At 43.0% G+C, this 72,089-nt stretch overlaps 1 long non-coding RNA gene across 2 annotated transcripts; it reads right to left on the reverse strand.

Moving 5' to 3' along the window:
* Positions 1 to 15,830: 15,830 nt before the first annotated feature.
* On the reverse strand, positions 15,831 to 51,453 carry LOC117068230. Of its 2 annotated transcripts, XR_004431034.1 has the most exons (4): positions 51,344 to 51,453; positions 50,986 to 51,240; positions 44,742 to 44,903; positions 15,831 to 16,421 (listed from the first exon to the last, which is right to left on the reverse strand). It is a non-coding gene; the product is annotated as an uncharacterized LOC117068230 (long non-coding RNA). The 2 variants fall into 2 exon arrangements; XR_004431033.1 differs by lacking the exon at positions 15,831 to 16,421 and having other exon boundaries at positions 44,437 to 44,903.
* Between the last annotated feature and the right edge of the window lie 20,636 nt (positions 51,454 to 72,089).

Here is a 72,089-nt window from a genome sequence, read left to right on the forward strand (position 1 = left end):
TTGTCTCTTTTGATCTTTGTTGGTTTAAAGTCTGTTTTATCAGAGACTAAGATTGCAACTCCTGCTTTTTTATTGGCTTTCCATTTGCTTGGTAGATCTTCCTCCATTCCTTTATTTTGAGCCTATGTGTGTCTCTGCATGTGAGATGGGTCTCCAGAATACAGCACACTGATGAGTCTTGACTTTTTATCCGATTTGCCAGTCTGTTTCTTTTAATTGGGGCATTTAGCCCATTTGCATTTAAGGTTAATATTGTTATATGTGAATTTGATCCTATCATTATGATGTTAGCTGGTTACTTTGCCCATTAGTTGATACAGTTTCTTCCTAGCATCGATGGTCTTTACAATTTAACATGTTTTTGCAGTGGCTGGTACCGGTTGTTCCTTTCCATGTTTAGTGCTTCCTTCAGGAGCTCTTTTAGGGCATGCCTGGTGATGACAAAAATCTCTCAGCATTTGCTTGTCTGTAAAGGATTTTATTTCTCCTTCACTTATGAAACTTAGTTTGGCTGGATATGAAATTCTATGTTGAAAATTCTTTTCTTTAAGAATGTTGAATATTGGCCCCCACTCTCTTCTGGCTTGGAGAGTTTCTGCCAAGAGATCTGCTGTTAGTCTGATGGGCTTCCCTTTGTGGGTAACCCGACCTTTCTCTCTTGCTGCCCTTAACATTTTTTCCTTCATTTCAACCTTGGTAGATCTGACAATTAAGTGTCTTGGGGTTGCTCTTCTCAAGGAACATTTTTGTGGTGTTCTCTGTATTTCTTGAATTTGAATGTTGGCCTGCCTTGCTAGGTTAGGAAAGTTCTCCTGGATAATATCCTGCAGAGTGTTTTCCAACTTGGTTCCATTCTCCCTGTCACTTTCAGACACACCAATCAGACGTAGATTTGATCTTTTCACATAGTCCCATATTTCTTGGAGGATTTGTTTGTTTCTTTTTACTACTTTTTCTCTAAACTTCTCTTCTTGCTTTAGTTCATTAATTTGATCTTCAGTCACTTATATCCTTTCTTCTACTTGATTGAATTGGCTATTGAAGCTTGTGCATGTGTCACTTAGTTCTCGTGACATGTTTTTCAGCTCCATCAGGTGATTTAAGATCTTCTCTACACTGTTTATTCTAGTTAGCCAATCATCTAATCCTTTTTCAAGGTTTTTAACTTCCTTGCAATGGGTTCGAACATCCTTCTTTAGCTCAGAGAAGTTTGTTATTACTGACCTTCTTAAGTCGACTTCTGTCAACTCGATAAAGTCACTTTCCATCCAGCTTTGTTCTGTTGCTGGTGAGGAGCTGCAATCCTTTGGAGGAGAAGAGGCAGTCTGGTTTTTAGAATTTTCAGCTTTTCTGCTCTTTTTTCTCCCCATCTTTGTGGTTTTATCTACCTTTAGTCTTTGATGCTGGTGACCTACAGATGGGTGTTGGTGTGTATGTTCTTTTTGTTGATGTTGATGCTATTCCTTTTGGTTTGGTAATTTACCTTCTAACAGTCAAGTCCCTCAGCTGCAGGTCTGTTGGTGTTTGTTGGAGGTCCACTCCATACCCTGTTTGCCTGGGTAACACCAGTGGAGGCTGCAGAACAGCAAATATTACGGAGCAGCAAATATTGCTGCCTGATCCTTCCTCTGGAAGCTTCGTCCTAGAGGGACACCCAGCTGTATGAGGTCAGTTGGCACCTACTGGGGCCTAACTGTCCCAGTTAGGTGACACAGGGATCAGGGACCCACTTGAGGAGGCAGTCTGTCCGTTCTCAGATCTCAAACACCATGCTGGGAGAACCACTGCTCTCTTCAGAGCTGTCAGACAGGGATGTTTAAGTCTGCAGAGGTTTCTGCTGCCTTTTATACAGCTATGTCCTGCCCCCAGTGGTGGAGTCTACAGATGCAGGCAGGCCTTGTTGAGCTGTGGTGAACTCCACCCAGTTCGAGTTTTCTGGCTGCTTTGTTTACCTACTCAAGCCTCAGCAATGGCGGACACCCCACCCTCAAGGCTGAGTAATGTTTCTTTATATATATATATATACACACGCACGCCCCATATTTTCTTTATCCATTCCTTTGTTCACAGACACTTAAGTTATTTTCCTACTTAGCTACTGTGAATAATGCTACAATGAACATGAGTATAAAATATCTCTTTGAGATTGTGATTTATTTCCTTTAGATATTTACCCAAGTGTAGGATGGCTGGGTTATATGGTAGTTCTATTTTTCACTTTTTGAGAAACCTTCATTCTGTTTTCCTTAGTGTCTGCAGCAATATACACTTCCACCAACAGGGCACAAGGATTCCCTTTTCTCTACATCCTTACCAACACTTGATATCTTTTGACACTTTGATAATACCATCTTAATAAGTATAAGGTGGTATCTCATTGTGGTTTTAATTTGCATTTCCCTGATGATTAGTGATGTTGAGCATCTTTTCATATATATGTTGGACATTTGTATTCTTCTTTGGGAAAAAAAGGTCTATTCAGGTCCTTTGCCCACTTTTAAATTGGGCTTTTTTGTTATTGAGTCATATGAATTCCTAATATATTTTGGATATTAACCCCTGGTCAATATCTGGTTTGCAAATATTTTCTGCCATTACATAGGTTGTCTTTCATTTTGTTGTTTCCTCTACTGTGCAGAAGCTTTTTAGTGTGATGTGATCCCAGTTGTCTAGTTTTGCTTATTCTGTCTGTGCTTTTGGTGTCAAATCTAAAAACTGATTGCTCAAACCAATCTTGAAGATCTTTTCCTTATGTTTTCTTCTATGAGTTTTAGAATCTTAGGCTTTATGTTTAATTCTTCAATATATTTTGAGTTGATTTTTGTGCATAGTATCAGATAAGTGTCTAACGTCATTCTTCTGCACGTGGACACCTTCTTGTCCTAAAATAATTTGTTAAGGAGATCAGCCATTCCCCATTGTGTATTCTTGCCACTCTGTCAAAGATTAGTTGACTATGAATGTGTGGGTTTATTTCTCAGCTCTCTATTCTGTTCTATTAGTTTATGTGTCTCTTTTTATGCCAGTACTATGCCTTTTTGATTACTATTGCTTTGTTATATAATCTGAAATTAGAAAGTGTAATACCTTCAGCTTCATTCTTGCTCAAAGTTGCTTTGGCTATTTGGGGTCTTTTGTGGTTTTATACATATTTGATAATTGTTTCCTATTTCTGTGAAAAATGTCGTTGGCCTTTTGATAAGGATTGCATTGAATCTGTAGATTGCTTTGGGTAAAATAGACATTTTAACAATATTAATTTTTCCAATCCATAAACAAGAATATCTTTCCATTTATGTATATCTTCTTCAACTTCTTTTATCAATGTTCTATAGTTTTCAAGGTAGAGCTAATTCCCCCTTGGTTAAATTTATTCCTAAGACTTTTCAAATGCTATTGTAAATGGGATTGTTTTCTTGATTTCTTCTTTGGAGTTCATTGTTTGTATATAGAAACACTACTGGGTTTTGTATGTTGTCTCCTATCTTGCAACTTACTGAATTCTTTTATTAGTTCTAATGTGATTTTTTTTTTTTTTTTTGGTGGCATCTTTAGACTTTTCTGTATTTAAAATCATGTCACTTGCCAACAGAGAAGGGACAGTTTTACTTTTTTCTTTCTGATTGGGTGCCCATTATTATTATTATTGCCAATTGCTCTGTCTAGGACTTCTAGTACTATGTTGAATAAAGGTGGTGTGAGTGAGCATTCTTGTCTTATTCCTGATTTTAGATGAAAACCTTTAAGCTCTTTGCCATTGAATATGATGTTAGCTGTAGGCCTGTCACATGCGGACTTTACTGTAACATTACTAGTTAGTTAAGGCCATGAAGAAACCCTGTCCTAGTCTCTGTTCTCTTCCTTTACCCCGCCTTTGCAGAAAGAAGGTCACAGAGTGTAATTGATGGTGCTGTTCAGGTCAACTATGTCTTCACTGATTTTCTGCCGTCTGAGTCTGCCTATTGCTGATAGAATTATTGTAAACTCTCCAACTAATGATACTGGATTTGTCTATTTATCCTTGTAGTTCTATCAGCTTTTGCCTTGAATATCTTAGTGTCCTGTTGGAAGCATGCATAGCAGGATTTTTATATACCCATGAAGAATTGATCCCTCTATCATTAGGTAATGACTCTCTTTAGTCCATGAAAATCTTCCTTGCTCTGACGTCTGTTTTGCCTAAAATTACTATAGCTACTCTCACTTTTGTTGGATTAGCATGTTGTATCTTTATAACATGCTATAGTGAGCATGACATATCTTTCTCCATCTCTTCACTTAAAACCTAAGACTTTGTATTTAAAGGTTTCCTCTAGATGCTATTTATCTAAATCACGTTTCTTAGTTCATTCAGAGTCTCTGTCTTTTCATTGGTGTATGTAGAATGCTCATATTTAAAGTGATTATTGATATAACTGAATTAATAACTACTTTCTATTCTTCCATTTGCTCTTGGTTCCTTTTTTAAGTTCTCCCTCAGATTTTTCTCTCTCTGGTTTTAATTAAGGATTTTAAATAATTCTATTTTAGCATGCAAATTACAATTCTCTTAAAATTTTGTAAGTAATTTTTTTGGAGTTTGTAGTATACATTTACAACAATCTAAATCCACTTTGAAATAAGATTGTACCACTTCACAGGTAGTGCAAGCACCTTATAACAGAGTAATCTCAATTTCCTCCTCCAATCCATTATAATGCTGCTGTTATTCATTTCAGTTTTCCATATACCATAACTACCCAACACATTGTTGCTAGTATTACTTTGAACTAATAAGAATAAGATTCAGAGTAAGAAAAATAAATGATTGTGTTTTATCTTGATTTATTCATTCTCTGATACTCCTTTTTTACATAGATGTTAGTTTTTGACTATATCATTTTTTTCCTCTAAAGAAATTATTTTAATGTTTCTTGCAGGGTAAGTCTGCTAGTAATGCAATCTTGGTTTTTTTTTTTTAACTTTTATTTTAGGTTTGGGGGTATGTTTGAAGGTTTGTTATATAGATAAACTTGTGTCCTGGGGATTTGTGGTACAGATTATTTCATTACAATTATTTTTTCTGTTCCTCTCCCTCCCTCCCCCCACCTTCAGTTAGACCCCAGTGTCTGTTGTTCCCTTCTCTGTGTTCATGAGTTCTCATCATTTAGCTCCCACTTATAAGTGAAAACATGCAGTATTTGGATGTCTGTTCCTTCACTAGTTTGCTAAGGGTAATGGTCTCCAGCTCCATCCACATTCCATAAAAAACATGACCTCATTCTTTTTCATGGCTGCATAGTATTCCACGGTTTATATATATGACATATTTTTATCCAATCTGTCATTGATGGGCATTTAGGTTAATTCCACATCTTTGCTGCTGTGAACAGTGCCACCATGAACATTCATGTGCATATGTCTTTATGGTAGAATTCTTTATATTCCTCTGGGTATATACCCAGTAATGGGATTGCTGGGTTGAACAGTAATTCTGTTTTTAACTCTTTGAGGAATCTTCATACTGCTTTTCACAATGGCTGAACTAATTTACCTTCCACCAATGGCGTAATAAGCATTCCCTTTTCTCCACAACCTCACCATCATCTGTTATTTTTTTAATTTTTAATAATAGTCCATTCTGACTGATGTGAGATGGTATCTCATTGTGGTTTTGATTTGCATTTCTCTAATGATCAGTGACATTCTCTGATTTTTCATTTGTCTGAGAAAGTATTTCTCCTTTGTGCTGAAGGATAATTTTGTTGGATATAGAATTCTAGGTTAGTGGATGATTTTTCTTTCAACACTTTTAATATTTCACTGTACTTTCTTCTTGCTTGCACAGTTTCTAAAAAGAATCCAATGTAATTCTGATCCTTATTTTTCTATATGTACGGTATCTTTTTTCTCTGACTTCTTTTAAGACGTTGTTTTTGATTTTCTAAGTAGTTTCCTTAGAGTTTGCAGTATGCATTCACCACAATCTAAATTCACTTGCAAATAACACCATATCATTTCACAGGTAGTGTAGGCACCATATAATAGAGTAACCCTGATGTCCTCCTCTTGTCCATAATAATGTTGCTGTTATTCATTTTGGAAATCTATATACTCTCACTACCCAATACCTTTTCTCTTATCTTTGGGCTTCCCTAAGAACTTGCTCTTAAATAGAGTTTATACCTTGCAGTGTTTCAACTACAAGCTGCTGTTATTGCAATAGAGCTCCTTTGGTGTAGTGGTAAAGTATTGGGGAGGAGGGGAGTTTTATAATCTTATGATTAAATCTCAATCCTTTAGGCCTCTGCCCCTGGATGTGACTTCATATGGGATTCTTAGTGTTTCCCCTCCCCTACTTAGATGAGACATGCTGATGGGGGCTGGAACTGGAAAACTTCCCTCCCCCAAGGCTGGATGTTGCTCTGGTAAAGAATGTCCCTCTGCTGAGCTGGTCTTTGTTAGGGAGAAGCCTCTATCTGTAGGTATATTTTAATGCTTACTTTCCCTACTTCCTGTCAGAAACAAGTGGATTTTTCTTGGCTCTTCACTCAAGTGGTGGGGCCTCTGGGGTTAAAACCTATGAAAGTATAGGGATCCTTGAAGTCTGTGGCCTCCAGGAGTTTCTTACTCTCACACTGGTCACACTCAGCCTCCAGCAATGAATCAAAATGACCACTTAAGTGTCCTCCTAGGTTACTACTCTAGCAGTTTCTGCTTCGGGTAAGCATATCTTGGCTGTCACTTCCTGGGTGTGCCTCTTCAGATTTCAGGTTGGTGGCTTTGCCCTGTGACCTCAATTCTTTAATGGGTCAAAGAAGCACTGTTGATTTTCGGTGTGTTCAGCCTTCTTTTCTTGTTACAAGGATGGGTTCTTGTTACAAGGATGGGAGTGGTGATTTCCAAGCTCTTTAAATGTTGGATTTAAACATCTGAATGTTGGATTTAAACTTCTGAATCCAGAAGTCCTTCACTTGGGTTTGTTTTGTTCCTTGAAGACCACTTGGAAGGGAATTAGTTTCACCTCCCACCATCTAAACCTAAGGCTCAGCCTCTGCAAGCAACAAGAGGTTAACAGCTTTTAGCTATGTTGGTAGGCTCAGGGGCTGGAGAATAAGGCTGAGTTGGCTCAGGCAGAAATGGCACGTTTGTGCTTTTGACAGTGAAGAAGCTCAATGTATCAGGGCCCGAAGGGGAGATGACTTCATGGGCAGGTGAGGACTGGGAAAAGCCACTACCTTGGGAACACTCTAGACTTCCTTGTGGTCAGGATGGGGCCAGAGAGCATGAATCCTGCTGGACTTCGGCAGGAGTAGATGCAGCAGTACCCACTTCCAAGGCTGTGATTATGTCTAAAGGGAAGGAGATGCTGCCAGCAGTTGTCACCACGACAACCATGAACTCATGCCCCTTATAGAGCCCTGAACTGCTGATGCTCATGAACAGCCCCAGAGAGCAAAATGAACACATTGAAGTAAAATTAGCTTTCATTTGATTAAAAAAAAAATGCAGAAATGTGGTATCTCTGCATCCTTAGTGTGTGATTGATTCATGCTTCTACATTCAAGTGGCACTCAGAAAATGTTTTCTGTCCTACATATACTGTTCTGTTTATATCCCCTGTGTCCTGCATTGGTGTCCTTTTCCTACCAGAATTATAAATGCCTGCACATAGTTGCATGGACTCCTGTCAAAAGTGAGTGGAAGGGGAAATTCATGTGAGGAAGAGGGAGGCAATTAAAAACCCTGTGGTGACGATACATAACGGGGGTTAAAACATTTGATGGGGAATGTGTTTGGGACAGTGTGAGGTGAGGACATGGCACAGAGAAGCAGACTGGCCCCCTCCCTGTTAGGAAATCTGAAGAACAAAGAAATTCCCCAGGTAGGTATTCCAGAAGGCATCTAATAAGAAGTGAAGCACAGGGGCATGCCCAAGATGACCCAATAGGAACAGCTCCAGCCTCCAGCTCCCAGCGTGAGAGACACAGAAGATGGGCAATTTCTGCATTTTCAACTGAGGTGCAGACCGACACCTCACACCTCACACCTCACACGGCAGAGTACACCCTTGAGACGAAACTTCCAAAGCAAGAATCAGACAGCAACACTCGCTGTTCAGCAATATTCTGTCTTCTGCAACCTCTGCTGCTGATACCCAGGCAAACAGGGTCTGGAGTGGACCTCAAGCAAACTCTGACAGACCTACAGCTGACGGTCCTGACTGTTAGAAGGAAAACTAACAAACAGAAAATACACCCACACCAAAACCCCATCAGTACGTCACCATCATCAAAGACCAAAGGCAGATAAAACCACAAAGATGGGGAAAAAGCAGTGTGGAAAAGCTGGAAATTCAAAAAATCAGAGGGCATCTCCCCCTCCAAAGAAACACAGTTCATCACCAGCAATGGAACAAAGCTGGACAGAGAACGACTTTGACAAGTTGAGAGAAGGCTTCAGTCTATCAAACTTCTCAGAGCTACAGGAGGAACTAAGTAACCAGCACAAAGAAACTAAAAACCTTGAAAAAAGAATAGATGAATGGATAACAAGAATAATCAACGCAGAGAAGACCTTAAAAGAACTGATAGAGATGAAAACCATAACACAAGTACTATGTGACAAATGCACAAGCTTCAGTAACCAACTCGATCAACTGGAAGAAAGAGTATCAGCGATTGAAGATCAAATGAATGAAATGAAGCAAGAAGAGAAGTGTAGAGAGAAAAGAGTAAAAAGAAATAACAAAGCCTCCAAGAAATATGGGATTATGTGAAAAGACCAAATCTACGTCTGATTGGTGTGCCTGAAACTGACGGGGAAAATGGAACCAAGTTGGAAAACACTCTGCAGGATATTATCCAGGAGAACTTCCCTAACCTAGTAAGGCAGGCCAACATTCAAATTCAGGAAATACAGAAAACTCCACAAAGATACTCCTCGAGAAGAGCAACTCTAAGACACATAATTGTCAGATTCACCAAAGTTGAAATGAAGGAAAAAATATTAAGGGCAGCCAGAGAGAAAGGTCGGGTTACACACAAAGGGAAGCCCATCAGACTAACAGCAGGTCTCTGGGCAGAAACTCTCCAAGCCAGAAGAGAGTGGGGGCCAATATTCAACATTCTTAAAGAAAAGAATTTTCAACCCAGAATTTCATATCCAGCAAACGAAGTTTCATAAGTGAAAGAGAAATAAAATCCTTTACAGACAAGCAAATGCTTATAGATTTTGTCACCACCAGGCCTGCCCTTTGAGAGATCCTGAAGGAAGCACTAAACATAGAAAGGAACAACAGGTACCAGCCATTGCAAAAACATGTCAAAATGTAAAGTCTCTCAATGCTAGGAAGAAACTGCATCAACTAGCCAGCAAAATAACCAGCTAATATCATAATGACAGGATCAAGTTCACACATAACAATATTAACCTTAAATGTAAATGGACTAAATCGTCCAATTAAAAGACACAGACTGGCAAATCGGATAAAGAGTCAAGACTCATCAGTTTGCTGTGTTTAGGGGACCCATCTCACATGCAGAGACACACATAGGCTCAAAATAAAGGGATGAGGGAAGACCTACTAAGCAAATGGAAAACAAAAAGCAGGAGTTGCAATCCTAGTCTCTGATAAAACAGACTTTAAACCAACAAAGATCAAAAGAGACAAAGAAAGTCATTACATAATGGTAAAGGGATTAATTCATCAGGAAGAGCTAACTCTCCTAAATATATATGCGCCCAATACAGGAGTACCCAGATTCATAAAGCAAGTCCTTAGATACTTACAAAGAGACTTAGACTCCCATACAATAATAATGGGAGACTTTAAAACCCCACTGTCAACATTAGACAGATCAATGAGACAGAAAGTTAACAAGGATATCCAGGAATTGAACTCAACTCTGCACCTAGTGGACCTAATAGACATCTACAGAACTCTCCACCTCCAATCAACAGAATATAGGTTTTTCTCAGCACCACATTGCACTTATTCCAAAATTGACCACATAGTTGGAAGTAAAGCACTCCTCAGCAAATGTAAAAGAACAGAAAATATAACAAACTGTCTCTCAGACCACAGTGCAATCAAACTAGAACTCAGGACTAAGAAACTCAATCAAAACCGCTCAACTACATGGAAACTGAACAACCTGCTCCTGAATGACTACTGGGTACATAACAAAATGAAGGCAGAAATAAAGACGTTCTTTGAAACCAATGAGAACAAAGATATAACATACCAGAATCTCTGGGACACATTTAAAGCAGTGTGTAGAGGGAAATTTATTCTTATACAGCAATAACAGACAAACAGAGAGCCAAATCATGAATGAACTCCCATTCACAATAGCTTCAAATAGAATAAAATACCTAGAAATCCAACTTACAAGGGATATAAAAGACCTCTTCAAGGAGAACTACAAACCACTGCTCAGTGAAATAAAAGAGGACTCAAACAAATGGAAGAACATACGATGCTCATGGATAGGAAGAATCAATATTGTGAAAATGGCCATACTGCCCAAGATAATTTATAGATTCAATGCCATCCCCATTAAGCTACCAATGACTTTCTTCACATAATTGGAAAAAACTGCTTTAAAGTTCAGATGGAATCAAAAAAAGACCCCACATTGCTAATAAAATCCTAAGCCAAAAGAACAAAGCTGGAGGTATCATGCTACCTGACTTCAAACTACACTACAAGGCTACAGTAACCAAAACAGCATGGTACTGGTACCAAAACAGAGATATAGACCAATGGAACAGAACAGAGCCCTCAGAAATAATACCACACATCTACAGCCATCTGATTTTTGACAAACTTGACAAAAACAAGAAATGGGGAAAGGATTCCCCATTTAATAAATGGTGCTGGGAAAATTTGCTGGCCATAAGTAGAAAGCTGAAACTGTATCCTTTCCTTACTCCTTATATGAAAATTAATTCAAGATGGATTAGAGACTTAAATGTCAGACCTAAAACCATAAAAACCCTAGAAGAAAACCTAGGTAATACCATTCAGGACATAGGCATGGGCAAGGACTTCATGTCTAAAACACCAAAAGCAACGGCAACAAAAGCCAAAATTGACAAATGGGATCTAATTAAACTAAAGAGCTTCTGCACAGCAAAAGAAACTACCATCAGAGTCAACAGGCAACCTACAGAATGGGAGAAAATTTTTGCAATCTACTCATCTGACAAAGGGCTAATATCCAGAACCTATAAAGAATTCAATCAAATTTGCAAGAAAAAAACAAACAACCCCATCAAAAAGTGGGCAAATGATATGGACAGACACTTCTCAAAAGAAGACATTCATACAGCCAACAGACACATGAAAAAATGCTCATGATCACTCACCATCAGAGAAATGCAAATAAAAACCACAATGAGATACCATCTCACACCAGTTAGAATGGCAATCATTAAAAAATCAGGAAACAACAGGTGCTGGAGAGGATGTGGAGAAATAGGAACACTTTTACATTGTTGGTGGGATTGTAAACTAGTTCAACCATTGTGGAAAACAGTGTGGCGATTCCTCAAGGATCTAGAACTAGAAATACCATTTGACCCAGCCATAACATTACTGGGTATATATCCAAAGGAGTATAAGTCATGCTGCTATAAAGACACATGCACATGTATGTTTATTGCAGCACTATTCACAATAGCAAAGACTTGGAATCAACCCAAATGTCCATCAGTGACAGACTGGATTAAGAAAATGTGGCACATATACACCATGGAACACTATGCAGCCATAAAAGAGGATGAGTTCGTGTCCTTTGTAGGGACATGGATGAAGCTGGAAACCATCATTCTCAGCAAATTATTGCAAGAACAGAAAATCAAACACCACATGTTCTCACTCATAGGTGGGAACTGAACAATGAGATCACTTGGACACAGTAAGGGGAACATCACACACTGGGTCCTATTGTGGGGAGGAGCGGGGAGGAGGGATAGCATTAGGAGATATACCTAATGTAAATGACGAGTTAATGGGTGCAGCACACCAACATGATACATGTATACATATATAACAAACCTGCACGTTGTGCACATGTACCCTAGAACTTAAAGTATAATTAAAAACAAAAAAAAAGAAGTGAGGCACAAACCAGGCCATGGTTGAATGTGAACCGCATCTAAATCTGCTACATTCTGTAGCAGGGCTCTAAAATCCAACATTCCCAGGGCAAAATCAGGACGTTCTCCTTGGAATAATCAACACATCCTACACACCAGCTAAGGCCCTGCCCTGTTCATTGTACCTCTCTAGATAAATGCACACAGTGGCCATGGCATTATTGGTCTACAAAGAGCTCATGCGATTACAGCTGCTGGTCCAGAATCCATGCCCTATGACTGAAGGGAAGATGAGGTGATTGGGAGATTCTGCCGTTATGAATGTGTGCATGTGTGTTTAAAGCACAGAACGCCAGCAAATGAGCTTCTCTTTTACAAGCCTGGATGTCAGGTGTACTTTATTTGATAGGCACCATATAAATGCTAAAGGAAATTAAAATCCTGGAAAGAGCTGGGACTGCAAAATGCTTATCAGTCCTAACCTAATTAGAGTTTAATATGAAAAACCAAATTTATCTGAAATCTCTGAAATTGCACATGATTACACAAGGTTAAGCAAAAATAAACAAATAACCACATAACATCAAGAATCACATAATATATACTATGTAGTCCCCCAAATTCCCCCACATAGACTGCCTTCTAACTGGCAAAGTGTGTCTTTTTGCTTTGAAATCAAATTGTTAGTGAATAGGTGTTAGCGAAATTGAGAATATTTCAAGTTATGCTAGCATAGTGGTTCCACAGAGACACATTCATGTTTGTCGTCTACATCATGGTTTGCCAAGTGCTGTCACATAAATCTCACTAATCCTCCAGCACTATAGCTTACATTTCTTAGAGAGGTGATAGAATCTATCAAATTTCTATCAAAAATTTATCATATTTTGCCACTTGAATCTCAAGATCTTCTTACTCGCAATTATATCATACAGGTCTGCTTCCTTTAAAAACTGCAATGCTGGTGTTACATGCATAACTTGTTTTAAATCTCAAACCAAACTTGAGAGGTTATTTCTCCCACTTACAAGTGAGGAACCTGCCCGGAGACTTCAAGTTCCTTCCCTGAGTAACACGGCTTGTAAGGGGCTGACCAGTACTAGAGTAGAAACTGGCTCTCATTCAAAGGTATTTCTACCCCAACACACTTTCTTTTGTTATTATTATTATACTTTAAGTTCTAGGGCACATGTGCACAACATGCAGGTTTGTTGCATATGTATACTTGTGCCATGTTGGTGTGCTGCACCCATTAACTCCTCATTTACATTAGGTATATCTCCTAATGCTATTCCTCCCCCCACCCCACAACAGACCCCGGTGTGTGATGTTCCCCTTCCCGAGTCCAAGTGATCTCACTGTTCAATTCCCACCTATGAGTGAGAACATGCAGTGTTTGGTTTTCTGTTCTTGTGATAGTTTGCTGAGAATGATGGTTGCCAACTGCACCCATGTCCCAACAAAGGACACGAACTCATCCTTTTTTATGGCTGCGTAGTATTCCACGGTATATATGTGTCACATTTTCTTCATCCAGTCGGTCACTGATGGACATTTGGGTTGGTTCCAAGTCTTTGCTATTGTGAATAGTGCCGCAATAAACATACGTGTGCATGTGTCTTTATGGTAGCATGATTTATAATCCTTTGGGTATATACCCAGTAATGGGATTGCTCTGTCAAATGGTATTTCTATGTGTGTAAGTACGTGTATATAAACACAAGTCCTGTGCAGTATTTTAGGAAGCCTCCCTAAAATATAATAAATGAAATGGCATCAACCAAACCTGGGAATGCTCATTCCCTGATTACAGGACATCAGGATGTGGGCTTTTTTCCATTTGAGTAAGCTTATTTGTGCAGACAGTGCACACAGGTAGGCTCCCACTGATGCTCTGTGGTCTGTTATGTGTTTAATTTACATGTTTATGGCCCCATCTTCAGTCACATTTTGACAGATGTCTGTGATTCTTGTAAAACCAACTCCATCCAGCCACCTTGCTCCCAGTCTTACTATCCAGGACTTTGGCTGTAGCAAAATTCCAGAGCTGTGGCTTATGTTTGTATTACATTTCACTTCTTTAAAATTTTATCTCGTGATCTCATACATCATTTCATTCTTGTCAATAACAGCCTCAGAGGCTAAGGTAGAGACAGAGCCAGGCTGTCTAGCTCCCCTATCTGGGCTCTTTCCAATACCACATACTCTTCCCACCCAGGAGCCCGTGTGTGATGTTTTGCTGAGGGATGCCCACGTTTATGAAACCATTACCCCAGTTGACGTATTAAGAGCACCTCTTTTAAATGATATGATCACTCGAGTTTTCTGACATTCTCAGTTAGGGCCCATTTGGGAGTCCCCATAGAATCCACCCCAATCTCCTGGGTGGTACTTCTGGGCCTGCTTTAATCTTCCAGGCCCATGGTCGTGTGTCAGGAGGAGTCCCTTCTCCCTGCCCATCAGCTGTGCCCTCTTGTGTTGATACTTCTCCTTTCCAGAGCCATCAGGGGTGGAGTGGGGAGAACAGAGAAGGAGGAGAGGAGTGGCAGGAGGGACAGGAGGAAAGTAAGAGGAGAGCCAGAAGCAGAAGGGCCCCCATATGGGACAGAGCAGTTGGGGTGGATGTTCGGGGCAAGGGAAGCCCCTTTTCATCATTTGTGCATCTCACTGCTTCAAAGCCCAGTGGCTGCTATTTGGCAGTGAGCTCCTTGTACATTTGCAAATGTTCAGTGTTTTGTTATTTAAGGGGCTGCAAATAAACCTCCAAAGTCCTTAGCTCCACCCTGAAACATTATGCAGGCGAGTATTCCCTCAACTTCACGTGTGAATGATGGCACTGATGGAAAAAAAATTGAATAGAAGGTAGTATTTTCCATTTCTGAGTAATTCAAAATGAGAAATGGCTCTTTGTCCAAAATCCTTTGCATGGGTCTACTGGTAATTTGGCAGAGAATATGCTGAAGATTACTTAAAAAGACCACTTTCCATCATTTCATGAAGGTTTGGAAATGTAGGTGATCATGTTGCCATAAAAACAAGACATATTATCCTCTGAATAATGTGGGCCCTTTGAAGGCTTTTTTCTACCAGATCCAGGGCATTTTCTATTAAAGACAAAACAAAACACTGACCCTTCCGGGTATGGTTTCTGACTTTTATAAATTGCTTTTTTGATTTTTAAAGGTTATTCCTACAAGCAGACTTGGTACTTTAGTTGAGCCTTCTCAAAAGAAATTAATCTGCCAATTTATAGAGTGGTTTGTGTCTGCAGTTTAGTCTTAGAGTAGAATGAGACCAAGTGTATGCATAGCTTCTCTAAAGTCAACAGAACAGAGCTCCAGAGACAAATTCACAGTTGCAGGACAAATGAGGAGAGGAAACACAGCTCCTTGCTTGCTTTCTGAGGATGAAGGAAGTCTTTGGCTTTAAACAAAATCCTGCTGCTTCTGACTGCAGCCCCCAGGCAAGAACTCAAATCGTAAATCAATGTCAACTTTATCAACACCAAAAACCACTGTGGGAGACCTTAAGATTCCTACCAATAAAGCTCAAATCCTGTCAAGTACAATCCTGAGCTACTTCAATATTGATCTTGATATTTATAAGGGAATGCTTATCATTTGCTAACACTTTGCACTTTGTAGAGTCTGTGGCGTTCAAGGAAAGTGTTTTTATTTCTTAAGGAAGTCAAGTTTTAGGTCCATGTTTGTTTGTTTGTTTTAGAAATTAACAATGTCTTATTAGCATCCAATGTTAAGATAATAAAGCTTTCTATGCTAAAACATCAGAAATGGTGTTAGCTGATCATTAGATGTCAGGACTCAGCATGTGAGAAAAGATGACTTAGTCCTCTGAAAGTTGTACTGTGACTACTGTGGGCATTTCTTCAACATGAAATCAGCTCTGTGCTGCCTTTAAGTGGAGAGGATTTCTTGTTTAGTTGTATTAATAAACACTGGCAAACAATGAGTCTCAGGCTAGTGTAAACATCATTTGCAAAGTATTGACTGGCATCTTTGTTATTTTTGCTTTCAAGTAGATTGCATAAAGACATTATTGGCTTGCTTCTGCTGATTCTATAAAATAGATATCTGCAAAATCTGAGGCTTGAAACAGGCAGATAGCAGCCCAGAGAGTTGATTTTCTTAGTTTTCTTTCTACTGCTGGATTGTCTCACAATTCTAAAAACTGGTAAGAGAGCCCAGTGCGGCCATCTCTTCTGTGGTATTCACTTGGAGTCACAGAATTGTGGGCAATTCCATTGTCATTGTTTTCTTTGTTGTCGGTTTCAGGAGAAACTTTATTAAGTTTATAGGTTTTCTTTGAAGTCTTGGATCCTAGTAAAAATAAAAAGAAAAATGTACTCATTGTAAGGAAAAAGAGCACTCATCTCAGTAAGAAAGAAACTGGTGGTGTAATAGAGCATGTGATTTCAGGATATAAACCATAAAGTCATATTTTTATTATTCAAAATGGCAAACTTTTACATCTTTACTACAGCAAGCCTGATGAGCTCAGCCTGCTTTCTGCTAGCTCTTTCTTCCTTACACCTTGTTTTTCCTCCTTTTTAATACTCACTAAAGCTTTTTGTTTTCTATTATAGCGTTTTTCTTCTAACGTCAATTTATACTTTTATTTATAAGGAGCAAAAACAATTTTTCCTTAGCATTTCTTTATTTTCTGTCTATGTTGTTGAAAACTTGACATTACAGTGGATCAGTGCTTTTAATAGCTGTTGAAAAGCCTTACTAGTAAAGGGTAATGGACGGTATCTATCTGGCTCAGCCAAGCCCAGCTGCCGCTCTTCCAGGAGGCAGACCTAGAAGAGGGGACCGAGATAGTGTTCCCAAACATGCCTGCCCCTGTTGTCAGAGCTATTCTGCAGCAGTCCACTTCATTTTATACATTTCGTATCCCATTTTTTTATTAGAGTAAAATTAAAATACCCCTACTGTATACTCGATGAAGTGGTTTCATGTTCATTATCTTATTTAATTCTTATAAAGTGATTAGGTAAGCCTGATCACTCCTGTTACACACATTTGGTTCCTGGGCTCAGAAATCACAAGGCCGGTCTAAAGTTATACAAGGCAAAGTGGCAGTTACTTGTGCTATAGAGTAAGGTTTAAAATGGATACAATTCAAGCTTTAGAAACGAACACAATTCACACATTGTAAATGTGTTTCCATTAAAATTTGGGTGAGCTTGTTATCCAGATTGTTGACGAAATGAAAGTCGTTACTCAGCAACTCACAACAGCCAGCACTTATCAGGCACCCTAGGACACAGGGGCGCCCACAAGGATGGCCTGGCCCTGCTTAGGTCTTGCTGTCTGGCTGTTTAAAAAGTCATCGGGAGAGAAGAGGGACTCCTGCAGATATTAAAACACACCGGCATCACCATGAAGGAATCACTAAGGATGGAGAGGCGGAGTGTTTCAGAGATGGAAGAGGAAAACAGATGTTTCAGTTATATTGGATTCATACAAAAGTAATAGAGATCTTTGCCATTATTTTACTTTTGCACCAACCTAATATCTTCATAAATATTTATGGTAGTGCATATTTCCTGAATTTAACCCATACACATATACCCTAAAATATTCTATTTGACAAACATTTCTCCAGATAGTGCAACAAGTTTCCATAAAACGCTGTGGTCCACCTCGGAGAACAGTCTGTTAACCAAAGTCTAAAAGATAGACAAGTACCAGTCTTATTCATCAACTCACATCCCTAAGAAAGATGATAGAGCCATTGGCTGAGCGTGGTGGCTCACGCCTGCAATCCCAGCACTTTGGGAGGCTGAGGCAGGTGGATCACGAGGTAAGGAGTTCAAGACCAGCCTAACCAAGATGGTGAAACCCAGTTTCTACTAAAAATACAAAAATTTGCTGGGCGAGGTGGCAGGCACCTGTAATCCCAGCTACCTGGGAGGCTGAGGCAGAGAACTGCTTGAATTCAGGAGGCAGAGGTTGCAGTGAGCCAAGATTGCACCACTGCACTCCAGCCTGGGCGGCAGAGCAAAACTCCGAGAAAACAAAAACAAAAACAGAAACAAAAACAAAAACAAAACAAAACAAAAGGCTGATAGATCTCTTAGGCTCTCATTCCAGGGCCAGCAGAGTCTCCCATCTGGAGAGTCTTTGTTTAAGCCCAGTTCCCATGACTGTCCTGCCTCAGTGAAAGGAAGAGCTGGTCATCATCTGTACAATAAGACTTCCCTGTTGAAAAACGTCATTGGATCACCCTTCAGCTTTTTTTATTCAGAAATAAAGCACTTCATCCTTCCATCTAGGTCAAATTTTCTAAGGATCTAGATTCAACTTACAGAGCAAGGAAATCCTGACAGATTTCTGGCAAAAGACGAGAGACGAAGCCAACCTTCCACTGTCAGTCCTGCCCATGTGAGCTGGGTCAGCAGAATGTCCAAAAAAAAAAAAATGGCCATGTTGATGGGACTCCAGGTCCCTCCAGCCTAACCCCGGGTGAAGCTGTCACTCAGGCAGCCCCTACACATGTGTGGAGCATTCTGGGATTCAGAACCTGGAGCTATAGTGCTGGGTTTCTCATGAATACTTTGTAAACAGCTTTCCCTATCCAGCCCCCAAGTGTGAGCTGCTTAGAGAAGTGCCCTTGCAAAATATTCTGGCTCTTCCAAGTTTGCTCCTTATACTTTCTGAGTTAGACATATCATAATGCCCAGGATCATGGTGCCCAGGACATGAGTAAGCTGGATTTTGGTGATGGAACACTGTATCTTATTGCATTGCGTTATGCCTTAGAAAATAATAACATGGACTCAGCAGCCTACAGGTGCATTTTTAGAGGGGTGAGGTAGGCATGGTGCCCATGCACCTTCCATAAGTGCATGCATTAAGACATTATAGAGTACAGATAAGTGTCACAATGGAGGTTGCATTTTGTCTGTTTTCTCAAAGGAAGGGTGAGTACTTATTTGGAGCCACGGAAGAGAGGTTCACAAAGCATCTCCCATCTATGGATGAGACATGGAAGGGCTTCTGCACAGATGGGGTCAGCTTATAACCTGTAGGCCATGTAAAGATATCAGGACAGCCTCTGTCTTAGATTGGGCTCTCCAGAGGTATATCCTGGTTTGTCTGGGAGCTCCAAGAAGCACCAGCAGGGGAGTGGGGAAGCGAGAGAGAGAAATCAGGAGAGTGTGGGGTCAAGCAAGCTGCCATTGTGAACACCTGGAGCTTAATCTCACTGGCGACCTGGGGTTATGATGTTCATGCTACAGAGTTGTCCCACTCAAGGGGCAGGGGACCTGAGTATTTAATTATGATTCCCAGCCATAACTGATCGAAGACTATTCCCAGGCATTAACTCTGGTCCTTTTAGCCAGTCCATCACACAGGCCCATCAGAGGACTTGCAGCCCGGGAAAGCCAGCAGGTTGAAGGTCTGGCAGCTCTTGTAGCAAGAAGCCATCTGCAGGTGTGGAAACAGTGAAGGCAGTGGGCATGTAGGTGAGAACTATCTATATCTACTGTAATCCTGTCCCAAATGCCTCCATCCCACCCATGTGGCAGAGGCTGAAGGAACCTGAAACAGCCCAGTAAACACCAGACCCGTGCAGCCAGCACTGCCCTCTCCCAGGAGCCTCTCTTGACCTCGTTTTATTGAGGCCCTGTGTGCTGGTAATCTGCTGGGTCACTGAACTGGGCCAAGGGAAAAAAACACTCTCAACTCCAGAAAGTCAAGAATAGGTGACTAGGATATGACACGAAGGAAATGTGCTACTGTCAAAGCATGTTTGAAGAACTATGAAACCCTAGTTAACAAAGACTGAAACAAACGTAGAGGGACACAGGAGTGGTCTCTATCAGTTCCTTAAAGAGAGTTGATTTTCTGGAAGGTTTCATTTTAAATTAATTGGCCAACAGAACAATGTTCTGTGCTCTTGGATCCTGATATGCCCTTGTATCTGATGACTGTATACAGTCAATGTAAGTTTTCTGTGTTTCTGGCATGATATTTTGGAACTAGAGCATGAGGACAAGGGGAGAAACCTGAGAAAATGGAAATGCAAGACCTGGTAGGTTCAACCCAGAATACAGCAACTGTTTCCTCTGCAGCTTATAGGAAAAACATATTGTAAAAAGCTGTCACTTGTTGGAAAATTGCTAGAAAGTTTGTTGTTCATCCATCATTCAACAAGTAATTGCAAGCAGCTACTTTCTTAGTCTGTGGCTCTGGGTTACCCCTGGGTTTGCAAACTGGGTTTGCAAACCAGAGCCTGCAGTCAGAACTTGAATGCATTTGTCACCAAGCAATTATCTAGTAGCCTTGGGTTGAATTCCATGGGATGCATTCCACAGTTCAAAGTAAGATATGGCGCATCCACTTAAGGAGACTTAAGTTTAAATGGAGGGGAAATAAGGAAGCCAGCCAATAACTAAATGTTGCATGAGAATCTGGTGACCACAACTAAACAAATGGTCAGGAAAGACACAGCAAGAGTGGATTTTTAACACCAGTGTCTGTGGTGATGCTGGATGCGCTGTCTAGATCTCCCTTGAAAATGGCTTCTTCACACAGCTGTTGGAAGTGCTGCTGCAGACACCCTCCTCTCCTGTGCTCCTGCTGAAGAGCTGCGCTCAGGGTCAGATGTTTTGCAGGCTCAGCCCCATCCAAGGGCTTACAGACATGGGGTTCAGCCCCTGCATCCTAACTCGGGACACTTTTAAAGGGACATTCCAGGTCTAACGCATACCATGGGGTCACTTGAGGCTTCCCTTTGAGACTGCACTGCAGCTCAGCTCCTCTCTCTGCCTAATGCTGCTGTCTTCCCACGCCTTCCCTTTCACAGGTGTTGATCCCATGATTCCAGTATCCTAAGACCCAAGATCCTAATAAACTTCCCATATGCATTCTCCATCTCAGAGCCTACTTCTGAGGGACCCACAACGCAATATAACATTGTTTCAAAACACACTTCTGGTGCTGAGAAGTCCCTCCTTAAAATCTGGCAGTGCCTTTCTACTGCACTTCCTCTCTATTCGCTAATCCTAAACTCGGCCTCCCTGCGGGATCTGCCTCCCTCTCCATCAGTCCCAGCCTTGTCACAGGCCCTCCAGCGTTTCTCAAGGATGGTGAACATTGATGTGTGTGGAATGAATGTGCAGATGATTGAATGAATGAATTGAAGAAATGTGCTGGGATCGTCCTTCCTCAAGGCTTTCCCCTACCTTTCAAGTGTTTAATTCATACACTTCCTCAAGGTCGTAGCTCAAGCTGCTCTTCCTCCAGGAAACTGGCTCTGACCTTCAGACTAGGCCAAGTTTTGTGACCTCACATTACCTGTTATTTTTTCTTCATCTAAATGACCATTTGTAATTCTATACTTTTACGTACTTAACATCTGATTAGATCAGCCAGACCATAAGCTCCACAAGGGTAGAGCTCCTCTATGTCTCTGCCCGTGTCTTTATGTGTCCAACAAAGTACTAGCCACACTGGGAGCTCAACTAGCATTTTCTGAAGGTAGGTAGATTATAAAAAAGAAAGAACGAAAGGAAGAAAGGAAGAGAGGGAGAGAAGGAAAAATGAAAGGAAGGAAGGAAGGAAGTGGGGAGGGAGGAAGGAAGGGAGAAAGAAGGAGGGAAGGAAGAAAGAAAGGAAAGAATGGAGGGAAGAAGGAAGGGAGTAAGGAGGAAAGAAGAAAGGGGGCAAGGAGAGAGGAAAGGAAGGAGGGAAGAGAGAAGAAAGGAAGGAAGGAAGAAGAAAGGAAGGAGGGAAGGAAGGAAAGGAGGGGGAGGGAGAAAGGGAGGAAGGAAGAGAGGAAGAAGGAGGGAAGAAGGAAGGGAGGAAGAAGGGAAGGAGAGAAGAAAGGAGGAAGGAATGGAGGAAGAAGGAGGGAAGAAGGAAGGGAGAGAGAAGGAAAGAAGGAAAGAGGAAAGGAGAGAAGAAAGGAAGGAGGGAAGGAAGGAAAGGAGGGGGAGGGAGAAAGGGAGGAAGGAAGAGAGGAAGAAGGAGGGAAAGAAAGAGGAAGAAAGAAAGAAAGGAAAGAATGGAGGGAAGAAGGAAGGAAGGAAGGAGGGAAGAGAGAAGAAAGGAGGAAGGAAGGAGAGAAAGAAGGAAGGTAGGAAGGAAGGAAGGAAGAAGAAAGAAAGGAAAGAATGGAGGGAAGAAGGAAGGGAGTAAGGAGGAAAGAAGAAAGGGGGCAAGGAGAGAGGAAAGGAAGGAGGGAAGAGAGAAGAAAGGAAGGAAGGAAGAAGAAAGGAAGGAGGGAAGGAAGGAAAGGAGGGGGAGGGAGAAAGGGAGGAAGGAAGAGAGGAAGAAGGAGGGAAGAAGGAAGGGAGGAAGAAGGGAAGGAGAGAAGAAAGGAGGAAGGAATGGAGGAAGAAGGAGGGAAGAAGGAAGGGAGAGAGAAGGAAAGAAGGAAAGAGGAAAGGAGAGAAGAAAGGAAGGAGGGAAGGAAGGAAAGGAGGGGGAGGGAGAAAGGGAGGAAGGAAGAGAGGAAGAAGGAGGGAAAGAAAGAGGGAAGAAAGAAAGAAAGGAAAGAATGGAGGGAAGAAGGAAGGGAGGAAGAAGGGAAGGAGAGAAGAAAGGAGGGAAGGAAGGAGAGAAAGAAGGAAGGTAGGAAGGAAGGAAGGAAGGAAAGAAGAAAGGAAGGAAGGAAGGAAGACAGGGAGGGAGGGAGGGAAGGAGGGAGGATAGGGAAGGAGAGCCATGATATAAAACAGAGTCACAGCATTGTTGGAGCAAATGTCATGTGGGAGGTACCATTGAAGGATAAGCAGAATCAGGAGGGTGCAAGTGGAATCAAGCTTTCCAAGCAAGGAAGAATCCTGGAGGGAAACTAAGAAAGACAGCAAATGCCGAGATGACTGAGGAAACCCAGTGAAGGGAAGGATAGTGCAATCTGAGATGAGCTGGACAGGCTGGGCCTTGAGGCCAGACCTCAGAATGGCTGCTGTAGGTAAGAGGAAATATTGCTCAGTGGCAGAGAGGGTTTTTTAGCTGTTACAAATGTTATTTGTTAAAGACTTTTTAAAGAACAGGTTTAGGTTTACAGTTAAATTGAGAGGAAGAAACAGAGATTTTCTATGTATCTCCAGCCCCTCTCACTCACAGCCTCTGCTGTTATCCATGCCCTCTGCCAGAGCAGCTCATTTGTTATGACTGATGAGCTTACGTTGACACATCACTACCACCTGGTCCATAGTTTACATTAGGGCTCACTTTCCGTGTTGTGCATTCTGACAAATGTACAGTGACATGTATCTGCCACTCCAGTATCATGCAGAGTTGTTTTACTGCCCTAAAAGTGCTCTGTGCTCCATCATTCATCTTTGTCTCCCTCCTCTAAGTCTCTGGCAACCTCTTGTTATTTCACTGTCTCTGTGGTTTTGCCTTTTCCAGAATGTCATATAGTTGCAATTATATAGTATATAGCCTTTTCAGATTGTCTTCTTTCACTTAATAATATGCATTTAAGTTACCTAAATGTATTTTCATGGCCTGATAGCTCATTTCTTTTTAGTGCTAAATAATACTCTGTTGTCTGGATGTTCCACAGTTTATCTACCCATTCACCTACTGAAGGGCCTCTGGGTTGCTTCCAAGTTTGGGCAACTATGAATAAAGCCAAGTTTTAATAACTATGAATCATAGTTAATATCCACACATTTACACACAGATATTTGCGTGGATATTAACTTTTCAACTCCTTTGGGCAAACACTAAAAAGTACAATTGCTGGATCGTATGGTTAAACTATGTTTAATTTTATAAAAAACTTCCAAGCTGTCTTCCAAGGTGGCTGGACCATTCTGCCCTCCCCCCAGCAATAAACAAGAGTTTCTGTTGCTACACAGGTTTACCAGCATTTGATATGTTGTCAGTGTTCGGAATTTGAGCCATTCCAGTAAGTGTGTAGTAGTATTTCATTGTTTTAATGTTTCATTCTTTGCTGACATAGGATGTTGAAAAACTTTCCATACACCCACTTATGTGTCATCTTTGTGTCTTATTTGGTGAGGTGTTCATTCAGGTCTTTGGCCGACTTTTTATTTGGGTTGTTTGTTTTTGCTGTTGACTTTTTAAGAGTTCTTTGTATATTTTGAATAACAGTTCTTTATGAGATATGTCTTTTGCAAATATTTTCTCCCAGTCTGTGACATGTCTTCAGATTCTCTTAATTGTGTGTTTCACAGAGTAGAAGTTTTTAATTTTAATGAGGTAAAACTTACCAATTTTTTCTTTCTTTGTGTTATATCTAAAAGGTAATTGCCATATCCAAGTTCATTGAGATGTTCTCATATGCCATCTTCTAGGAGTTTCATAGCTTTGCATTTTACATTTATGTCTATGATCCATTTGGAGTTACTTCCTGTAAATGGTGTAAGGTCTGTATCTAGATTCATGGTTTTGCCTGTGGATGTCCAGTTGTTTCAGCACCACTTGTGGAAACGACTGTTTTTTCTTCATTGTGTTGCTTTTGCTTCTTTGTCAAAAGTCAGTTGACAGCATGTATGTGGGTCTATTTTCTAGGCTCTGTATTTGCTTCTATTGATCTATTATTTATCTGTTCTTTCAACAATACCACGCTGTCTTGATTACCGTGGCTTTATAGTAGTCTGGAAGGAAAGTAGTATCAACTCCCCAGTGTTGTTCTTATCCTTCAATATGTATTGGCTATTATGGGTCTCTTGCCTCTCCATATAAACTTTATAATTAGTTTTCCAATATTTATAAAATAATTTGCTGGATTTTGATTAAGTATTGCATTGGATATACAGTTTAAATTGAGAAGAACTGAAATTTTGACAATTTAGTCTATTTATGAACATTTATTTTTTTACTTATTTCACCAGAGTTTTGTCATTTTCCTAATATAGTTCATGTACATATTTTGTTAGATTTATACCTAAGTACTTCATTTTGAGGGCTAACATAAACGATTTTTTAAAATTTCAAATTCCACTTATTCACTGCTGATATGTATGTAAGAATGCAATTTACTAAGAAAGAACACAAATAAATGGAAAAACATTCCATGCTAATGGATAGGAAGAATGAATATTGTGAAAACAGCCATACTGCCCAAAGTAATTTACAGATTCAATACTATCCCCATCAAGCTACCATTGACTTTCTTCACAGAGTTAGAAAACAACTACTTTAAATTTCATATGAAACCAAAAAAGAGCCCATATAGCCAAGACAGTCCTAAGTGGAAAAAAAAAAAAAAAAAACAAAGCTGGAGGCATCTTGCTACCTGACTTCAAATTATATTACAAGGCTACAGTAACCAAAACAACATGGTGCTGGTACCAAAACAGATACATAGGCCAATGGCACAGAGGCCTCAGAAGTAACACCACACATCTACAACCATCTGATCTTTGACAAACCTGACAAAAACAAGAAATGGGGAAAGGATTCCCTATTTAATAAATGGTATTGGGAAAACTGGCTAGCCATATGCAGAAAACTGAAACTGGATCCCTTCCTTACACCTTTAACGTAAATTAACTCCAGATGGATTAAATACTTATGTAAACTTAAAACCATAAAAACCCGAGAAGAAAACCTAGGCATTACCATACAGGACATAGGCAAAGGCAAAGACTTCATGACTAAAACACCAAAAGCAATGGCAACAAAAGCCAAAATTGACAAATGGGATCTAATTAAACTAAAGAGCTACTGTGCAGCAAAAGAAACTTCCATCAGAGTGAACAGGCAACCTACAGAATAGGAGAAAATTTTTGGAATCTATCCATCTGACAAAGGGCTAATATCCACAATTTATATAGAACTTAAACAAATTTACTAGAAAAAAACAAACAACCCCATCAAAAAGTGGGCAAAGGATATGAACAGAGAGTTCTCAAAAGAAGACATTTATGCGGCCAAAAAACATATGAAAAAAAAGCTCATCATCACTGGTCATTAGAGAGATGCAAATCAAAACCACAATGAGATACCATCTCACGCTAGTTAGAATGTTGATCATTAAAAAGTCAGGAAACAACAGATGCCGGAGAGGATGTGGAGAAATGGGAACCCTTTTACACTGTTGGTGGGAGTGTAAATTAGTTCAGCCATTGTGGAAGACGGTGTGGCGATTCCTCAAGGATCTAGAACCAGAAATACCATTTTACCCAGCAATCGCATTACTGGATACATAGCCAAAGGACTGTAAATCATTCTACTATAAGGACATATGCATGCGTATGTTTATTGCAGCACTGTTCCCAATGGCAAAGACTTGGAGCCAACCCAAATGCCCATCGATGATAGACTGGATAAAGAAAATGTGGCACAAATACACTGTGGAATACTATGCAGCTATAAAAAAGGATGAGTTCATGTCCTTCGCAGGGACATGGATGAAGCTGGATGAAGCTGGAAACCATCATTCTGTTAGCAAACTAACAGAGGAACAGAAAACCAAACACCACATGTTCTCACTCATAAGTGGGAGTTGAGCAATGAAAACACATGGACACATTGAAGGGAACATCACGCACCAGGGCCAGCCAGGGGATTGGAGGCTAGGGGAGGGATAGCATTAGGAGAAATACCTAATGTAGATGACGGGTTGATGTGTGCAGCAAACCACCATGACACGTGTATACCTATGTAACTAACCTGCATATTCTGCACATGTATCCCAGTATTAAAGTATTTATTATTAAAGTATAATAAAAAAAGGAAAAAGAAAAAACCAAAACCTAGATATATGAAGCCATCATGGAACTGATGTGCTATGTAAGCCAGAGTCACCCTTTGTTGGAATTCGCCTGATTTTAGTAAACTTTCCTTATTGTTTAAAAAAATGCAGTTTACTTTTACACATCAGCCTTGTATCCTGCAACCTTGATAAACTCATGTATTAGTATCCAGAGTTTTTTTGTTTTATTTTGGGGAGAATTTTCTAAATAGACAATTACGTCATCTGAAAACAAAGACAATTTTATTTCTTCCTTCCTAATCAGTATATTTTTATTGCTTGTTTTATTGCATTAGCTAGGAATTTCAGTGTGATGCTGAAAAGGAGTGGTTAGAGGGAGCATGCTTGCTTTCTTCCTTATTTTAGTGGAAAAGATTCTAGGATCTCACCATTAAATATAATGTCAACAAAGGGCTTTGGTAGATATTCTTTATCAGTTTGAGAAAGTTCCCCTCTATTCCTAATTTTCTGAGAGTTTTTTTTAGATCAAAAATGAGTGTACAAATACTTTTGAAAACTAGACAAGAGAAAAAGTTTTTAAAATCTATTTGTAGAAAAAAAGATGCCATCATCTATGCCAAGTATCTACTTAGAAAAATCTTGTTTTTTTGGTTAAAAAAAAAAAAGTAATGGAGGACCATCACCCTGCATTCCACACAACAAAGCTCCTAGAGCTGAAATACAGACTGTGCATTTCTGTGGCCAATCAGAGTGTTTCTTAGAGAAAGCACCAGAGTAAGTGCACTGCGGATGAAAGATCTACATATGGCCTTGAAGACATTATTTTCTGCTCCCAGAGCAGATACTGTGGTGAACTTAAAGTGTCACCTTTACTTAGCACCAACATTACAGGGATTCTATAAATAATGAACAATCATTTTATAAAAGTGTCTACTACTGGACATAGATGTAAACTCTCTAATGTTGTTAGCCATTACTCCTATAAATGAAGAACAGATGTGTTGAGAGTTAAACAAAGCTTTCTTTGAGGTTTTTGTTGTTGTTGTTGTTCATCACCAGGAGACTACAGACTCTTGTAGAGGGGAGAGAGAGGGAGGAGGGAAAATGGAAATTAGAAGTTGGTGGAAACACTTCAGTTCCTGTTGTCAATGTTACTCCATCTCACAGGACACATGTCTTTTACGAAAACAACCTTGGAGCATGTGCTATCCAATTTTGTCATGGGGAGGGGGCTGTGTGTGCGTGCCAGTGTTGATGTTCTTAGTATGAGCTTCCCATGCCAAGGGGAGAGGGCAGCGTACTGGGCATCAGATTGTTATACCCAACATTTCTTTAAATATTAGTTGGTTAACTGATGCCATGTAACAAACCACTCCAAAGGCGTATAACAACAGTTATCAGTTATTTCTCAAGGGTCTCTGCTAACTGAGAGTCAGCTAATGGCACGTTCTCATGGCCATGGTAAAGGTTCAGGGAAGAGAGTAGAAATACCTCATTCTATTGTCCCAAGCAAGTCATATCACTATACCCAATGGCAAGAAGTATGGGAAGTATGCCCCAATTCAAGCGGGAAGTACATCAAAGTCACATGGCAAAGGCTGGCTACATAGAGGGGTGAAGAACAAGGACAATAATACAAAATACCCAATCCTTGTGGGAGACTAAATGGTAGGCTGACCTACAAATCAAGCTACTGAGAGCAAGAGAGAGGAAGGGCTCAGCCCCTTGAAAAGTCTTCAGGCTCAGAAGGGCTCAGCCCCTTGAAAAGTCTCTACTGAAAACCTAGAAATTTAACTCTGGTAGAATAATCCGGGTATCAAGAGGGCAAAAAGCAGACAGCAGGGGACGGCTCGTTCCCCACCAGGTGGAGGTCAAGGGGATCTCAAAAACCAGCAGATAACAGGTTCACATTTCCTCAGGTAGGTCTCGGGTTAGTGTTGCCCAGGAACAAAGGTCTATGTGCTGCTTCCTCCAGAGCCACTGATCTCTAGCAGGTGCGTAAATGCTTGATACAAGACTTCAGTGTGTTGGGGGCGCTAAATTCTGAGACAGGTTTTCTCCTTGCTTGCTCTGCAGTTTGTGAGGGATTTCATTCTACCTCAGAACAGGAGCTGGGCCATCCCCAGGAGCACTGGACCCTGACTCCAGATCTCCTCCTACCAATTTCCATGTTGAACCAATATTTATAGCACTGTCCACGTGCCAGGTATAGAAGGTAGGAAGGCAGAGTTCCCTATTAGAGAAGAATGCTAGGAGCAGACTGCTCCCACACAGTGCGTGGTCCAATCTCAGAGGTGTGTTCACAGGTCAGAGGAGGGAGCAGCTAACTGCTGGGGATTCAAGAGGGTTTCCCAGACAAGGTGAACTGCATCTTGAGAGATGATAGAAGCATGACAAGGAGATGAGGGAGGGTGCCCTACATGCATTCCACAGCATTCCCTATGCACACAGATGGGGCGTGTCCCCACGTGATGTGTTGCGAAAGGTGAGGGCTCCTCAGTCAGCAGAACGTAGAGTGCACGGGCACCAGCCTTCAGCAGATGACTGAGTTGCGGCCGGTCACACAGGACACTTATGCTGCAGGATAGGGATCTGGACCATCTTCTCCAAGCCATGAAAAGTCACTGAAGGAGGAGATTGGTAGTTATAACTTTTCCAAGCATAAAACCCAGGGGTAGGCCCTGGCATGCAATGGAGCGGGGAAAGCTGGCCCCACATGATCCTAAAACTGGGATTCCAGTGTAGCAGGCGGATCACTGACTTAGAAACAGGTCCTTGGTTTTTAGGGATAGCAAGGCAGTCCCTGTGACATCATCTATTTAAGAATCTATATGCACCTTTTCCAAGAACTAAACTTCTGCTTTTCTCCAGGAATGGGGCTGGCAGGGTGCTCTCAGCCAGCAGCAGTCCCCACTCTGACATGCAGCTGACCCTGAGCCAGGCAATTCTCCAGGCTCTTCCTGTGAGTGAATACATTTAATTCTCACCACAACCCTATGAGGCCAATACGATTATTTACAACCATTTTATAGACAAGTAAACTGAGACACAGGCTGTCAAGTCACAAGTCCCCTGATAAGCAGACCATAATTGCCAGGTTGGGGTATTCGGGTGAAGACTTGTCTGCAAGTTCAATGCAACCTGCAGAGCCATCTTCGCTGAAGCTAGTGATGGCCACTTTCTCCTCCCACAGGGCTTCCTCCTTGGGGGTGCTAAAGGTTCTTCCTGTCTCCAAAAGCCAGCAGAATTATGCTCCTCTCACCAGAAAGATTATTTCCAGCTAATGTTACATTAGAATTAATGCACAATAAAATGCTTATCCATGTTGAAAAGGATAACCTGTACGACAAACCCATTCCTCAGAAGGACCCAGAGGTGTAAAGCATCATCAGCCTTCAGCAAGGGGCTGGTTACTAACTCAGGGAATATGGGACATGTGTGAGAATGTGCTCACTCATCTGGTCTGAGTTGTTAAGAGCCACCTCTAAGTATTCTGTAAGAAAGGGAGACTTGCTCACTGAGCCCGGGAACTCTGGCTCCAGCTGTCCCTGTCTAGTGTGGGAGTGGATGGTAGCTCTGACACCTTCGTGGGAGCCGGGGCCACACCCACCAAGGATCACATGGAGAAACGGGCTCATGTCTTCAGAGAGCTCAATGTGCCTGCAGCCTGCTTTGCATCTCTTTCCTCGGTCAAGCCCTTTTCTGAGGGGAGAGCAGAAAGCCAGGGCGTCCCACCTGGCCTGGATGTAAACTGCCTTGGAGTGGACGAACGAACGTTTTCTTCAATCCAAGCCATAGGGAGCTCATGGGTTTTGTTCTTATCTCAGTCTCCAGAAAGTTAAAGGAGCAAATCTACCTGCTCTGCTTTGGTGGTGAACCTACACCTCCCATCTCATGGGGCCCAGGACAGCCCCTCTCTGAGGGACTGTGGCATTTCAGGAAAGGGTAATTGAACTGAACATGAGGTGGAATGCTCTTTTCCAGGCTGTACTCACTTGTGCCTCCCACTTGCCAGGACAGGCCCAGAAGGAAACCATAAAATGACTCCATCCTGTCAGAAATTTCAACCGTGGGCTGGAGGTCATTCATTCCTCATGATTGAAGAATGGCTTTGAGCCTGCTCCAAAGAATCTTTAAAAATGAAATCCAAGGTCAGGTGCAGTGGCTGATGCCTATAATCTCAGCATATTGGGAGGCTGAGGCAGAAGGATCACTTGAGCCCAGGAGTTTGAGACCAGCCTAGGCAACATGGTAAAACTCCGTCTCTACCAAAAAATACAAAAGTTAGCTGGCATGATGGTACGCACCTACAGTCCCAGCTACTTGAGAGGCTGAGATTGGAGGATCACTTGAGCCTGGAGGTCGAGACTGCAGTGAGCCATGATCGCTTCACTGCACTCCAGCCTGGGTGACAGAGCAAGACCCTGTCTCAAAAGAAAACAAAAATTCAGCCTCAAACCGCTCTACTGTAGCATCCTCCAGTGGAAATACTCACTGGGACCCCTCCGTTTCCCTTGTACATATGACCTGCCACAGTGAGGGCAGACAGCAAGAGGCCCGGGGCCCTGACAAAAACCCTCCCAACATGTCTTTTCTATGAGAGCTGTTCTTTTAGGTTTGAACAGAGAAACTGAGAATTTAAATCAGAGAAATGTCACCCAGAGTCCTAATGACCTGGTCACAGGTCACAGCAGTCCAGGAGAGACAAATAGGAGAGCTGGTTCTTTCTGGGAATCTGGAGGAGGATTTGGTATTTTTGTTCTCCCTGGTGTGCCTTACAGAGGCAGAAACTTGGCAACTGTGCTGGCCTGACCGCCCCCACCTCAGCCTCAGGGCAGAGGACTGGCCTGCTTCCCTACAGATGCCGGAGTGATGGAATGGGAGCAGCCAGGATGTAAATGGTGGCTCTTCCTCATCTCTGAGCCTGCTCTGCCCGCAGATGAGCTCATAGAGAAGGCCCCATAGGTGTCCTGTTATCTCAGATATCTGCCTTTGTCATCAAGCTTCCCTTTGCCTTTGCCACATAGAAAATGTGGGAAGATCATCCTCACTCACAGCCAAGTGCACTGTGGTCTTAGTACGTTCCCCAAGAGTGAAGCCTGAGGCTAGCACTGGGGGCAGGCAATATACTTGAAAGGTGACCTGAGAGCACCCTGAGGGAGTGGAGGAAGGAGATAGAGAAAGAAGAAATGCTAACAAAATAGGGTGGATGAACAGTTGACTGGACAAAGAAAATGTTGTACATATACAATATGCAATGCTATGCAGCCATAACAAAGAATTGAATCATGTCCTGTGCAGCAACATGGATGGAGCTGGAGGCCATCCAGCTTCGTTCACTAAGTGAACTAACTCAGAAGCAGAATATCACATATTCTTACTTATAAATGGGAGCTAAAGAATGGGTACACACGGACATAGAAATGGAGAGATCAAACTGTGAGGACTCCAAAAGCGGAGAGGGTGGGAAGGAAGTGAGGGTTGAAAAATTACCAGTTGGGTACAATGCTCAATATTTGGTTAATGGATACACTAGAAGCCAAACTTCCACCATTACACATGTAATACCCATGCAACAAACAAGGACGTGTACTCCCTGAATCTAAAATTTAAAAAATATAAATAAATAAATAAATAAACTAGGGTGGATGAGCTGCTACTTCCATGGTCATCTGAGGCTACAGAGTGGCTGTGCCGACGCCATGACTTAGCGTTGTCTCACCAAAGGGAGGGGTGAGGAAGTCTGGGTCTTACCCATCCTCATTGTTGGAGCACTGCTGCAGGAGGCGAGGGTAGGTCCCCAGTCACTTGTGGCCCATCCACGTGGAGGCCAGAGAACACCTTTGGCATGCACAGGGATGTCTCAGGTGACCTCTGAGAGTTAGAGGGATGTGGACGGCACTAGACAGCATCTGCTATTTACTTTCTTTCTGACCTGCAAAGATGCTGCTGCAAGGTTGAACACAGAAATCCAGGTTGCAAAGAATTTAGTTTCTTACCACTAAACCCAGGTGTTTTAAAGGAGGAAGAGAAAAAAGAAGCATTATAGTTGGCTCAAAGCATGTAGTTGGCTCCAAGGGATGTCTGTCTGGACTCAAATCAAGGTCACCCATGCCAGTCCCTTCCCGTTGCTATGGGAGCCCCTCAAACTCACCCATTCTTTAAGCTGAAGTCAGGCCCTCTCTTCTGCAAAGCCTTGACAGGCTACACAGTCACAGAGCTCTCTTCTCTCCATCTCAGGACAGAAATGCAAGCAGGCTTCTGCGAGGGTGTCTGCCCCAAGAGACTGGAAGTGGCTGCCCAGAGTCTGAGGCTGCTTTCTGTCTTGGTGGAAGAAAGCTCGGGGATTGATTCAAGAAGCTACCAGGGAGGAGAAGAACAAAGGCAGAGTATTTCCAGAATACGACTTGACTGGCCTCTTCCTATCCTTTATCAGAAAGCAGAAGCCTGGGGGAAAAGGACCTACACATAAATGCATTATGCAGCTGCAGGAGAAGAGATGTATGTGGTGCAGTGGCCTTGAGGCTAGTGGTATTGCTGTGTCCTAGGCCGGCACCACCTGCCCCGGCCCAGCACCGAAGTGTTTCCACACATATTGCTGGAACTGAATTGTGTTTCATGGATTTGAATTGAGGAGGTGGATGAGCCAGGGAGGAAGAGGAAGGGCTCGAGGGGTGAAGGCTGATGAGCTTACATTTTAGGCTCAAGCTGACCTCAAATCTAAGGCCTATGGAAGACGGGCTGGTGATTCAGACGAATATTTTTACCCACTGACTTATTCTCCAGCCCCCTCACAGCAATGCAAACCAGATTTGCACCGACGCTTTGATTGCCGCAGAGGTCACGTTACTTACGATGCACGGCTCTGAGGGTTTCACTGTGATCTTAGCTCCCTGTGGTGCTGGGGTTCTGATGGTTGTCAGCTCTCAGACCTGGGCCACCCTGGGGGCTGTCAAGTCACGCTGTATTGAAGGCCTGATATTTTTCCATGTTGGAAAATACGTTCTTCATTATCATTCAGAATGATTCCCCATTGCTGGGAATGGCAGGTAGGCTCTGGGATCCCACTTTTGCTGGTGACATGGGTCTTCACACCCCAGCAGCCTTAGTGGAGGGGCAAAGGCAAGAAAAAGAAAACACTTCCCTGAGTAGAGAGAGAAAGGGGAGAAAAGGCTGCTGTTGCTTTAACAAACATGAATCACAGAACCGCAGGCCTGCCAAAAAATATGTTTCCTATTCATTTATCAAAACAGAACTAGCATCTTGAGTTTTAAATAAGACACATGCTTAATAGGGCAGCTTCTTTTGGCAAACGGAGTGAGGATTTGCCTGTGATCCACGTTTAAAAACAGCCTGCCCAAACTGAGGGTCATGCTATGAACCTAACCTGGAGTGGTCAAATGTCCGGGCTGTGGAATATAAAGGAAGGTAGAGGTGCTCCAGGTGACGGGAGGCCAGGGAGGGGTCATCAAAGTGCAACATGACCTTTTGCCTCCACCAGGGACTTTATTGGTACAATTAGTGAAATCTGAATAAGGTCTGTAGATTAGATAATAAGTTTGTATTGGCCTTAATTTTCTGATTTTGATAATTTTTTTAGTTAAGTGAGAGAATGTTCTTGTTTTTACACACACTGAAGTCTTTGGGGGTAAAGGGGAAGAGAGAGAGAGACAGAGAGCAGAGATAGCAAAAACGCTCACATTTGGGAGTCTCCAAATGAAAGGTATCTGAGAACTCTCTGTGCTCTTCCTGTAACTGTTCTGTAAGTCTGGGTGACTGGTGGCCTTCCCCTCTTCTTGACTTGAGACCAGCCCTGGATACAGAGACCCACTTTTTCTTCATCCCTTTGATTTTTACCTACCTGGTCCTGGGCCTGCTCTAGTCAGGGTCTCAGAGAGGACCTGGCATAGCCCTGGCCTATGGCCCCCAATTTAATGTGCCCATCGATTAGGACACCTTGATATCTGCCCCTGTTGTCCTGGTCTCCCCTAGCCCACCTACCTGTGTTTCTGCTGGCTCTCCACAGGCCACCTACTTGCATAAAGGAAGTGCTCCCTTCTCCCATTTCCTCACCCCTGCCCCATGTCCTTCTGAGACTGCTGATGGAGCCCCTCCCTTCCACACTGGGTCTGGGATGCCCGGCCACACTGGGTCTGTCCCATGCCCTGCCAGTGCCCATCCTCCTGGGGAGCCTTCAGTGCCGCTGACCAGAACTCCACTTGGACTTCCAGCAGGCTGGTAGCCGCCAGTTGGAATGGCGGGGCTGGGCCACAGAGCAGACATGGACCCATCATGGTGGGCTGCAACTCCAGTGAGCCTAATGAAATCTCATGCTTCGTGAATCAGAAAGCTTTCTCCCATGCCCCGGGCTCCTGGGCTGTCTGTAGCCGGCAGCCTCCTGGCTCCGGTACTGTGGGAGTTTTCGCCTTTAGACCTAACCTTGCTTGCCAGAGGGAAAATTTCCAGCCTCTAGGGATCAGTGAAGTCAAACTCACATTGTCTATAACATGCAATCTAGTCTGCTCTTTCCCTCCAAGCAGATGTGGGTCAGTCCAGGGTGGGAAATACCCCAACAAATATGTCAGGGCTCAGAGTTCTGAGAAGGCCTCTCCCACGCCTGTGGCTGTCCTACTTGCTTCTGGGGGAAGCAGCTGGCAGCTTACATGGTCTCTCTTCCCTCACAGGCACACGGGCCCTTTCCTGGGGTGGAAGAGGCCAGAAGCAGCCGCACGGATGGGGTTGTTCTGCCCAGCAGGCTACGCATTTTAAATTTTCTACATTAGCTCCAAATGAGGCCATGCAGGTCGCTGTAAAAACCTCACATGTGTGCAAAGTAGACATTTAAAATATGCCACCCATTTTATAGCCTCATTTTGTTCATTTTCAAATGCATTTGGAGCCTGTGGAATGGAAACAGCCAGAGCTTTGCTCATCCTCTGAGAGCCTCAGATACATCCACATGCACATGTGTGCACACATGTGTTACACACAGACACAGGCGTAAGGCACAAACAGGCACTCATACTCACACACGCATGCACAGCCCTTCTTGATTAGCTTTGGGGTGTTCTTATTCTCCCATGGAAATGTAAACTGATACCAATTGTTCCTCTTACCACCCCCTTTAGTTAAGAGACTCCTGGGAAGGATGTTTCTGCTATTCCCTGCCTGATCCGAAGCCCACAGACCAACATTTTTTTTTAAGTGTGTGAACGTTCAAATGGCCTTCAGGCAAACATTCTCTTCTTTCAGCACTACAAAAGACGCCATTAAATTGTGTGCGTCACAGCTCGCTGTAACCTAGAAAGCTCAGTACAGCCATGTCAGTCAGTCTCTGCTGTCAAGGCCAGCTCTCCAGCAAGGGGCAAAAGGCTTTCAAAAGAATATGCCTGTAACTGCAACCTCTGGACTTGCTCATCTGTTACTCTGGGAGGAGGTAAGAGACTTCAATGTAGCCCTCCATAGCGTGTGAATGGGGGCCAGCCTTGGGGGCTGTGGGTCATCAGCTCACACATTGTAAGACTCTCCTTGGAGGAAGGACTGGCTACCCAGTCACAGGAGTGGGGTCAGCAGGGGCTTCCACCAATTGCTCCTTCTATTCTGGCTCCACTGCACGGAACCTCCTCACATGAGGCTGGGCATGGTGGCTCACGCCTGTAATCCTAGCATTTTGGGAGGCAGACATGGGTGGATTGCCTGAGTTCAGGAGTTCGAGACCAGCCTAGGCAACATGGTGAAACCCTATCTCTACTAAAAAAAAATACAAAAAATTAGCTGGGCGTGGTGGCATGCACCTGTAGTCCCAGCTACTCAAGAGGCTGAGGCAGGAGAATAGTGTGAACCTGGGAGCTGGAGCTTGCAGTGAGCCAAAATCGCGCCACTGCATTCCAGCCTGGGTGACAGAGCAAGACTCCATCTCTGGGGGAAAAAAAAAAAAGTGAACCTCCTTGCATAATGAAGGCGACCACTGGGGCTACCGGGCCAGCAGATTGGAGGTGAAAAGTTAATGTGAGTGTGACAGTGTTGATAAGCATGGATTGGTAAGTCTAGGTTACTTACTGAGAAGAATAAAATAATAATAGCTAGAGTCACTCATAACCCTACTTCCAGGGATAAAAATTATAGTGTATCTATACATTTCCTTCGAGTGTTTCTCATGCCTATGTCTACATGGCTGTAGCCTGGACATTTTTTCACAAATGTGAAATGATATGCCATGTCCATAGATTTGAATCTTACTTTTACCCCTTGATGTTCTAATGAGCATTTTCCCATGACAAGATGAACGTTTCTCATCAGAGCTAAATTCTGATCCAAACAGAAATGAAAAAAAAAAAAAAAAAAAGACTGGCCTTTGCAAATTATTTCCATGTATAGCCTTTATTTCTTGGCCCTGCTTCATAACCATGGTATAGCTAGATTCCACCACTATGGAATGGAAGAAAGGACAGGGCCTTGGGGGCAGGGGCTAGGAACCCCCACCCCTACCTGTCACCTTCTGGCTGAGTAAGTCCCCGGCATTTCTACCTCTGGGGCTCCCTCTGTAGGGGGTCAATCATGGATCTCTCTGAAGGTGGTAGATCACCTGATCTCTTAGGATCCCCTTCGCTCATTCATTCACTCATTCAGAGCAATTTATTGAGACCGTAATCCCGTTGCAAGGAAGACCCTGGGCTACAATGAAGGGCAGACATGTTTCTTGCCCCCAATAAACTATTTTTCCTAAAAGTATGATCCTTTTGGTCTGTTCATACATAGTAACAGAAAAAGAAGGGACATGATCTCTAATACCTAGTATTAGATGTAATCTGGCCAAATTCCCTCTTATCACAGACCCAAGGAGTTTGGGTGGTATGCAAGGGTCTTGTAGTTAGTCAATTCTCACTCCATGTGACTCAATGTTCTTAGTGACAGGCCATGACTTAAAAATTGTGTATATGGGTTCTTTATTATGGTGCCTACCATGCTAGACAGTGTTTCCCCAAATGTGCCCCCACGAAATGCTAGTTGCATTGGAGGGTGAAAAGGGCATTGTAAGAAGGAGTTCAAAGACCAAGTGAGTTTGGCTTAGGCTGGCTTAGGAAAGGTATGCCAGATTCTTTCCTGCAGCACTTGTAAGAGCTTTAACGTGCAATATGTTCTGTGAAACTGTCAAAGGGAGGAGGTTATGCATCTGTTTTGCAAAATTATTTCACAAGGCATAAACAAAACATAGTCTGGGAAACCCTGTTCTGGAATTGCACTGCCCCTTTCAGTGAAGCCGCTCTAATTCAAACAAAATTACTGAAAATGCCATCCAAATGATAAACTGTTTGTTAAAAAAATAAAATCATCATTCTTTCTTAAGAACACACAAAATGTTTCCAACTTTGAAATCCAGCTCAACACATTTGAGTAATAAAGATTCTTTCTAATTAGAAGCACCATGGGTCTATTAGGACCTAAGAGCAATTTGTTGTATCTTAAGTAGATTAAACATGCTCTCAGCAGTTACATTTTTAATTATTTGTGTTTGAGACTTTGACTTGTCTGGCAATAATTATTCTCCATTTCTCCCTGCTATTTATGGAACCCCCATGTCCCCAGACATTTCCCAGACTCACTTGCAGCTAGATGAGGCCATGAGACTAAGATTTGGCAGGTGAAATTGACGAGAAAGAACATGTGCAATTCCTGGTTTTGTCCTTCAAAGGCAGCTGTTTGCTCTGCACATTCTCTTTTCCTTCCCACTAGCTGGAGTACAGACAAGGCAATGCTGGGCCAGCTTTGAGTATGTGATGAAAGCACCATTACTGAGCAATGCATTCACCATTTGACATGCATAGAAGCTTTTATTATGGTACTGACTTTGGAGGAAAAAAAAAAAGAGGCTTTAGTGTGAGGTCAACTGGTAAGTAGACAGGAGGCACAGCTCAAATCTCTCTCCTTGGTCTGGGGTCTGGGACAAGTTTTCTGGGTCAGGGAGGACAGGGTTGGGTGCAGAAGTGCTGGTGAGGCAGGTTTCCTTTGGAGACCTTCAAACTAGGCCATTTACGGTAAGATATGGAATGGTAGATTTCAGCAGTAGATCTTCCCGGTTAATGGACCCCTCACTTCTGAAAGGGTTCCAGCATTCAGATTCTGGTCATGCCCTGGCCTTTTTGATTCTGCAGGGAGGACATGTTGGCTCTGGGTGTTGTTACAGGTCAAAGCTTTTTCACTGCACATGCCTTGGCTGCCTGACTAGCAACTTCTTGCCTCTGTAACTGTACAATAACTTAAAATCCTGCTATTGACAGAGTAGGTCCAGTTAGAATGAGACCCTGCAGTTATAGCAACAGTTTGGGGGCTGGTGGAACAAGACACTGGAAGGAACCTGGGTGCCCACACTGCCGACTGACTTCTGGTATCCATTTGCCACCTTTTTCTTTAAGTGAGAGAATGTGCCTCTATCCTCTATCCCAGTCTTAGTACATGGTACCCGGCACAGAACTGCATGTCCTAGACTCTGGTAGCTCCATGTGGCTGAGTTGTGGCCAATGGTCTGTGAACAGAAGTGATAAGTACAACTGCCTGGTTGTGCATTTAAAAGGACATTGCTTCTCCTTCAGCCCTCCTGGCCCTTTCCACAGCCTGGAGTCAGCTCTATCAGTCATGAGCCATCTTGAACCATGAAGAGGGAGGCACACCATGGGGACAGGAGAGCAAGGCTACACAATGTCTGAGTTCCCGGACCATTTGGGGAACAAAGTCATGTAGCTCCACTGGATCGAGTACTCATCTGGACTTACGTCTGAGAGAGAAACATGCTTCTGTTTTACTTAGGCTGCTCTTATTCTCTCTATTTTAGAGCATCTAGATCTGTATTTTAGCTAATATATCTCCACTTCACTACTTTTAGATTATTTTGATGCTGGCCTATCACACACCAGACCTACTCTGGGTCTGGTGTATGAATACTAGTGAACTTACTTGGAGCCATAAAAAAAAATCAGCTGTTGTCCTTGAAATATTGAAAATGCTGTGATCCTAGTAATCCCATTACTAGGTATATACCCAAAGGATTATAATCATTCTACTACAAAGACACACGCACACGTGTGTTTATTGCAGCACTGTTAAAAATAGCAAAGACTTGGAACCAACCCAAATGCCCATCGATGATAGATTGGATAAAGAAAATGTGGCACATATACACCATGGAATACTATGCAGCCATAAGAAGAATGAGTTCATGTCCTTTGCAGGGACATGGATGGAGCTGGTTGAAGCTGGAAGCCATCATCCTCAGCAAACTAACACAGGAACAGAAAACCAAACACAACATGTTCTCACTCGTAAGTGGGAGTTGAACATGAGAACACATGGACACAGGGAGGGAAATATCACACACTGTGGCCAGCTGGGGGTTTGGGGACAAAGGGAGGGAAAGCATTAGGACAAATATTTAATGCATGTGGGGCTTAAAACCTAGATGATGGGTTGATAGGTGCAGCAAACCACCATGGCACATGTATACCTATGTAACAAATCTGAATGTTCTGCACATGTATCACTTAAAGTAAAATAAAAATAATAAAATAAACTGCCATAGAATAAGATAAAATTAAGTATGGTTCTCTTTTAAAAAAGAAAAATGCTGTGGTCCTTTTTCACTTCAACTTAGAGCATGCATTATATATATTAGATATATAAAATATATATAAAAATATATGTATATAAAATTCAGGCCCATGTTGTGTGTAGCAGTCATTTACATCACTGTGAACTATCTTCTCTGTAAGCATGACCTCAATTGAATGTTGTGCTCTCCCTTTGCTATTTGTTTTTTAAATATTTTTATCTGGGTCTCAAAAGAGTTTTAAATACTACAAACTTGAGCCAAGTACTAATGAGGGTCCATTTGCATTTCCCTTCCTCTGTGTTTTAGCCAGACTTTCATTCTTGCTAACTAAAGCTGATGTGGTGCTTTTCTCTAATAACTGGTTCATATTCCTTAAGGTCTTTTCTTGGCTCATCAAAGTGAGCTGCAGCTGCTGGACAGCTAATAAAGTTCCATGCCTTTTTTATTCCTCTTTTATATGCACTATTAACCCAAAGCCAGTTTTTATCCTAATTAGTCTCCTTGCTTTTTGCGTCTTCCAAATTAGAGTCATTTCTACTTCTCATATAAGAGTGTGAATTGCAAAGTATTATCAAGATGGAAGCATTTCGGGATCAGGACCTTGTTTCCACAACTCTCCATAGGACTCAGCGGTAATCCAGAGACAATGGCATCATTCCCAACCCCATGGAGACCTCGCTCATGAGCAGTGGACCAAGTTATCTCATTTCAACCAGCAGAACTGTTTCCTCCCTTGTTGCATTTAGCAGTGTAGACATGGTCCAAGTGTACACAATTCGACTGTCACTAGTTGGAATACATGTTAAAACTCTTTCATTTTCCCCAGTGAGTGCCTCCTCCAGAGGCAGACCAGGTTTTCCATGGGACCTGATCTAGCCGCACATACTTCCTGTCAGTTCTTCAGCTTTCTGGCTGCTTTGTGTGTGCTTAACATGCTGTTTGGAGCATCCACTTCCTTTCTTCAAATAAAACTATAAAATGTTTCTTCACATACAAAAGTAAAAGCCTTAGTTACTTTTCTTTTACTGGACTTGCTTCTGCCACATCCCTCATCGTGGAAGACTCTGGGCTGTGCCTCCCAGAGCCTGCTTTGGCACTGAGGACTTGAGGCCCTGGTGGCTGAGTGTGAGGTGGCTGGCAGCCCTCAGCCATTCCTGTGGAGGGAGGGCGCTGGATTTTAGTTTCTTGCTCTCTCCTTTACCGTCTCTACTCAGGGCAAGAGGAAATTTCTAGGCTAATTCTGAAGCCTGTAGGTGCCAGGTTTTTGTGTGGTGGTTTCGCCTTCTCTTTTTTACTGACCACCACCAGCAATCTTAGGGGTCCTTCCAATGACAGTCATTCTTCCCCTTGGGCTCCCCACCCCTTGTTCATGCTTATCTCAAAGGCAGTGAAGCTGCAAGTTCCCTCACTCAGTGCCACCTTCCTGCGTCCCAGTGGCATCCAGAATAATTCTTAGAATTTTCTGCTGCCCAGGCCTGGACAACCTGGAGCTTTTGTTTCCAGCAAAGGACTGTTTGCCCAGAGGATGTGCACTGACGGGAGACCATGGTGCCTTGCTGGCTCCAAGACCTCCAGAGGCAAGTCTTGTCATCACACAGTCTTCCTCACCTGCATCTAATTTTCCCTGCGTTTTGTAGCCTTTCTTCAGATGTTGTGTTCAGATCATTTTCCATGTTCCTAATTTCTTAACTCTGTTTCTTGTTTTCTTCAAGTCTAGGAAGACAGGAAGGCCAGAGACATACTGCTTTCTTTCTACCAGCTCTCATGAGGCCCAGCCAGCTCCCTGGCGATGCAGGGCCACATTGTCATCAGCGCCCCACAGTCCCTGGCACAGATCTTGTGTTCTGCAGATCGCGTGGGCAAATCTGCACCTTCCCATCTCCTCCAGCTGCTTCCTCACTGTCCTCCAACTGCCCACGCCTACAAGATAGCATCATGCAGGTCTCTTTGTTATTTAAAATTTATTTTTTATGTTACCGCAGAACCGATACGTGTGCGACATTTGTTTCAAAAAGTGCATCGCCATCTTCATGCTCTGTCATGCTTTGAAGTGTCTATAACAATGTCATAAACAGGGACACTGGGATGCACACATGAATTTTTCTGCTTCTCTGCCTGCCCTGGGCAGCATGGAGTGTCAGTCTCTTGGACCGGGTATTAGGTCTTCGATCCGGACTGACGAGGTCCACCCCAGCTGCATGCAGGCTGCTTGCTATTCACTGGACCTGTGTTTATGTTGAAACCTAAATCCACAGTTCAAACCCTTAACCACAAAGCTACACCCGTTCCAGGAACCACTCTCTCTGGGCTTCCCACAAGCACAGTCTTCCGTTATAACTAAGTGAAAGAAGCAGCAATCACAATATATTCAATTTCTCTTTGCTCTTTTGCACTTTCTGTCTCACCTCTCTATTTCCGTTAGTGCCCCTCTGTTTAGTTGAAGCCTTGAGAGTGCTCTCTGGCTACCCACCTTAGAGCTTAGTATGATTATTTATCCCCCAGAGCCACAGGGAGAAAAGCCAAGTCAAGGTCAATGTTAAAGGATCTGTTCCTTGCAAGAAATGCAGGGAGACAGCACTGGTGAGCATGCTGGCCCAGGAGGGAGGACACTGAGGGTGAGCTCAGGCTCCTCACTGTTGCTCTGTGCCTGCCTTCCTGTCCTCATCTGTGAAGTAAGAGTCTTGAACATTGTGATACCAGTGTGCCGGTGACTTCTGTTCATCACTGTACAGCTGATATTGCTTTTGTGCTCCAAACTATCAGCTCTCCAGTTGATAAAATCATGGGGTTGTTTGGGGAATTATACTTAGCCATTAATCACTAGCGATGAATAAATAAATATGAAGGATTATATTTAGCCTAACTAAAGAGACTGAAGAACTCGATCGATGCTTAGTGAACATGGGCAGCCGGCTGCACCATTCTGTGCCTATTGGTTGGTGGGGAGAAAGGATTACCATGTGGCCAGAATGGTCTCAGAAGTCCTCAACCTTATTATTATTATTATTATTTTAATGTGCAAGCAATCTGAAGTTTCCAGAAAAGTTTCAAGGACAGATCTAAGCCTTTTTTCCCTGAACCATTTGAGAGTAAGTTGCAGACGTGATGCCATACCAGCTTCCACCACCCTCATTACCACAGTACAACCGTCAAATCAGAAAAATCAGCATTGATGCCTTCCTATCACCTTAGAGTCGAACTCCATTCAAACGTCTCCAATTGTCCTACTGAAGCATTTTGGAGCAAAAGGATACAGATCAGAATCACAAACTACAGTTAGCTGTCACATATCTTTTGGTGTTTTCAATTTGTGAAGTGTCCTTTGTCGTTTTTGACTTGCATGAACTTGGACTTGATGGTTTTGAAGAGGTCAGACCAGTTATGTGGTAGGATGTCCCTCATTTTGAATTTGCCTGATGTTTCCTTGGGATTACATTCAGATTATGCATCATTGACAGGAATTCCAGGGAAACAATGCTGGTCCTCATTACATCTTTTCATGTGGTAGACAGTTTTGATTTGTCCTGTTGTTGATGGTATAATATTTTTGAGGGCTTGATATTCAGCTCCTGGGTCATCCATCCATCCCAGGCAGAAAGCAGTGACTTGGGTTGCTCATCTAATATGCGTGTGGTAATACACACTCTTCTTCACTGGGACCAGAGAGGGGATAGTGGGAGAAGATTCTATGGAGTTTGGACACATTTTAAACTTGATCTCCTAGTCTGAGGCACTACCCACAATTTACCTGACAAGAAAGAAGCAGGCTTGGATAGTTTATGTTTTCCAGTGTGAAGTTGTTTTAACAGTGACAGAATAACTTTAACACAAAATTTACTGTCAGTTTGTCAACACTTAGTTTATTCCTATTGATTCTCACTCATGGCAAAAACGTAAATTAGCATTAGCTTTCTCTGTTTAAAAGAAGAAATAATGCCTTGACTTTAAAACTGAGAGTGCTTCTTCCCAGGAGTGGAAAAACTGAATCCAACATAACTTCTGGGGTCTGAAACGGAGGGAAAGCAGCAGAGGCCTAAACCCATGAATTAACTTTCGAAGCAAAACAATTCCAACAGATCCAATGAAATATTCATTTATTGTCAAATGATAGCCCCTTAGAAAAATCTGCCATCTGAAGTCTCATGAAATAAGATTACTAGGACTCCTCAGTTCCTGGCATTCAATTATTGAACCAGCAATTTAAAAAAAATATTTGGCTCAAACCTTGGAAAACTATGCAATTGTACAATTTGCAATGAGACAATATGATTGATCTAACTGCCAGAGTAAAACACAGGGAATGAATTGTCTTTTAAAAGTTGGACCAAAGCAAGTTCTTCTATTACTAGTACTACAGTTAAGTAAGAAATACTTATTCAATTACTCGGGGAAGTAGAAAGTTGTATTCAATCACCACATCCAATGTGTTGGACGTTAACCTATCTCCTGAAGAACACCCCTTTCAGACAAGACCTTAGTCTGTAGATCAAGGAAGCCAGATCCTGGTCTGGCAGCACCTGGCACATAGTAGGCATGTGATTCCACCCTGTATGAAAAAGATGAATGGATAGATTAGTTATTTCTAATGCTAGGGGCTCCAGTGGTCAGGGTTGTAAAACACTAAGGGGTAGGGCTTCTTTATGTTTCTCTTGGAGTATTTACTCCTGTATTCCTGTCTGCATATCACCACTTACTAAGCCAAGCACACACCGTCATCAAGGCCATTATATGCTGGTCACTTTGCTTATTATAGAGATACAAGGGGATAATCAGACAAGGCCCCTACATGTTGTGCTTGTCACTTTGCTTATCATAGAGATACAAGAAGATAATCAGACACGGCCCCTACATTTGAAGAATGCAGAGGGATGGGGAAGAGAAGAACAGATACATACATTTGAGGGATACAGAGGCATAGGGAGGAGAAGAACAGATACATACCAAGTTACCAGCCATGGCATTAAGTGCGCAAAGTGAAGAATAAAGCGCTGCTAGGGAGATAACTAATGTCGCCAGCTCGGTGACTCCAGGACAGTCTCATAGAAGAATTGACACAGAAAAGTATAACTAAAACAGATGACCTGTTTGTGTCCTGCCCCTGTTCTTTGAGCATAACCAACTTCTCTCATGAATGAGGTGCATCCATTCCCTGTTCATTCTAAGAGACCCTGCTCCTTTGACCACGATCGGACCAAAAGGGGGAGTGCACCCAACTCAAGAGACCAGTCAGTATTCTCCTTGGTAAAACCAAACGCAAGTCACAGCCACACTTAAGTGAAGGCTTAGGAGTCCCTGTTACTCCAGCTCCAGAGAAGCTCACGTTCCCTCCTGAACCTAGCTTTCAGAGGCTCCCTGGACTTTATGACACACCCTAGGACTCTACTTATAAATTCCCTCTGCTGTTTAAGTTTGCTTAAATTTGAATTCTGTTACTTTCAAGCAAGAAACTAAACCCTGGCAAAGTGCAAGAGGAAGGAAGAACCAGCAAGAATTTACTTATCTCTGGCCGTGTGACAAGCACCTCACTTTATATCCATTATTTATTTATTGCACTGTGAATTTGTTGTTATTACTCCCATTAAAACAAATGCAAACACGGAAGCTCTGCTGGGTTAGAACAATTATAGGTTGTGCCAGGAAGAGGCAGGAATGGAATGCAGCCCCCAGCTCAGGCCCAGGCATTGTCCTTCTGTCACTGTGTCTCCTGGGCTGCAGACAAAGGGAAGGAACAGACAAAGAAGTTGTTTATCAAATGTTATTAACTTGAGGGTCACAGATAGGATCCTAGTTGATCTGTCTTGACTCTTTTTTCTTTATTCTTTTTCTTTTTTCATTGTTTTTCAGGGCACTAACGTTTCTCAAGAGTTCACTCTGAGCCAGGCCACGTGTCAGGCCCTAGGGCTGAAATAGGAACCAAAACAGATGTGATTCCCTCTTGGATAAGCGTAGAACTGTTAAGCATGGCAAGTGCTATGAAGAAGGCCAAGAAGGGGCAGAAGCGGATACTAACAAAAGCAAGGAGAGATGCCAGACGGGAGGTGCCGCTGGATCAGAAAGGCCTGTGCTGACTCCAGTCCACCATGGACATCAGCTCTTGGGGCTCCACAGCAACTGGAAACAGCCTTCAGTGCAGCCCAGACGATGTGGGCCAACACCTGCCCCTGTAACCTAAGCCTGATCTGCCCTGCTCTGACACTCAGATGTGCTTATTCTACATCCTCAGGGGTTGATGAGAAACAATAGGGCCTAGGGGTTATGGATGTGTCTGGGTCAGACGGTCCATGCCATCCTGGGCCCAACCGTGTCCTCCAGCCGCATTCTCCTCTTAGCCCCCACTTCTTACCCAACCTATTTCCTGGGCTTCCCCTGGAACCCCTGTTTCCTGCCAAACTTCTAGCCTTTGAGCTTGGGCTGTACCTCCTTTGTTATTCCTGACAAGTTTTGGAATTCCCTTTCCCAGGATATGGAGCTAGGTTTCCTCTTTTTTCATCCAGCTCCACCAAGCATCCAGCTCTCCAGCTGTCCACACTGAAGACTGCTCCCGTGGACAGCCACAACTCAACCTCCTGCCCCTTCCTGAACCAGGCCATTCTACCCACCGGCCTGGAAGTACTGGGCCTGATAATCAGCCCCTGCTGTATCTCATTCCTATCATAATGGTCACCCACCAAAACTTCGACCCAAATTTTGGATGTTCTCCAATAGCCAGTCCATGTCCTTTGTCCTGGTCTGGCTCTTCCTGGCATGGTCCCCTCTCCTGAACAGCTTGCACGAGTCCCAGGACACCTTACAATGAAGGCCACCCAATTTATGACCCAACTTTGAGCCCACTTCATAGATAGAGCTGGAAGGAGAAATGGGCATCACAGGTCTGATTTGGGGTCAGATGGGTGTTCTGAACCTGTATGACTGAATCAAGCATCTGTGCATGAGATCTGCAATATGAGATCACAGAAATAGCTACAGCTGATCCCACACCATCAATCATGGCTTGATGAGACTTCCAGCTCTCCCTTCACCAGCTCTTTTAGGACTGCCTGTCGCAGGCTCATGGGATTCATTTAAAGAAAGGAGAGTCTAATATAAACTTCTCTCTCTCAGTGCTGTTTTTGATGACTATTTCAGTGTCCACTCTGGGCCTGGCACCTGTTGGGTAGGTGTGGGGCCTCTTCTCAGGCATCCACAGACCAGGGGGAGAAAGACTTTGTGCTAATCATGTTTTGCTGTATAACCAAGAACGTCAACATCTCAGTGACTGCAGCAGCACACACTTCTTTTTCTGATTCCCAGCTCGGAAGTGTGGCTCTTCTTGACTGAGTTTGGCTGACTTCAGGCGTGCACCTCTCCAGGCTGCAGGTGAGTGGGCTTGGTTCTGCTCTGCTTGGGGATCCACCCTGTGGGCATGCTTCCTATGTGATGGCAGGAGCCTAGAGGCTGATCCCACCTGCACAGGTGCATTCAACATCTCTGCTTCAGCTATTTCCATCCACATTGCATTGGCCACAGCAAATGAGCTTATGGCTACTCCATGTGGCCACCATGACGGTTTTGAAGGTGAGGCTTGACATGGGTCTGTGACAACTGTGCTGACAAAAGTGGTTGCCGAGGAGGCCTGTTCTTGGTCCAGCCATGCCAGTGACATTTGAAGGAGCTGCTCACCAGCATTCCAAAGGGCACAGACTAAGAACTGCGGATTGCAGTTGGGAAGGATTTAAATATCAATAGTGAAGGCTTTCATTATCGTTTAGTTATTTAGTTTTAAGTAACAGTTGATTTGTCAGATTCGCTCTGAGCCAGGCCATTAAGGTAGAACATTCCAACTTTGGCCTACAGAAGGGAAAGAATGAACACTGCACAGCTCAGGGCAAATGCGGAGAATTGAGCCTTTTCTCAAGTGCACTAATGTTCAAGGGATTTACTCTTGGTCACTTAGAAGCACTGAAACAGACTTCCTGTCCTATCTTCCACCTACTTGGCTCCCAGCGAGGAGGAAAGCATCTCGCATGACCAAGTGGCTTTGTCAGAGTAAATCCAAAGTCATCAAAGGATAAATCTGACCACAAAGGAAGTTTCACTTGCCTTTTATTTTCACTCACTTCTGAGCCATTGGCCTGCCTGGGATACTGGTGAGCAATTAATGAGTAATTAGGAAGCCTTTGAAAAGCATGGATTCATCTCATAGACCCTTGAGTTCCAAGGGAACTTAGCCAACAAGAAGAGCAATGATTGTGGCTAATGTTCTAAGACAGCCAAACGTATCCCAGGCACTTCACACGGGCCCTGTCACATAATCCTTACAGCAAAGCCAGGCGGCAGGCACTTGTATTATTCTCATTGGTGGATAAGGGGACATCCAGGCTGGAGGTGGTGAAGAGACTCTGAATAGATTAATGAGGGTGAGTATGCTGCTCCACTGAAGGCCCAGGTGGTTGACTTGCAGGCAGCTCCTCCCTCTGAAAGGTGTGATTCTCAATGAGTGCCTTCCAGTGTGAACACTGAAACTCACCCATGAAATGAGCGGCACTAAGCCAGCACCCCCAGCCTCAAACTGATGCTTCTAAAGGCTGGAATGACGTGTGCCATAGGCTGAATGAGGTCCCTCCAAGATATCTATGCCCTAAACTGGTGTCACCTTATATGGCAACGTCTTTGTGGATGTGATTCAGGATTTTAAGATGGGAGATTATCCTGGATTATTTATGTGAGCTCTCAATGCAATCATGGGTATCCTAATGAGAGAGAGACAGAGGCCACGTGACCATAAAGGCAAAGAATGGAGTGATGTGGTCACAAGCCAGGGGATGCTGGCAGATGGCAGAAGCTGAAAGAGGCAAAAAACCTGTTACATTAAGTTTCCCCTAAAGTTGCCTCCTCACATATTTAAATTCAACCAAAAGGTTTCCCCGAACACAGTGAACTGTCACCTAACTGGATATGTAAACAAACAGCAACTCGTTCCTGTAACAAGTAGCTAGTTTCAGCCAATCACAGCAACCGAGTCTCAGCCAGTCACAGCAGCCAAGTCTCAGTCAATCACAGCAGCCAAGTCTTAGCCAATCGCAGCAGTTGGGTCTCATTCAATCACAGGCTACCAACTGTTCAAACCATGTTAAATTAGGCAAACACAGAGCTGTAATCAATCCAGCTATTTTTTTTCTGTACTTCACTTTTATTTTTCTGTTCACAGATGTTATCCAATCTGTGGCAGTTCTGGGAATGACTCTCAACCTCAGAACAAGAAGTTCTATGGGCTTCCTGATTGGAGAATCACTCTTTGCTCAATTAAACCGTGTTGAATTTAATTTGTCAAAAAGGTTTCTTTTAACAGAACAGATTTTCTCCTAGAGCCTCCAGGGAGAGCACAGCCCTGATAGCACCTTGATTTTGGCCCAGTGAAACTGATTTTGGACTTCCGGTGTCCAGGACACTTAGAGAATAAACTTCTGGGGCTTTAAGTCATCAGATTTGTGTCCATTTGTTTCAGTAGCTTGAGGAAACATGAGTGCTGACCAGGTTCTAATATCCTTTTATTAAGTAAATATTCAGCAAGGGCTTGGTATGTGCCAGGAACTGGGGATCAGAAAGGATTAAAGCTGAACTCTTACCAGTCTCCCCTGTGGAGGACAGGGAGAGCTGGGGGAAAGACGGGGCACAGGGCAGGGAGCGACCTGCACAGAAGTGGCTCTGAGTGAGAGTTCATTGCCACTGTTATTGCAAGATTGAGTCATCACTGATGTTTCCATCAGAAACTTGAGTGTGAACTCTAATTCTGCACCCAGTCGCTGTGTGACTGTGCTGAAGTCATTTAAGTCCACTAGGGTGCACTTATTTCATCTGAAAAATAATGAAAATGGCTTCTGCCTCAGCAGAGTTTTAAGATTACTGGATGAAAGGGTGAGCCCTGACCAGGGACTCAGACAGTGGAGATGCTTAGTGGACAGGATGCTTGGAGTGTCCAGATCCACAGAGTGTGACTGCAGCTTCTACATGTGTAATTTGACAGGAGCATGGGAACCTTCTTATTGTCAAGTGCCATTGAACTGGAATACTTACTAACAGTCATTTAGTTTTTATCAAGTTCCTCTTCAGAATCCAAAGTCCTGGGAGATGTTACACCTTTCTGTCAATAGCATCTAAGTGTGAACATTTAAGAGCTACTTTCCCAGCTACCAGCAGAAAGCCCTGAGCACTACAATGAATCAGGCAGTTAAAGGTGAAGAAATGACTCAAGGGCAGGACAGACTGAAAGCACATGTTGCCCTGTGCAATGCTCCCAGTTAGTCCTCAGCCCCCAAAGGTCGGGTTAGGGTCTCCAGAGTATATTGTTATGGACAAGGGTTGAAGGAATGGGTCCTCAAAAAAAATCCAGTTTTCCTCTCACTATGTTTACTTGGGATGGCCAAGAAAATCATCTGTCTTAGGATGCTGTGGGCTAAGAACAAGGTGATGGCAGGAAAAGAAAGCAAGGTCCCTAGGCTGGAAAGTTTCCCATCAGTATCGATAGTGGCAACTGTTGGAGAAGAGGAGAAAGAGTCTTTCCAGAAATGGTGGAAAATCATCTGCATCCTGCTTATAAATGCTTTTAGAGGCTGAAAGGTTGGGAGTGCTTCAGAGCCAAGGAGACAAACCTTTTCCAGCAACAGACTGCTCTGAATGTGTTTGTGTCACGTTGCCCTGGCCAGAAGTCTTCCTGTGATGCGTGCTGGAGCCGAAAACACCATGGCTGTGGTTCAGAAAAATATCTGACACACAGCACACATCCCCAGGCTGCATGCCCATGGTACGGGTACCCATACAAGGTCCTGGAGGTCATAGAAGGTCTTTACAAGATGACATTTCTACATGGTGAGCCACGTGTCCACTCTGCTCTCTAGTCCTCAGACCTGTATAAGACACAAAGTTGCCCAGAATTATTGTCTAGGTGTCTATGGTTGAGCTCTGAAATTAGAGAGGTTGTCATGGTTACTCAGGTTTAGGAAGCAATACCTGGAGCCAGCTCTAAAGGGCATTCATCAGGAAAAGTGGGGTCAAGGCTCCAGCCAAAAGTCCAGCTCTCAGGAACCTCTCCTGACCCCAGGAAGCCATCATCAAGATAGCAGGAGTGGGTTACCAAGGAAACAAGATGATGGTAAGAATCATAAGCATACAGGAGAATTCTGAGACCCAAATCTTCACCATGCAAACTGGCTGATGTACAGAAAGCCTTCTGGTGGATCAAGACTCAGTCTACATCAGGACAGACCAGCACACTGCAAACCTTCCACCACATTCCCTCACATGTCCACGGCAGGCATCATTATTCAGTCATAGCAGTCTTGGCTTCTTGGCTCAGTCATAGCCTCAGAATCCTTCTTAACACATCGCTTCAATCTGCTGTGCCCAGGAGAGCTATCCATGGTGCTGTCTTAGCGCTTGACCTCAGATTCTCCCTTGCCTGTGGCTTTAGCTTACTGGAGTTGTTTGCCAAGCCATAGCAGTTCTTGCAGCTGACTCTGCCTTCGCCCAGCCCTTTCTATGCTGCCCTAGCAGTTGATCATCTCCATCTTGACCTGTCTACCATGCCTCTTGCTAATCTCCAGCATCTGCCCTGGGTCTTTCCAGCTGCCTGACCATTTTTTCTGCTTTACATCAGCGATGACTGCCCCTCACCGCAACAGATACAGCCCCACCCTTCCCAAAACTCCAGTGCAAAGGATGCCCACATCTCTCTCCAGGCAGAAAATACAACTGATTGGGCCACTCAAGTCAGAGTTCTGACTGACTGCTTCACTGACTAGCTCAATATCACACAAAACAGTCAAATCTGATGTCACCCAGCCCTGTTCATGGTAATCCCCTGAACCCATCCCATTCTACAGGGCTTGGCGAGGCTGCTTGTAGGTGCCATCCCCACATGAAGCCAAGTAGCCAACTTTGGGAAGAACATTCTGAATTTCCCCCGGCTCTGCCCTGTTAACTTCTGCAGACAAGCCTGAATATTTCTCTGCACTGCTAGTCTCTATTTTGGGTCACACTAGGCTCCGAGTACCACATGGGAATGTAGGATGTTTTTATGAGCCTGTTTCACTTAAAAAGGACTCTATCAGTTCTTCCTCCATTTCTAGTGGAGTGGTTGCAGCTGTGTGCAGTTTTTCCATTTTTTTCCTATTTTTGAAATCTTCCCCCAGACTTTTCAAGAAATTTTTACATTCTGGAGAAACTGGAAGCTTTAAAAGGATTCGGGTTCAGACATTAGGGCCTAAAATAATCTCTTGTGGCCTCCATGTAATCAAGCTAACACAGCAACAAAACACTGGTAGATAAAAAGAAAGTAAACTTACCCCAGGAAATAAGCTTAATGGCAGACCTGATCTAAGCTGCCCCTAACTTCAGATTCCATTGTTCAAACCCAGGCCACTACTCCTAAGTGATTACGGTAGTAATCTACACAAACTCTAAAACTGGTGTCGCTCCCCTAAGTGATGGGCACTGTTCTGGATTTGCATATCCAGTTCATTTAAATATCACCGTAGCTCTATGAGGCAGGTAAAATTAGTGTGCCCACCTGAGGGTGAGGAAACAGGTATGGGAGAAGGACAGACTCTGCCCGGGCCTCAGGGGGAAGGGCAAACTCTGTGCTCAGGCCCCATGGGGGAGAGTGGACTCTCTGTGCCTAGGACATCATTCCAAGGGGGAGAGTATTGGCTGAGTCAGGCTTTAAGGTCATACGATTTGTCCTAGAGCCACCTGGACCACCACATAGCACAAGATGTTGAGAAGAAGCTGGGAAGTTTTCGAACGAAGTAGATTTGCCCAACTATCCAACAGGATCATACTTAGTGACTTTTGTCTAATGGCGGGTAAGGGACCATTCCTGACTATGTTGAGGTCATACATCCAAGGCGAGGGTGAAGCATTGAAAATCCTTACTGCGGAGTCAGGTGGGATCAGAAGACACAGCACCCTCCAACCCTGGCAGGTCTCTGTGTTTGTGGGGGGCTCTCAGTGGCCATGTCCTGCTCCATGTAGAATAAGCCACATGATCCTCTCTCCTTCGAGGTTCCAACACTTACAAAAGCCCTGCTTCACAGGGTCGGCTTATGTCACAGAAGGGAGGTTTGTGGATGCCTTAAATTGCCCCTCCCTGATAACACTGGGTGCCCTTTTCTTCATGAGTGTGTGGTGATTGTACTGTTTGTATTAAAATCTCACCCACAATTGCCCAGCCAAGCAGTAGGGTTTGAAATGTGGTGCCTTCACTTTTCACAGGCCATTTGAATCCTCTCTTTAGCACAGCTCAAATACTGCAAGTCAAACTTGCGTCCTGAAATCCCAGACAGCTCTGAAGAAGGTCGCTCAACAGCAGAACACCCTGTCCGATTCTGCCTGCAGGTTTCCCCTGGTCTGAGTCCCTTCCACATATGGGCTTCACCTCTCTTAAAGATCTGGCTTTCACACTCACCCACAGGCCTGAGAGAAAGCTACTGAACCTCTCAAGATCTCACTTTTCTGATTTTATAAATGGGCAGAAAAATGAACGTGTATAAATCTCTGGCCTCTGGTGGTTTGCAGATGGCAGAGCCTCAACTGATGTGGGTTCCTGCTGCGAGCAGGGCGAGTAGAGGAGGAAGCATGGCTTTTATTCCTGGCTTGGTTGTTCTTAGTATCCTCCCAGACCAGGATTCTGCACAGAGCGCTTCATGAGTGTGCTTTCAGCTCAAGCTCCTTTCCCTCTGCCTTCCAACACCTGCCCTGGCAGTCTTCTCCCTCTCTCTTTCTTCCTTCTGTCCTCTCCTGTCCTCTCTTTTTTTCTTCCTCCTCTCTCCTTCTCTTCTCTTTATGCTTCCTCTCCCCATTCCCTCCTCTCTCTTTCCTCTCTTTCTTTCTTGCTCCCTGTCGGTGCCCAGCTCCATGAAATAAGACTGGGCTGGTTGTGTTCTGTGATTTGATTAGGAGGTAACTCGTCTTTGCGTTCGTCAGTCCTGACAGGTTGCATGCTGAGGCATGCCCGAATCTGAATGCATCTTTCTCCCCTCCTGCTACTCCTCCCTTCTGCCACTATCCTTTCCTTGTGCGTGGACATCCCTACAGACTTCTTTGCTTCCATCTGAGCCTGCCAGTCATTCTGTTTACCTCAGAGCTGTCAATATGACTTATAGAAATTGCAGATTGTAGATAAAAAGAAATGTTTTTTTTTCCTGGGGATGTTCCTCCATCCCCTTGGCAGAAACCAAGGGCTGACCACCTCCCCCCACCCCCAAGAATAAACCCTAATGCCTTTCTCTGTTTGCAACCTAACCCCTGATTCTTTCCAGTTTTATAGTCAGACAAGCTCCAAACCAAGGAGGCAATATCACTTTCAAGTCTAATTTATCAATATGAAAACCAATAGGTCCTTTGACGATGTCAGCCCACACAGATTAAAAAAAGAGAAAGAGATTTAGAAAAAATAATGATGGACATTAAGAAATATTTAAAACCTATTGAAATGTCAGAACCTTTGCAAAGGAAGCTACAAGTGATGTGAACAAGAAGGTAGCTTTCTAGGGTAGAGAACAGAATTACAGGACATACTCATTAAGTGGCACAGGTGGAATTGTCAGTGTTACTGAAATGGCTTTGAGGAAACAAAAAGAACTGACAGGAGAATCAATCCTTATTAGACACAGTTTTTTTTTTTTTCCATCCTGATTATGAGTCACAGGCAGCACTCCCTGTGTTGAAATGTCCCTAAGTGCCTCTGTCTTGTGGAAGGGTGGTTATTTCGGGCATCTCTCCTTTGAGAGATGCCAAGTGCTGAGAACTTGAAGGCCAGGTTCCATCAATCTGTGGTTTCCCAGAGGCTGGGTATTCAGGGACAACAGCTGGAAATCATTAGGTTCTCAAAAGAAAGCTGACCTTAAAATTGCAGGCCTCCTTAATTGTTCTAACACTTAGTTGCATGCAAAAGAATGCCATTTCCTGCACATGTTCTCAGGCACAAATCCCTGCCTAGATGAGACTAAATTTCCAAATGGGCAGAAAACGAACCCTTGCACACCACAGCGAAAGGAAGTCCTATGACGTGTGGGAGAGCGACCCCAAACCTAATCCTGACCCTGCTCCTCATCAGCTCTGGGACCTGGCATTAGCTCTTCCTCTCTCCAGCACGAGTGTCCTCACTGGTAACAGGCAAGGACAGGGGCTCCTTTGATCTTATTGTCTCTTTCCTAAACATGATTTGCGGTACGTATAGGATAAACACACGACAAGATAAAAATAAATATAAAAAATGGATGGAGTCGGAAGGATGAAGGAGAAAGGCAGTAGTGTTGGAAATGATGTTAAAAATAAAACAATAACTGATGGAATCAAGTCATTACTTTGCTAGAGGCAAGTCACCAAGTTTGGACTTGATTTCCCAGCAAGCTGTGCAAAGAGAAAGGCAATAAACGGTGAATGGCAGTGCAAAGCTACCCACTGGTAGTTTAACAATATCACTCCAGGGCTCTCTCCCTTCCCTGGGTCATTTCCGCACCACCCACCTAGGATGCAATTTAGGCCTGAATGGGATTGTCACTGAGCACCGTGCCCAGCAGTTCACTAATGCACACGGCAGGCTCGGCTCGCTGGCTCCTGCAGCTGCTCTTTAGCGCTGCTGCCTTAACCCCAAAAGGTAAAATGTTAACATCATATAACTTCTTACAAAATGCAGGGTACTTGTGGCTCTGCGTATGGTGCTCTAGGCTCAGTGTGGATGGTGTGAACCTTTCAACCCCCTCTCTGCCCTCAGGAACTTAAACATCTGTTTGTGGAGTCAGGTCACAGTACCCCCGATTTGTGGTGGTGATATACTGTCTTAGAGTGGGTCCCCCTCAGCAGCCAACTCTGAGACAAGGATCTGAGTGTAAACGGTTTATTTGTGTGATCCCAGGAAATGCAAATAGGAAGGGGGAAGTGAGTCAAGGAAGGAGGCGAGTTCGTCCTGGGTTCACGATAGAAAGAGAGTCACTGCAAAGGGTTGTGAGCTGAGAAGAAAGGAGAGGCCTTATAGCAAGAAGGAATTATCCCCCAGACACCTCTCCGTTACAAAGTCAGTCATCAAGTCCTATTTTTAATCATAATATTCATTGGTAGATAGAGTGGAGAAAAACTAAAGACATTATGGTGCCATGGGGGCCAGTGAGCACAAAGTGTGACAATGGGTGGGTTGGTCTCCAGTGTTGGAGGCGGGAGGATGGTCAGAGAGTACATTCTGTGAGTGCCCACTGGCTGGGATACTCAGCTGTCTGCAGGGCATGCAGTCAGTGCCACACCCATATCCTCAGGCCCTGCCATCTGAGACCCTGGACACAGCAACATTTAATTACATACTTTGCAACTATGAATGCTACAATGTAACCCTTATTGTAATGGGTCATTCTGAGGACTATTTCCTTTTTTATGGCATTATTGGGGAAAAGGGGATTTTCTTTTGTAGACATTTGGTGAGCACCTTTATGTGATTTACATAAGCTGTTCACACGCTTTGTGTCTCTCAACACTTCATATGTCTTTGTTCTCTATGCCCACCAATAGCCTTTTTTATTCTTTTTATCCTCTCAGATGCTCTGATTCTGAGACGGAGATGCCCACTGAATAAGCGCTGTGCTTAGAGCTAGATCTAGAGCAACTGTGGAGACCAGTGAAAGAGCTTGGGCTTTGGGCTCCAGCCCTGTTTGCCAATTCTAGAACCTGGGCAATTACTTAGCCTTCCAAAGTCCTAGTTTCTTCAACGGTAGAGTGGGGATAAACATCATTATCCTCAATCTCAAGTTGTTTTGACAATCAAGCCAAAAAAGAACATAATTTTCGTATCCGGTACAAAATAAGGGCTCAGTGAATTAGAATGGCATTCTCGTGTATATATGAGGATTTTATAAATGTAAATAGTCTAAGCCATTAGCTTTGGTGATGATTAATCTTGGTGTTTGAATTTAGATCTAACAAAAGGTCTACAAAAAATCAATATGAAGTTACAGTAGAGGAAGAAAAACAAAACAAAATGAAAACCACTCAAATCACAAAGAACAAAACAAGAAAGCTTAGATGGACTTTTCCTGTACAATCCATGATATTTAGCAGCCTCTGCTGTGGACCTCCATATCTTCTTATCACTCGCTGTTTTCCTGCACCCCAACCCAACAGCTTCTCAGTGCAAGCATCTGTGACACTGCCTGATGGGTTTTTCTGGTCTAAAGCGGGCTGAACAAGGGGAAAGGTCAGTGGAATTAATGCCCCAGGAGCAGACTCCAATCAATGACACTGGAGTCTGGATAAACATCACGAAGGTCTCCTCCCTCAGGTGGGACAACACTGAGGCATCTTCTATGCCATCTCCCACAGTACCTGGTCAGTCTGAGCCCCACGTCCTGAGCATGGCCAGCTGATCATTAACATACCTGGCCTGACTTCCTTCCCTCTCCTGTCTCAGTTCCCACTCCCCACCAGAGCGGCTCACTGGGACCACCTCCCAAATTAACTACTGCACCCCAATCCTTGTTTGAATCTGCTTTTGAGGGAACCCATAGTAAGAGAGATAATTTGTTCAGTAAAAATATTTCAGGTGACCATTATACATCTGGATTAAAATAAAGAATTTTTTTTCCACTCAAATAGAAAAAAATGACTTCTCAGGTAAGGGTTTTGCATACGATTAAGATCATGACTGTAGCAGAGCAACTCTGTTCAAATTCATACTTTATAGCACACCACTTCAGGGATATTAGAATACTCAGCAGAAGACATTCAGCAGAACGCTTGGCATAGAATAATTCTCATGGATTTTTAAATCACCTTTATAGAGGTATACTTTGCATAAAATAAATATAAGTGTAGTTTGATTAGTTTTGACAAATGCATACACCCATGTAACCACTGCCCCAGTAAAGGCATTTCCGCAACCTCACAAAGTGTTTTTGCTCCTTGGCAGTCAATATTCAGCCACTTCTGCCTCAGGCATGCACCGATCTGCTGTCTATCACCACAGTTTAATGAATTTCAATTTTAAAATATTAAAGGTTGAATTCAGTCAAATAGATAATAATGGTGTTTGGGGAATATAATTTGCTGCTCTATGCTCTGTCATTTTTTTATCAAAATCATTTTTATTCATCACTTCTATGAGTAATGAAGAGAGAAAGTCAGTTTCAGAATTGCTGGGTTTCTCCTGACTGTCGTATGCATGAGGTGAGAGGTAGAATGGCAGGGCAAATAAAAGATGAGGTTAATTTGAAATTTGGAATGACCTCTGCTGTAAGATTTCCAGAAAAACAAACCTGAGACTCATTCATTAAATTAGGGAAAGCACCTTCAACTATAATTTGATCTTTATTTTAACTTCTTGGAATTTTGACAGTCATACTGCATTATGGCCAAATCTTTAACTCTTATCTGGGTAAACCCTGGAAAGCAGGATCCATAAGAGATGCATGAGTTGTTCATTGAGCCAGTCAATCACTCAGCAAATATTGATAGGGTTGCCCTCTGTGCACTAAGGGCTTCCTTATATTCTGACAGTCAGAAGAAGCACCTCTTCATGGACAGTACGTGTCTGTGTAGATATGTAATAGCAAGTCAGAATACAGCTAGGCAAGGGAAAAGCCGAGGTTGCAGAGAGAATCTGGCCTGTATTCTCTTAGGCAGGCCAGAAACAGGACACGTGATGGAGAGGACTGCTGGAGAAGGGCTGTCTGTGAAGAACACCTCTAAGCTGATTCTAAATGACACAAAATGAGCTAGGAGAGCACAGACTGGGCATCATGGCAAACAGAAAGTGTTGTTTGTGCAAAGGCCCTAAGGCTGCAATAAGCAAGTCATGTTTCAGACCTGAGAGCAAGTAAGTGTTGCTGAACATAGAGGGTGGGGGTCAGGGAATGGGTGTTCAGAGGGAGACCCATATCCCAGGGCGAGAGGGATTAGAATTCATGTTATATTCTATGGGAAGCCGTCGGTGGATTCTAGACTGATTGCTATTTTCAAAACTTTACTCTGAATGTTAAGAAGGGTGGTTAGATTGTAGAGGAGCAAGAAGCAGAAGCAGAATCCACTCCGTCACCCAAGGGAGAGATGATGATATCTTGGGTCAGTGGTGCAGATGCACCGGCCCCCTTCACATCTATTTGGAAGATAAAGTGAGTAGGATTTACTTACATCAAAGGTATCTCAAGAATAACAACCACATTTTGTCATATAAGGCAGCTGAAGTCCAGGAAGAGGTAATCTCAGAAATATGAGTTGAGAATTTGTCAACTTTTACATGATGTCTAAAAATCAATGGAGTGGACGAGGTCAGTCAGCCGAAAACATGTTTAGAACAAAAGGAGAAGGTGGCATTTTGTACTCTGTACTTGGAAGACAAAGAGAGGTAGAGGACAGCAAGGGAGATGAGAAGGAGTGGCCAGTAAGATTGGAGCAAAATGAAGACATCATGACATCATGGATGCCAAAAAATAAAGCATTTAAAAAATATTAATTTGAGGAAGTAAATTCCAGAAAAAATGTTTGTGCTTACTAGTGGCCACTAGTCACCAGTGACTGGTGTGAATCAGGCTGGTGTAACATCAAGCAGAAAAATGTGCTTGAGTGGCTCCCCATGCTGCCATCTTGTTCTCAACCCCATAGGCCCTGTGATTCTCCACCCTCCCTGCACTATTTGGGTTTTCTGCTTTGCACACAGAATGCAAGTTTCCATCTCAACATTTGCTTATTTTTCTCTTTTTATTCCATGCTGATATCTCTGGAAAAGTGAGATCTGGCATAGTTAGCATGCAGCAAATGTATTATTGGCTTCATGATCTCATGGTGTAGCACTTGGGTTTAGTTGAAGAAATCTCGAGTCCCAGTGCATGCACTTGTTGGGAGAAAATCTCGTGGTCAGCCAATAGTCATTCCTGTTTCATTTTACATGTTTGCTCTTAAGAAAATATTCTCTCATGCAGGCCAGAAACAAAGAAATATAGGAAGTCACAGGAGAATAGTTTTTGGAAATGTTTCTCATTCGGACATATGGTATCATTCCTAACCCTGGATTGTTTTTCTCCTGCATTTGCATTTCACCTCTCTAGAGCTAATCTCTTTCAGTATTTTCTTAAAACCCACTTAGGCTAAATGATAAATGCTGGTTAAGAACAGAGTTGTTTTTTGTTTTGTTTTCTATCCTGTTTTGTTTTCTTTCCTGTTCTGTTTTTAAGACGTGCCCTTGGTATATGGTGACTAGATGGTTAAGTTCACCGACGAGTCTCCCTGTTGAACCAATTTTGTTTCTACATCTTTTATTATTATCTTTTGAAGAGAAGCATATTTTTGTGGTTACATAGGGTTGACCACTTGCTTTATTGATGATGCCTTAACTGGTGACACAAGGCATGTGATGTCATCAGGGAAAAATGCCAACCTCCAGCAAAACACTATCTTCTCTATCCATGTTTGAGCAACTTGGAAACAATTTTCCTGATATGATTCAACTACAAAAAATTAACAACACAAACATTCCCAGTGGCGGCCTCTGCCCTTGTTCTATGGCTTGGCCTTTGCTTAGGAACGTGGGAGCCACTTGCTTCCCTGGGAAGCCTGAGGCAATTACATTACCTTGAGCCAAAGAGACAAGAGACAAAGACATTTTTCTCTCACAGGCTCTGCCTTATTCTCCTCTAAAGAGTAGTGCACTAACAGCCTGCACTGGCTACTCCTTTCACTTGGTTTCTACTCACAGATTGTCACTCATTGTCCATGCTTATGGACCAAGGGACAGATTGAAAGAACAAGATTCTGTTGCCTTGCTGTAGCTATTTGCACAGAGATTATCAACAATCTCCTTGTTACAAAACCTCAGGGCCCCATCTCAGTTCTGCCTTCACCGGTGTCTCTTTAGCATTTGGGGTTATCTGACTCCTGGCTCTCCTCCCACCTCTCTCCTCCTTCACGAGCTCCCTTCCTCTGTTTGCTTCTTCAGTGCCTGTCTGGTTAAGTTCCTGACCTCAGTGTCCTTTCCTCCTCACAGTCCCCTTCTGGTGACGTCCACTCCCATGGCTTCTCTCTGACACATTGCTGGGTCCCCCGTTGGCATGCCAGCCTTGCTCTGTCTATGTTCATCACATAAAACTGCCAGTGGACTGGATGCACCTGGATGCATCCATTTATTTGCTTATTTACTTGTTTGTTAATTTAATTAATAGCTATGAATGCTTGCTTGTGAGTGCAAATAAGACAACACAACCCCTTTTCTCACCCACTGAGGCAGTGTTTGTGACCACAGGTACCTTCCACTCAAAATGGTCATCAACACTTAATATCTTGGGCCTTAAAACTGCTTGCCTTTATATGAACGCACCCTAATACTCAAGACCTCAATCCAATCAATTCATCCCCCAACTCCGGCAATTCTATTTTCTATTTCTTGAATTGGTCACTTTCCTTCATCATCATTTCCGCCGCCACCACCCCTTGGTGAAGCTACTCTCAACTTTTGTCTGAATTAAGGTGACCACACCCTTCTTTATTCCTCTTTGTGACTTTCTATTATTACCTTAGGATAAAGTCCGGTTTCCCTAATCTGGTGTCTGGGGCTCCTAAGGTTTGTCCCTACCACCTTTCCAGCTTCCTGCCTGGATGTTCTTTAATCAGATACCACAGCAGCCACACCACAGGCTCCTTTCAGTCGCCAGCATGCAATTGGCTGTTCTCTCACCTAATGCCTTTGCACACAGTGTCCACTCCTCCTGATCAGCACTTTCCCCCACTCCTCTTCCCCGTTCCACTCCTGATCCTTGGCTTCTAGTCTTTTCCTTCTCCTTCTCAGTTGTTCTGTTGGTTTTCCCTTTTCCCTCCACAATCAGCTTCTCTTTTCTAACTATTCTCACTCTCCAGGTGATGTCATTCAGCTGCAGCACTTTAGAAAACATCTATATATTAATAACTCTCACCCTTATTCCCTTGCTAACTCCCGCCTGTCCCTTAGGTTTCAAGTTCAACATCACTCTCTCTAGGATGCCGCCTTTAATTCTCCAGGACTGAGTTTGGGGCATCCTCCAATTTTCCTCAGTCCCCAAACTCACCCTTAACGTGACACATTGTGTCATAACTGCAAGTTGCCTTGACCATGGGATATGTTGTATAAAGGCGGAGGCTCCATTTTATTTTTCGTTCTAGCATGGTTCCCAGCTCATAGGATATGCTCAGCAAATGTTTCTTAATTTGATGAATGAGATAACCTGTTTTTAAGCCAAGTCACCTGGCAGAGTATCAAGCAAAAGAGTATGCACTCTTGGAAAGGGTGGGGAACTTTGAAGGAATGAAAATGACCCCAGTGCCCTCTCTAAGAAGCAGGAAAGAGATTACACAGAGTGAACCCCCATTCTTCTTTCCCATCTAGAAAAGATCACTTGATCCTTAAAGCCATTTAGGAAATTCCTGAATACTGAAAAAATATGTAAAAGAAGAGAGCTCAGAGAAAGCAGCAGAAATTTGTTCTGCCTGTTAGCCCCCATTCACAAGGCAGGGATCTAGAAATTACCTACTGCGATCTATCTAAGCTCTTAAAAATGCTTTTTGTTAGAAATGCCCAGTTTCCCTAGAAATTTGATGTTAGAGTAGATTGAACTGGAGTTGGCTGGACTTGAAGTTGACCAATTCCTGGAGCACTTTTAATGTAAACATAATGGAAGTCAGAAAGAAGTTGTATATTTAAAGTATATATTTGCAAAGTCGTTGTAAAGCACCTTTAAAATATGTGTTAACTATTTTTTAACTGATTTTTGAGTCTTAGACTTCCCCATTATAATCTTTGCACCAAAACAAATTCCTAGGATAAAGAAATATCAGTTTTACCATCAGAAAAGCTGCTCATTTTTTTCCACTTGACCCAAAGTCTAGGCAAAAGTGCCAGAGAGTTGGATTGACACGGGGGATTAAGGGAGTCCTGAGAAAATGTGTTTCCCTCCTCAAATGACAGCTGTGGGAGACTAACTGGACTACTCCAGGAAATGAGTCTCCTCACCAGCCACCATCAGGGAGAGGAGGTCTTCCCAGGGTGATTGTGTTAGGCTGTTCTTGCATTGCTGTAAAGAAATATCTGAAACTCCGAAACTGGTAATTTATAAAGAAAAGAGATTTAATTGGCTCACAGTTCTGCAGCTGTACAGAAAGCATGGTGCCAGCATCTGCTTGGCTTCTGGTGAGGCCTTAGGAAACTTACAATCATGGTGAAGGCAAAGGGGAAGGCTATGTATCACATAATGAGAGCAGGAGCAAGAAAGCCAGCAGGGAGGTGCCACACACTTTTAAACAAATAGATCTCACAAGAACTCACTCACTACCACAAAGACAGCCCAAGAGGATGGTGTTAAACCATCCATGAGAAATCTGCCCCCATGATCCAATTAGCTCCCACCAGACCCCACCTCCAACACTGGTGATTACAATTCAAAATAAGGTTTGGTGGAGACATCCAAACTGTATCAGTGATTCTGAGCTTAATGCCCAGAGGAACACATATCTTGCCCCACACCAGAAGACAAAGACCTTTACAAGGATGCCTCCAGAGCCATGTTCTGCTGATGAATTCTGCACCTGTAGCCAGTGTTGCTCTCTAGATTCAACCTGAATGCGGGGCTTCCATTTGGTTCCTTTTGTTTCCGGTTCTCAGCCAACACTTATGGTTTCACTACATCTAAAAATTTCCATTTTGCATGAATAAAAACAGCACCTAGAATGATAAATGTTTATTGAAAGACTCAAATTTTAATCCTCTCTACAATCCCATGGAATAGTCATAGTATGCCCATTTTACAGGTAAAATGATTCTCAAAGAGGATAAGTGATTTGTTCAAGATTATGCAGCTATAAATACATTAGTAAAGCAAAATTATTTAGTAACGTATAGAATATGCTAAATAACACAATAAAAGGTGCAACAGGAGTGCTCCTTTTTGTGGGGTTTTGTTCCACACAGAGGATAATTAGCTTCTTAGACTCCCCACCCCTGTCCCTCACCCCCGGATTTCATCTTCTCCTGTTCTTACTAGAGCACACACCAACCATGACAATTTCTTGGGGAAAGTCCTGAAAACTCCAAAACAAGAGCCCTTTGAAATCTCACATGATTCTTCACTCGGCAGTTAGACATTCATGTGACCTCACTCTACTCTGAATTCTCTTTAGGGCTCAAAAGTTGACGGCTATGTTTCATATGATGTTGATCCTAGGCTTTTATGAAAACTTCCTCAAGATATTGGGTAAGACATTACTATTTCCAAGAATCTGTCTCCTGTCTGAGCAAAGAAGGCCTTGAATTCTTTTCCTGCGGGGGATCTGAGCTTGGCTCATGCAGTTAGAGTAGGATGAGGGACTTGCATTACTTGGGGTCTGGCTTGCACACCAAGAGAGAGAAGCTGACAGCCTATGGTGGCCCTCAGTAAGTTATCGTGAGGCGTGCGAGTGGGGGAGTCTGATCTCAACCCTTCATTGCATAGGTAAGGAAAGGGAGATGAAAAGGCAAAATGACTCATCCACCTTCAACAACAACAACTTGGAGGCAGAATCAGGCTCAGAGTTCCAGAAACTGTACTTCCAACTCCATGCTGGTGATAGGCTCACACTCAGGACTTGACCTGTTGAGGTTACTTTTTTCCCTGCGTCAATCAAGATATCATGTCCTTGGCAACAATATGTTTGGTCATTTGTTATGGTTATTTGTAGAATATTTTCACTTTTTTCTTTCTGCTGGATCGCTCCCACCATCACGCAAACATCTGGTGCTTTCTCTTATCTTGAGAAAACCCTGTCTTAGCCATATATTCCCCTACAAGTGCCACCTCATTTCCTTGCTGTCCTTTAAAAGAAATCTCACTTTATCTTCCCTTTTTCCCTTGAGCATGCTCCAACAAAGGATATTCAAGTCAACTTGAGATGCCCCTGCCACTCAGTCAATCATGTCATACTTCTGGAGCTCCAGACACTGTTTTAGACACTGCAGACAAATTAGTCTTTTGCTGATGACATCTATGCTACTAAATCCACAGCCAGAGCCCTGTTGTCACCTTCTTGGCCTGTTGGCATGAGCCAGCACAGTGAGTCATGCCCTGCTCCTCAGCACTTCTAATCTTTGGCTTCTAGTCTTTTCTTTCTCCTTCTCAGTTGTTCTGTTGGTTTTCCCTTTTCCCTCCATAATCAGTTTCTCTTTTCTAACTATTTTCACTCTCCAGGTGATGTCCTTTAGTCTCAGCATTTTAAAAAACATCTATACATTAATAACTCCCACAATCCTATCTCTAGCCTGCACCTTTCCCTTGAACCCAAGGCTTGTGAACCTGACCAGCGAGAACCCCACTTGGATGTCTACTGGGCATCTAAACTTAACACGTGCAAAAGAAACTCCCCAGCTCTCCCTTACTCTCTAACTTCTCTGCCTTAATTGTCACCTTCCCATTCTTTCTGTGGCTCACTTCAAAAATCTCAGTCATCCCTGACTTCTCTTTCTCACACCTCACATCCAATCCAACAACACAATGTATTGACTCTGCCTTCAAAACCTACCAGAACTGGGTCACTGCTACCTCTACTGGGGCCTCCAGCATGTTCTGCCTGGGTTGCATCTGTGGTATCCTGCTTTGTCCCCTTGGTACCTCAAGGCTCGTCCACCCACATCCCTGTTCCACACAGAAGCCAAAGGGATCCCAGAGACAAGGTTGCTCCATGTGACTCCTCTGCCCACATTACCCAGGAGTGTTAGTTTTCCTCAGAATGGATATCACAGTGGACCTGCAATATGGAAGTTCCGCCCTGACTTTGCCTCCTTCTTGTTGCACCCACTCACATGCTTTAGCATTTGGCTCCTCAGACGTGCCAGACTCCTGAGTTCCTGTGCATGCTGTACCCTGTTGAGAACACTCTTCCCCCAAATCTCCATAGAGGTCACGCCTTCTCTCTTCATATTCTGGTGGGAATGTCACCTTCTCAGTGAGGCTTTTTCTGAAGGTTTTATTCACAATGGTAACTCCTATGCCCACCCCCTCAGCCCTCCAAATCCCTCTGCTTTGCTTACTTTTTCTTCTTAGCTCTTGTCCTCATCTAATTATACAATCTGTGTTATTTATTGACTGGCTATTGGCTGTCTCAGCAGCCCCCCAACTAGAATGTAAACTCCATGGAGTCAAATCTCTGTCTGCTTTAGTCACTGCACTGACAAGTGCTGGCTTCAAAAAGGGCGTGCAGTAAGTATGTGCCAATTGGGTTAGAAAGAACAGAGAAGTTAGAGCATAAAGATCACCCTCCATTTCATCAGCAAAGCTCTTTTAATACACTGTTTTGCTTATATTATTATTATTTTGCTTATTCTCTTTCAGATGTGTTCTAAGCATACTATAGAGAAAAGTATTTTTACACAATTTTGCAATGCTTTATAATTTACAATTTTGTAGATATTTTTATAACTGCATGATACCTCATTGTGTGGGTCTATAATAACTGAATTTGCCCTTTCTTTTGCTGTTATAAGCAATGCAGACATTTTTCTACATACATATCCCACACATCCATATTTGTGTTCTTAGGAGATGTTCTTGGAAATGGAATTATTATTACTATGTGAGAAGTTACCAACATTCATTTTCATAGCAAAAGGTAAAGCCAAATCAATACTATGTATTTGGAGGAAATTTAAATTCTAAGACATGTTCTCAAGACAGTGTAGACTTACCTAATCTCCACAGCTGTCTATAGCTATGATACAATAACACCATATGAATCAATGTATAATAAGGTTCTGTGTGGATTCAATAAGGTCACCATGGATTCAATTTTCTTCACTATGTGGATCAAAGCAAGAAAATGCATATTTGCATTTAGAAATAACTCCTACCTCACAAGCAGGAATAAATAGGGTTTTCTAATGCTCCTTGGTAAGGAAGTATGAAGTCAGAAAGGCTGGGTCCAGCTCTTCCTCAGCTATTTATTAGATCTACAGCCATGAAAGAGTGGTGACTCCTTGGCATCTCCGTTGCCCTTATCTTAAATGATGAGGTCGGACCAAATGGCCAAGGAGCCAAATTTTCGTTCAGCTCTGAGATGCTGTGTCTACCAGAAATGTTAATTTTCAAAAGCAACTCATTTGGTTTCTTCTACTCATTTGGTCTCTTCAACTCATTTGGTTGAGTCCACATCAACCCAGCAATTCCACTATTAGACATTTATCCAAGAGAAACAAAAGCATATATCTGCAAGAACTCTTGCAACAAAATTCTCAAGGTAGACTTGTTTATAACCAACCCAAAGGACAAGCCACCTAAACATCTCTCAAGTGGATATACTAATGGACTCCTACTCAACCATAAAAAATAACTAATGATGCATACAACATTCATAAATATTACAGACACACTGAGTGAAAGAAGCCTGGCACATACCATATGAGTCCATTCACATGAAGTTGTAGAAGTGAAAAAAATAATCTTTTGGTGCTAGGAGGCAGACCATGGTTGCCTTGGGTTGGGGCAGGGGATGCTTGACTGGGCAGAGGCACGGGAAACTGTCTTGGATGATATGATATTCAGTGTCTTGTACAGAGTGGTGATTATACACAGGTATACACAACTGACAAAACTCATCAAGTCCAAAGCCAAAGAATGGGGCATTTTATTGCATGTATAGTATATTCCCCAATATATATACTTTAAAGCCCTTCCCCTAAGCACTGAGTCCAAATGTGGAATTGAAGAGTGAATTGAATGCACTGCCAATCATTGGCATGCTGCCTTCATTTTGAGGCACACATTTGAAGCTGTTGGGTGCACCCAGGTATGGGAGCAGGACTGCTCAGCCCAAGTAACAAGCACCTCAGCCTGTGGTTCTGAATCTGGGCCTGATTTCAGACTTCCCTGTATCCTTTGGACAAGCTTGCTTTCCTTTCTCACCTCAGGGCTGAAAAACTGAGCTGAAGTGCTTAAATGCCTCAGAGCCCCCAGGTGAGTGGTGAAGGCTTTTTAGAGGAAATACTAAATGCAACTCTAGAATGGATGTAGCTGTGTAGCCTCCCAAAGTCCATTCTTAGCGGTTGGCTCACAGAAGTCCCGAAGCTGCCAGTGTGCTTTATCTCAATTTTACAAGTGCTAAGTACTGGAATTTAAAGCCAAGAACAATCCTTTCAGAGTACGAGAAACACATGTTTCCCCACAGATGGTGGGACCAAAGCTTATGACCTTTGGGGAGAAGTCTTCACAGCTGCGTGATTATCTGAGCAGTTTCCTACTGGGAAGGACATGTGGAGACCAGAGATATAAACCCTAAGCGAATAAATACCAATCTGGGTAATTCAAGTAGCCCTGGAAATCCACAGTGTGACCGAATTCTTCTGCCAGGGAAGGGAAAAATCCACCTGGAAATGGTGCTGCTGTGTGTCCTTTGGTTCTCAGTCAGTGAACATGAGACATGTGTCAGTGCAGCAGCAAACTCGGAGAGAAGAGCATTCTGCATCACTGGGAAATATGCAAAAGGGCAAACGATAGGGGTAGGGGAAGTTCTGATTGTGAGTTTGTCCTCCCCATCGGAGCTGTTAGACCAGGAGCAGGGAACTAGTTCCACCAGGGGCCACCTGCCAAAGTTGTTAATGTGGAACTTTGAAATTCACATAAAAAGCCATGTCATTTGGCATGTGTTGTTTTACCAGTTTTTTCTAATTTATGTTGAATGCATTAAACTTAAGAAATAGAATAACTCAGACTAAAAACAAAAACAAAAACAAAAATCTCTCATAATCTCATTGCTCCAAGAAGATTTGGGTTAACATGTCAATGTATGACTTCCATATGCAGGCATACCTCACTCATCTATAGAAATACATTCTGAGAAATGGGTTGCTTGGTAAGTTTCTCCTTTTGAGAATATCATACCATATACTTATACAAACCTAGATAGCGGCCGGGCGCGGTGGCTCAAGCCTGTAATCCCAGCACTTTGGGAGGCCGAGACGGGTGGATCACGAGGTCAGGAGATCGAGACCATCCTGGCTAATACGGTGAAACCCCGTCTCTACTAAAAATACAAAAACTAGCCGGGCGAGGTGGCGGGCGCCTGTAGTCCCAGCTACTCGGGAGGCTGAGGCAGGAGAATGGCGGAAACCCGGGAGGCGGAGCTTGCAGTGAGCTGAAATCTGGCCACTGCACTCCAGTCCGGGCGACAGAGCGAGACTCCGCCTCAAAAAAAAAAAAAAAACAAAAAAAAAACAAACCTAGATAGCATAGTCCACTACATACCTATGCCATATGGTATGACCCATTGCTCTTAGGCTGCAAACCTGTATAGCCTGTTACTGTACTGAATACTGTAGGCAACTGTAACACAAAGCACTAGACAATAGTAATATCTCAACTTCATTATAATTTTCCAGGAACACCGTCATATATGCAATCTGTCAATCAAATGTGACTATGTGGCACATGACTGTTTATGCAAATACAGAAAGAACATTACAAAAATGTTGTCACGCTACCATATCGTTTTATAGCTTGTTTTCTTTATAAATTTACCATGATAATTCCCTTGTCAATAAATTTCTCCCTATAAGATTATTTTTGTTAGAAACCCAGTATTCCATAGCAATGTATTGCAATCTACTTATTCACCTATTATTAGATCATAGACACAAGAAAAATTGATAGAAGCTAGATTTAATATTTTTAAATAGTTTTTAGAATATCACTAACTAAAAATCAACTTGAAGTGATATCCTTAACAGTTTGCTAATTAAAAGCAAGAACTTGTGGGTAACAACAGAGGATGAGACCAGATTTCAAAGTCTTCCTTCTACAACTTAGAAAAAGGAAGTGTGGACAGCACCATCATCATCAAATGGGTAAAAACCATAACAGAGTCCAACACCTAGAACAGAAGCCCCTCCCGATAAGCCTGACATCCCTTCAGAGATGGGAAAACCTACTGAAATGCACTCTCTTGTTTCTTCCAGGTGGGAGAAAAGGGGAAGAGGAAACCATGAACAGTCAAAGCTTCCAGCAGTACATTAGCAAAACAAAGCAAGGAGAAACAACATCAGACCACGTCCTCTGAAGGGGCAGGAGCGCCTGGGAAGCAGCAGCACAGAAGGGGCCAAGCCCTTCCCTGAGCACAGGCAGCTGAAGGGGTTGCTGGAAGAGACTGAGGCTGGCAGGACAGACACTGCTGGATCCCTGGTGCTCTCCGTCTTAAAGCACAGGAGAACTTCCCATGATATTAGAATATGCCTCAAATAATCAGGGATAACATTGTTTCAGGGCTTATAAGAACACAGAAGGTGAGAGAGCAGAGCCCAGGACTCACAGTCAAAGCTACTGAACCGGGGGTCAGCCAGCTTCTCACATTGCCCAGTGGAGGACTGTATCCTGTGAGCTGTCTGTTTAAAAGATTAAGTCAAGGTAACTTATCATCACATAGAGTGCAGTCTATCACCTACCTTAATTATACACCTTCATAAAGGCAAAGTTGAGGATACTTGCAAACCCTCAGCCTTTGTATGACTGAAGGCTGGTGAAATCTCAAAGATGACTGAGTGACTGCATGAGTCTGGGCATGTGTCAGTGAGGTGTAAGCCAGTAATGAAATTTACATAAATCATTCTACACTTATTCATGAAAGTGTATTTTTGTGTTATTTTAGTGAAATCACTGAATATGTTTTGAAATTAGGATTTTCACCTGATGTGCATTCTTTTGACAGCCATAATCTAAAGCAGTTCTCCCTCAGGGTGGTTTTGCCTTCTAGAGGACCCTGGACAGCATCTGGAGATGTTTCTGTTGTCACTGCTGGGGCAGGAAGTGGGTGCTCTGGCATCTGGTGGGCAGAGGCCAGGGAACTGCCAAACATCCTGCAATGCACAGTATAGCTCTGCAACACAGAATGATCCAGTCAAAATATCTCTATATCCTATATGCAGGCTTTCATATCTAAAACATGTCAACATTGAGAAACCCTGATTTAAAGGTTTAGTAATGAGATTTCATTGAATTAAAGTTTTAATCGCCAAATTTGTTTTTATCAACACATGAGCAGAAATAAATGTTAAAATATTTAAAAATCAAAACGTACTCCTAAAAAGATATTTTTCCTCAATATAATCAACATTACCTATTAAAATTAAGAGATAAATACAACGTATAATCAGCAAACATAAAATAATAAACAAAATTTTAAAATAAATATTTATAGTATATTTACTTACAAGTCCGTATGTTTTATAAAAATGAAAATATTTGCAAACCTATCACTCACTGTCCATGGAGGCATCAATGTAACTATTTTCTCATGTCTCACAGACCCACACGTATAAAGATTTAAGGTGACAGAAGTCATCTGACACTACACATTTTCTCAGCTGCCAGAGACAAATGTGTCTTTGCATTTACCCCTGAACATCTCCAGAGCCACACATGGAGTGTGATGAGAGTGGACAGTGGGTCCCAATGCTGTTGGGAGCCCCACTCAGTGTGAGACCTTGCTGGAGTCTCCCCATCGGAGACAAAGGGCCCACAACTCCACCAGTTCATTCCTTTTTCCCTGCACTCTTCCAGTGGTCAGATCCTCCTTGCACCCCAAAGAGTGTCCATCTCCAACATCGGCTGGAGCACAGCCCACACACCCTCATGGCATTTAGACACAGTCCCATTTGGTTTTGCAGACCTGGGGAAAGAGAGAGGAATAATTCCGGGAGGCCCGAATGCTGTTGGTTAGGGGAGTAGATGTACAGGATTGC

This window comes from Trachypithecus francoisi, unplaced genomic scaffold (genome assembly GCF_009764315.1).
Source record: "Trachypithecus francoisi isolate TF-2019V2 unplaced genomic scaffold, Tfra_2.0 Lachesis_group21, whole genome shotgun sequence".
Lineage (NCBI taxonomy): Eukaryota > Metazoa > Chordata > Mammalia > Primates > Cercopithecidae > Trachypithecus > Trachypithecus francoisi.